Source organism: Geotrypetes seraphini, chromosome 9, assembly GCF_902459505.1.
Source record: "Geotrypetes seraphini chromosome 9, aGeoSer1.1, whole genome shotgun sequence".
NCBI lineage: Eukaryota > Metazoa > Chordata > Amphibia > Gymnophiona > Dermophiidae > Geotrypetes > Geotrypetes seraphini.
Window position 1 is genome coordinate 121,942,533 of NC_047092.1, and position 72,089 is coordinate 122,014,621.

Consider the following 72,089-nt stretch of genomic DNA (forward strand, 5'->3'; position numbering starts at 1 on the left):
TATTAATAATTTAACACCTATTCCAATTCATAAATCCAGCTGTCAGGCCCTTTGGCTGAACTCCAAGATTCAAATTGGCGGGTTTAAGATCCTCTGGAAGCATTGGATGCAGGCAGGCATAAGCACTCTGAAGGATGTAGTATCAGAGGGAAAGCTGCTTGACTTTTCACGACTGCAACAAACATTTGCTATTGCTAAGTCTCAAAATTTTAAGTGGTTGCAGTTGAAGCAAGCCATTCAGAAGGGGTTCCCTGATTGGCGAAATCTTAAAAATCAATATAGTTTGCCGGTCCTATGCTTCCAGACAGATTTCCTAGGGCATCAGGTTGCCCAGTGGTACAAATAAATATCTAAATTTTTGAATAAGAAACCAAAGACTGGTCTTCGTGACATTTGGAGCACTGAGATAAAGCAACAGATTTCTGCGTCTCAATGGCCACGAATTTGGACTTGGAAGATGAGATGTACGGCGTCTGCATCTATGAGACAAACATGGTTTTCCTTGTTACATAGAGCTTTTTGGACCCCTAAAAAATTACAGAAATTAGATAGTTCCAAGTCTAACAGATGCTGGCACTGACATCTCGATGTAGGGACATTGGATCATCTACTGTACTATTGTCTCTTGATACTTAAATTTTGGAGATCCATTCGGGGTCAAGTGAATAAAATATTGGAAAATCCAGTGACATTGACGTATGATACCGTGCTATTTGGCACATTAATGAGGGCTAAAAGCCCAATATCTTCCCATAATAATAAACTTCTCTTCTTATGGGTTGTATATTACTGCATATTATTTTGGTACAATGAACATTGCCTACATCTTGTACATAGCCTGCAGTTTTCTCTTGGTTTCTGCTTGCTGGGTCCCTTGGTTGGTAATAAGGTCGTATATTACTGCATATTATTTTGGTACAATAAACATTGCCTGCATCTTGTACATAGCCTGCAGTTTTCTCTTGGTTTCTTCTGGGAGTTGCCATACAACTCATTTTGAAGAACTGGAAAAAATGAGATTGGTTAAATTATAATTTCTGGTGGGAATCTTTATGCCACATTTTTAAAATGGAACATATGATTTCTATACAGCAGGGATATTTTAGAAAATTTAAGGATGTTTGGGAGCCATTGACAAGATTCTATAAGGAGTGATTGTTGATTTTGCCCTTTGAACATACACGTCCAGGGTGGGGAAATATTTTTAATTTGAGTGTAATTGTTGGATATGTAGAAAGGGGGGGAATGATATATGTATTTGTCATGAAATATACCGTATTTTTTGCTCTATTAGACACACTTTTTTCCCCCAAAAAGTGGGTGGAAATTAGGATGCGTCTTATGGAGCGAATACCCAAAGCGCGCGCACGCCCCCCTATTAACTTATTCTAATGCGGCCACCTTCCCTGGATGCAGCGCACAAGGCAGGCCCTGGCCCTCTTCTTCCTCCCTGATGCCTCCCTTGCGTACCTTTTTTTTTTTAAACTTCTGGATGCAGCGCATCGCTGAGAGCGGTGCACCAGGCTGGCTGCTTGATTCCCGCTGCTTCCTCCGAGAACTGCCAGCTGACTCCTCTTCTGTTTTTTTTGCATAGCAGTGCACCAGGTTGGCTGCCTGGTCACTCGCCACTTCCTGCGAGAACTAGCAGCGCGGGACCAGGCAGGCAACTTGGTGCACTGCTACATGAGAGAACGGAAGAGGAGGCAGCCAGCAGTTCTTGGAGGAAGTGGTGGGAATCAGGCAGCCAGCCTGGTACGCCGCTCTCAGCGAGGCACCGCGTCCTGAAGTTAAAAAAAGGTACACGCGGGAGGCGTCAGGGAGGAGGAAGAGGGCCAGAGCCTGCCTATCGCCTGCCTGGGGCATGAGGTGGAAGAGGCCATGGCCTGCTTGCTGCCTGCCTGGGGGGTAGGGAGGGAGGAGAGAGAGACTGAGACCTGCCTGCCTTCCTGCCCTACCGAATTAAAAATATGGAGTAGGGAAAAGCTGGGCCTGGATGCCTGCCTGCGGGGAGGCCTAGAAGGGGGAGGCCTGTTTGCTTGCTTGCTTGCCTAGGGGGATTGCCAGGGAGGGGGAGGCCTGCCTGCCTGGGGGTGCTGCCTGGAAGGGGGGAGGCTTGCTCGCTTAGGGGGGGCTGCCTGGGAGAGTGATGACTGCCTGCCTTGTCACTACCTGCCTGCCAGCCATTAGGCCTGCCTGCCCTGTCCCTGACTGCCCTGTCCCGGCCTACCACTAGACCTCCAGAGTGGGGACAGGGTACAGAGCCTGGCAGGGAGGGGAGACAGGGTGCAGAGCTTGGCAAGGAGTGTGGGGTTGGGTGCAGAGCCTGGCAGGGAGAATTTCGTTCAGAATGGTTTTTTTCTTCTTTTCCTCCTCTAAATCTAGGGTGCTGTTAAAGTGTAAAATGTCTGTATCATATGTTGTACTTATTTTTAGCTTTAAAATGAATAAAGATTTATAAAAAAAAGAAAGAAAGAAGAAATAGTTATACAAGTAAGAAGTGTAACTAATAAAACTATAGCAAGTTTCCTATACACCTAGCTTTAAATACTTATTTATAATAATGCAAAGCTCTTACTTACAGAAAAGATAAATGATTATATAAGAGGTGAATAATAGCAGCAATCTGATATTCTCAGAACACAAAATCCTATAGGGAAACTATTACACTTGACAAGCACACTCACATTCACATAACTAGAATAACAGATTAAAGACAGACCATTTGCAGTATATGCCGACTATCAGAGACTTTGGCTCTGAAGCATTAGACACAGAGTGTCTACTCCATGTAAACTCCATGGTTTAGGGGTTGGTGTTTATAGGATTTCTGGCATATTTTTTCATGTTCCTCATTTTCGCATCTGGACCCTAGTACTGCTTTTTAGAAGTAACAAAAATAAAGATAAGTTTCTTGGGTGAATGAGGGGGACTGACAGGTGTTATCTTCTTTTGGTTGCCATCAGAAATTAGAGTTCTTAATTTAAAAAAAAAAAACAATGAATGATGTATGCTAGGTCATCTCCTTACAGATGCAGGTGGCTTCTTATCCTGTCCCTGACTTTGTCATGTGATGTGATTATCCAAATAGAATGGACACAGAGTGTGAGAAAAGAAAAGGGGAGTCTCTGAAGTGGGCCTCATCCTAGACAGCTAGGCTCTATTTTATTACAGGTTCTTTTCTACAAAAAGGCCCAGGACAAATCAACATGCAAGAAAAGATGAATATTTGTTAGTTAAAGTCAAACAGGGGAACCTAATGTAACCCCCTCCTTCTCTGACTGAGGTGAAATAAGATGTGAAAAAGCACTAAGGATTCAAAATTAAAATAGAAATAAAACTTAATAAACAAATGCTGTATATCAAATCTAGACAATGAAATTCTACTTGCCCTCTGTATAGTTCTTTGGGTTTTTTTCAGGTTAGGGTATTTGAGGTTTTCTGTCCTTTCTGTGTAGGGGTACCACGATGGTGCGCTGTTGCTAGCAGACTTTCTCTTACTGAAACCAACTTATTACTCTAACTAAAACCAAATCAATAAGAAAAACTCTATCCTAAATCTAATAACCCCACTGTTGCTTAAAATACTTTCTAAGCTATGAAACAAAACCAGATAACCCTATACTATTTCCCTCCCCAAAATATCCTATATATAATCACAAAACTCATCCTTCCTCTAAACATTTCATGCATATAAATCTTTTCCCAAAATCCCAAAAATCTTTACAGAAATTATTCCCAGAAAAAGATTTCCAAGGCAGTTTCACAACTTTGCTTCACTAATAGTCTCTCACAACATTCCACAGAAATCTGACACAGGACATCTCATTAACTTCTCCAGAAATCAGCACCACAGACTTATTACACAGAGATTGAAAATTTCTCCAGAAATCAGGTTTCAAAAGCAATTCACAACCTTGCTTCACCAATATTTCTCTCACAACATTACACAGGAATCTCACACAGGACCTCTCATAAAATCTTCTCCAAAAATCAGCACCACAGATTTGTCACTCAGAGAATCTCTCAAAACACTTCCCAGAAGATTCTCACAGACTATTTCTAGCATCAAATAGTTTCACTGATAAAACAATTCTTCACATCAGTCAGAAGGAAATGTTTTCACCCTTGGATAAATACCAGAATCTATATATCAAACCTCAACTTCAACCAAAACATAAGAACATAAGAATTGCTGCTGCTGGGTCAGACCAGTGGTCCATCATGCTCAGCAGTCCGCTCCCGTGGTGGCCCCCAGGTCAAAGACCAGCGCCCTAACCGAGACCAGCCCCACCTGCGCACGCTCTAGTTACGCAGGAACTTGTCTAACTTTGTCTTGAATCCCTGGAGGGTGTTTTCCCCAATTATAGCCTCTGGAAGAGCGTTCCAGATTTCTATCACACTCTGGGTGAAAAAGAACTTCCTTACATTTGTACGGAATCTATCCCCTTTTAACTTTAGAGCGTACCCTCTCGTTCTCCCTGCCTTGGAGAAGGTGAACAACCTGTCTTTATCTACTAAGTCTATTCCTTTCATTATCTTGAAGGTTTCAATCATGTCCCCTCTCAGTCTTCTCTTTTCAAGGGAGAAGAGGCCCTGTTTCTCTAATCTCTCATTGTATGACAACTCCTCCAGCCCCTTAACCATTTTAGTCGCTCTTCTCCAATTCCTATTCAAAATTCAATAAAATCAGCTATAATTACCTTCTCACAAGGCACAGAAACCAAACTACCTGCACACAGATCCAAGTCACCCTCCCAACTGTCAAATCTGACAGTTAGAAAGTTCAAGCAGCTGATGCTGATCTCTGCACTAGGACAGTAAACCTGTGCAGGAGATCAGCAACAGAATACCAAAACTGCACCAATACAAAAAAATGCACAAACCAAACTTCTCAAAATAGGAAAAAAAAAACACAGATCTTACATTCCAGATTTTCTTTGCTTTAAAATCTTCTTTAAACCCTGTTTTTCTCTCTCAGGTAACTTTTAAACTTTTAACCCTGGTTATACTAAAATAATTAAGTATTGTGTTTAAACTCAGAGAAGCCGAAAAACAAGGTTGGAAAAAAAAGATTTGTTAGTAACATCAAAGAACAGAAAAGGTCTGTGTGAGTTGTTTTTTTTTTCACAGTCTTGGTTCATTACTTAATCCTTATCTTGTTGCAAATGATATATTCTCTTTCAAAATTATCTCAGCTTCAGTAGCCAAGGGATATTAGATTTGTGCCTGGTTCTTCTTCCAATGGGTTAAAAATAAAATGGCTGTATCAGAGATGTTTCTGGGAAAAATTAAAGTAGGCCAGCCTTGATATTAATCTATTATACCGTTTTCCCATATTTCTCTTTACAAAATCTGCTTAGTACTGTCCTGGAGTCCCAACTCTTGATAAAGCAATTGAAACTGTGGGTTACCATTAGGGCTAACGGTAAGGCCCTAACGGTAACCCACAGTTTCAATTGCTTTATCAAGAGTTGGGAGCTGGTCTTTTTTCTATAGTATTTATTAATCTGACTCCTCTCTTTTCAATAGGCTAGATGTTTGAACTGTCCTCGAGTTGCCATCAAAGCTCACTCCAGCCTAGAGTTACCAGATTTTCCTTTTGGGAAATACAGACTCCTAGGCCCGCCCCCAGGCCCACCTAGTTTCACCCATATCTCTTCCCCAAGCCTGCCCTAGCCCCATCCCCCGCTGCCTGCTCTTGTCAGACAAGGAGGACATCCACGCATGCATGGATGCTACGTGATGATATCACGCATACGTGCGCATGATATCATAGCGTGCCGGCTGCGCATGTGTAGACATCCTCCCTGCCCATCACAGTTTTTCTTTTTAAAAAAAAAATTATACAAGTATATACACCTTGTTCAAGAAAAACAGAGAACAATTATCATCAATAAGCAATTATCATATCTCCAAAAAGAAAAAAAATGTACTCTTCCTTAGACCCCAAGAAACAAATAAGGGGGCAAGAGAAGTAGAAATAAAAGCAGATTCATAAGTAAAAGCAACAAACATTAAGGAAAAGGCATTAAACTGAAAATAATCCACCTATCTTTCCTTAATCATGCATTGTTAATTAATTCAACTCCACTGGAGATCTTCTTAATATCTATGAAGGCCCTAAGATGACTTGGATCTGTAAAGACATATTTAATGCCCAGATATCTTATTATACGTTTACAGGGGTATGCCAGTAAGTATGATGCCCTTAAAGCCAGAGTTTCCTTTCTCATTGCCAGGAATCTTCTATCCTGACTAGTTTTAGTAACATTCGGATAAATCTTAATTTTATGGCCACAAAATGGAAGATGAGAATTACGTAAAAACTGTCCCATCACTGCATTTAAGTCTTGTTCAAAAACAAAAGATAGTAGAAGTGTTGCACGAGTTTAGACTTCAGAAAGTGAGTCTTCCAAAATAGCAGATAAATTCTGAGAAATAGGCTCTCTCTCCTGGGCCTGAATCTCTTCTGACTGAGGTTTTGATGAATTTGGCAGGAAGTATATCTTATTTAACAGTGGAATTAGTGTAGGGGAAAACTTTAATAGGAATTGTTTGAAAAGTTCCACTGGAGATAGTCCAACAGGTCTGGGGAAATTCAAGACCTGGAGATTGAGTCTTCTATTAAAGTTTTCTATTTTTTGGTGTAGAATCATGTTGTCTTTAATTATGGCTGTAACATTACCCTTAAGTTCTACAATCTCCTTTTTAGTTTGAACAATATCTGAGGTATATTCTTGTTTTAAGTTTTGCAACGACTGAGAGAATCAACTTTAGTCACTATTAAAAATATTTCCTGGCCAGATTTTCTTAATGTCCCATCCAACTTCTGAGTAGCCCTCCAGATATTATCTAAAATTACTACCTCAGGGTTAGATGACTCCAACAGGGGTTCTTCAGCTCCTTGCTTGGTGTTCCATATATCGGGTTTTGCTCCACTGCCAGGGGTTCCCTCTACTGCAATCAATGGAGTCAAGGAAGCACCAACTCCACCACGAGTGAACACCGGACACACTAGAGGTATGCATCCCGGAAGGGAGAGTGAAATGTCCTTCCCCAAGAGAGACGCCACTCCTTCAGCATCTCTCATCGCTGGGCTCTGTTTTCCGGGGTGTTGAGGTGGAAGTCGAACGGCGAATCTATCCAAGGTATACTGCAATGAGGAGGAAGCTTGGGCAGGCAGCGGTAAAGCCCTCACACTTCCCTTAAGTTTAGTATGGGGCATCATAAATCGTACAATTGCAAAGGAAAAACTGCAGCTGCAGAACACTTCTGTAAGCAGAATGCTGTCAGAAATTCAGTCTGCCATCTTGTGTCCCCCAAACCCCTCCCCTCCCCCCCCATACATAGTTTTTCAAAACCTGGACAAAGTGCTGGGTTTTGAAAAGCCGTCCAGATCCCCGGACAGGACCTCAAAAGGAGGACCTGTCCGGGGAATTCCAGACGTCTGGTAACCTTACTCCAGTCTATCCAAATCATTTTGTCATTTGTGGATACAGACTGTAAAAGTCTGTCCAGTACTGTCTTCATGTTCCAAATTACTGGAGTTCCTGATAAAAGCCCATCTTAAACTGAATTGACATATACAGGACACAGACCATTCAAGTCTGCGCAGTACTAGCCTTAATTCTTCAATTTATACCATTCATTATCTAATTAGAGATCTTCTGTGTTCATCCCACACATTTTTGAATTCCGTAGCTATATTAATTTCTACCACCTCCCTTTGGCATTCCAGGCATCAACTACCCTCTCAATGAAAAATAATTTCCTAACATTACTCCTAAGTCTACTACCCCGCAACCACAATTCATACCCTCTAGTTTTCCTTCTCTGGAAAAGACTTGTTTCTATATTTCAAATATTTAAGTGTCTATCATATTTATTCATTCATTCAATTTTCCATACTGTTCTCCCTGTCTGTCCAATCTATTTAATGTGCCTGGGGCAATGAGAGGATTAGGTGACTTGCCCAGGGTCATGAGGAGCAGTGTGGGTTTGAACCCACAACTTCAAGGTACTGAGACTGTAGCTTAAACCACCGTGTCACATTCTCCCCTATCCCTCCTTTCTTCTAGAACACAGTTCTTCAACCGCCGGTCCGCGGACTGGTGGCGGTCCGCAAAAAAATCTTGCCGGTCCGCGAAGGATTCAGGACCCTGCCGCAGCAAAAGGTGCCGGCGTCAGCTGACGTGCAACTTCCTGTTGCTGTCGCTATGCCGGCATTCCTGCCTGCCACCACCGATTTCTGCCTGCCACCATCGACTCTTGCCTGCCACCACCGACTCCTGCCGCGTATGTCTCCGCACTCCCAGAAAAGCAGCGGCAGGTCTGTGTGCTTTTAACTTCGGCACACAGCTGTCCCTAGGCAATATTTTAGCGCGGATTCATGAGGCAGCCTCGGGGCCTTTGGTAGGTCGGCCCACATCGCATCATCGAAGCGGGCTGGCCTACCAAAGGCCCCGAGGCTGCCTCATGAAACCGCACTAAAATACTGCCTAGGGGCAGCTGTGTGCCGAATTTAAAAGCACACAGAGCTGCCGCTAGCCTACAAAGAGGAAACATTTGCTGGAGAGGGAAGGAGGGAAGGAAGTAGAGGTGATCCTAGACAAGGGAGGGGAAGGGGCTACTGCTGGCAGGGGAGAAGGGAAAGGGAAGGGATGAGAATTACTGTTGGATAAGGGGAGGAGGAAAGGGAGAAGGGGTACTCTTGGACAAGGGAGGGGAAGGGGCTACTGCTGACAGGGGAGAAGGGGAAGGGAAAGGGAAGAGAGTTACTGTTGGATAAGGGGAGGAAGAAAGGGAGAAGGTACTGCTGGAACATTGGAAGGAAACAGCTGGCAGGGAGATTAGAGGAGGGGGAGGAGTCAGGATGGAATGGAGAGATCAGATGATGGAAAGGGGAGAGACAGAGGAATGACAAGGTAGAGAGAGACTGATGCTGGGAAGGGGGGTCAGATGAAAAATAAGGAAAGAGGGACAAAGATGCTAGATCTGGTGTAGGAGAGAGGGGCATAGAAAGAACGCAGATACCATATGGGGGGGGAGGGGGAGGGGTAGAGGGCAGGCAGTGGATGGAAGAGGCAGATGCTGGATTGAAGAGACAGAGGGCAGACGCTGGATGGAAGAGAGTGAAAAGACAATGAAAGCAGAAACCAGAGACGACAAAAGGTAGAAAAAAATAATTTTATTTCTATCTTATGTTTAGAATATATCAGATTTAAAATATATATCCTGCTAGAGCTGATGTTAGACATAACTGGGGAGTGCAAAGCCCAGGCAGTGCGTCTTTAGCTTCCAGCTGGCTTATGGCTTTCTCTGACCAGGAGGCAGTTGCCCTAGTTGCACTCCCCCTAACACCATTCCTGCCATGTGTGACTGCGGTATTCTGTTAGCATGATATTTGTGTAGCATTCTGTAATAATTTGGCTTATTCAGTTTTCTTGATAGTAGAGGGGATATATGTGAAGGGGAGGGGAGACGGGGTTTTTGTTGATCCTTGCCCTGTATTATTTATATTTATAAAATGACAATTGTACAGAATATTGTTTCTTTTTATACTTTAATAAAATATGTTCAGTATAAAATCATAACTATTTGAGGCTTGTGCGGATGGGATCAGATGGTTAATGGGACCGAGCTCGCGAGGACAGGGCGGCAATGGGGTTTTTTAAAATTTCAGTCTTATTAGTTTGCCGGTCCACAAAATAATTCTTTTATTTCCGCCGGTCCATAGGTGTAAAAAGGTTGAAGAACACTGTTCTAGAATATACATATTCAGGTCTTCCAATCTCTTCTCGTACATCTTATGGTGCAAACCCCAAAACATTTTTGTCGACTTCCTCTGGACCACTTGAAGTCTTCTTATATTATTAGCCAGATACATAGGGCATTCCACATGCAAGCACCTCCATCACTACAAGGTAGTGTCCCTTCGGAGGGAAGGGATTCATACTTATTTTTGCTTTGTTTTAAATTCATTGGAAATACACTTATAAATGCTTCTTTTGTTTGTGTGAAGTATCAGATTAGGCCAAAATCCACAACATTTTAATAAGGGAAATGATTTTAATATGGGAAATTTTCCACTTCCTGGAACATCCTCAATATGTCACTGTTCAAATATTTGGCTTTAAGGTACAACCCATTGCAGGATGAATATATAAGAATTCATGAAACACCAAACTGCAGAATCCTGACCCAAGAAGCTGTAAGGCAAGCAGAATCCTCTTTCTTCAGGTGAGGTCTGCCACAGTTTTTTATTTTCTACATATTGCTATCTTAAAGGAGGAACTTTAGATAATACATTTGTGTATGTTTTCCTACTTTTTGTTAAAATGGAAGGTATGGAGCCTTTATCGCTATTGTTAGGTAATAAAAATTATTTCAGGGAGGGAGTAGTAGAGAAAAATGATTTGTCAAGAATTTTGAAACTGCAAGGTTTTATTAATAATAACAGTCATTTTTATTTTATCCTTTTTGTTAAGTATCTATAATAATAAAATGCTAAGCGCGCATGCACACTCCCACCGCTTGTTCCCTGAGATCTGATCTGTCGGGCTGTGGCGGTAGGAGTGCACTTGTGCGCCAGACAAGCCTCTCTGCTCTCCACCTCACGCAATAAGGCCCTACCGGACAAAGTTTTTTTTTAACTTAAAAGACGCTGCAGCGGCTCCTCTCACGAGCCGCTCTTGCATCGGAGAAGGCGGCGATCATGAGAAGAGCCGCCGGAAAGTTAAACTGGTCGGGGCTCTGGCTGTTTGGTCTGTGCAGGCTCCTCTCTCGCGGTCTTGCCGGCTCAGGCTCCCTTACATGCAGGCGGGGATCGAGAGAGGCTCTCTCGCTTTCTGGCTCTAAATCCACCACCCCGGTCCAGCGTCCCACCCAGTCCTACCTTTAAATTTATCTTCGGAAGCGGCAGTCAGGTCAGAAAAAGGAAGTCACGTCTGGAGGGGTGCGGGATGCGGCAGAGGGAACTTTCCCAATGGGTGCAACTGGGTGGGCCTTGAGGCGGCTGTCGACGGAGGGAACCTCTGATCAGGGGCAGAACAAGGTAAGTTTATCATAGGGATAAGAAGGAGGAGGGGGGTTGAAGAAAAAGGAAGGGAGGCCTACAGCTGGACAGGAGGAGAAGGAAAGAGGTGCTGCTGGACAGGGGAGAGGTAAAACAAAGGGAGAAAGGCTGCTGCTGGATAAGGAGAGCAGTGAAGGGGTGGTGGTGGACACAGGGGAGATAAAAGGAACGGAGAATGGACAGGGGAAGCAGGCAAGGGGTAGTGGTGGACAGCCAAGGAAAAAGAAAGAAAGAAAGACAGAAATACAGAAAGCGGCTAAGGAGAGAGAGAAAGAAATAAAGACAGACACACACATATATTCTAGAATCCGTTAATGTAACGGGCTATAAGACTAGTATAATAATAATGCTTTTACATGTTGGGGAAATACACATTAATATAGACATGCTAAATTGCTTCTTAAGAAAAGAGTAATACAAGTATTAGTAATACAAGGCTTAGAAAAAAAAGGCTTCTTAAAGCCAGCATTATATTAATTTAGTGTATGTAGAACAGCAGTCTCAAACTCAAACCCTTTGCAAGGCCACAGTTTGGATTTAAAGGTACTTGGAGCGCCACAGAAAATATAGTTAATGTCTTATTAAAGAAATTTAAAAAGATACAACACAAAGGCAGAAAAAGTCTGAGGATTCCAAGAGTGTAGAAAGCTACTCAACCACCACTGAAGCAATAAATATATCAAACATCTACATAAAAATATAAATAAATTTAGGGAAAGGAGGCAATCTCAGTGTGGAGGTCAGCAAAGGGAGACAAGCTCCAGCGCTTCACGTAAAAGACAAAGGTGATTCACCTCTGCCTGCACACCATCATGGATTGCCCCACGTGTGCAAAATCAATGTGCAAATCAATATCACACCATAATAAAGTGTAAGTGATGCTGAGAGTGAAAAAAGTAGCAAAAAACACTCAAGGAATCCTCCCCAGCCAACTCCCCACAAGAAAAAACAAGGCCACAGCCGACAGCTTGAATTTAGCCAGGAAAATGCTGATGCTACAGCCTAAACTTTGAGGATTTCAGTGTATTTCACAAGTTTTTGAAGTGGTTATGTCCCACCACATAAATCCATAAGTCCTGATGAAATGTAGTTGGTATAACAGGATATAAAGTCTACAGGATATGGGAAGGATAGGCCTCTTAAGGTCCTTTTCAGTCATTAGGATGTTGCCAGCTACCTGTGAGCTGGATTGGCCACAGAAACAGGATGTGGCCTTCGATGGACTGTAGGTCTGGCCACTGGAGACCCACAATTTGCCCCAGGATCTGAACTTGCTGCAGGAACTACATAAGGGGCTCTAGAATGGTAGGCCCTGTAGGGGGTGCTGCAATAGCAGCAGGTCCTTAGGGCTGGGAAGGTGGCTTCTAAGGCTCCTAAGGCTCCTCAGCTTCTTCCTCCAATGATGGCACGTCTGCCCAGGTGCCCTCCTCTACCTCTGTGGCCTGAAGTATCTTGGTGGGCGGTATAGTGAACCATAGAGAGGGGGATCCAGGCCCATATCCCACCCTACCCACTACAATTATGGTGGAAATTTTGAGCCCACCAAAACTTACACTAAACATACTATACTACCATATAGGTGACACCTGCAGCAATAAGGACTATTAGGGGCGGTAGACAGGGGGAGTTTTAGAGAACTCATCATACACTATAAAGGGGTTATGGTGAAATGTGTACCTGGCACCCTTTAAATGAAGTACACAGCAGTGACCCCACTGCTCTGAAAGCATGTCAGTGTGGCCAGTCCGTTAAAATGCTAGCCCATCCCATGTGCAAATTGGCTTGTTTTGGATGTTTTGCATTTGTACCTTCTGATTTTTGAAAATGGCCAACAAAAGATACTGGAGATGTCCTAAGGGCCAGAAAGTCTAGATAAGTCATTTATGAAAAAAGAAGACTTCTTGTGGTTTCGAAAATGGTCATTTTCCGGACCCAACTTACGGTCATTCTTGCAGAAACTCCAAAGTCAGATTTAGAGGAGCATTTTCAATAGGATATATATGCACACTTCTTTTTAAGCATATTCTATAAAGTGATGCACATCAATTCTAGTGCATGATTCTCAAAAGGGGGCAGGGCCAGGAAGAAGCATGGGCGGATTATGAACATTCCTAAAAGTTATGCGCACTGTTATAGAATATGCCCAATCCAAGCACAACTTAGGTTTAAGTAGTAAGGGCTGGTTTTCATTTGCCTAAATGAGTGTTCCTACATGTTAATAATATGAATGGGCTATAAGCATGATTCTTTAAATTGCACATAAGTTTGGAGGTGTTCTTGCCTTCCTTTTCAACACCAATTTTTTAGGCATCATATATAGAAAACGGACCTAAGTTACTTGCATGTTTGTTTTTTTACAGAATAGTGCCTAGCATTTTTGAACATACAGTAACTGCCAACTTTAGGTGCCACATGATCATTTTTGGCCAAAACTGAAAACTTCACAAAAAATTAAAATAACCTTTCAGCCAGAAATGAAACCAAGAAGAAAAAGGATTTGGGGCTACTTTCGATACTGTAACCAAAGCCAATGTAAAACCCACTTTATTAGAATAGTTTTTGGTTTATAGATTTAGAGGGAATAGGTAAGCTTCTGATAATACACTTGGGATTTTTTTGTGTGTATAATTGGTCTGTGAGAATATTTTAGCTACTTTCCTAGTCGATTTTGTAGTTCCTTTTTAAAAAATATTTTATTTGTATTTGAATTTTAAACATGCTAAGTAATATATCAAGTTTTAATACACAAACATTGATACACAAATACAGAAAATTATTTTAAATGGTGCTCTATCTCACTGTTTTTTCCCTCTGCCATAGCACTGCTGGGCTGACTCTTAGTGATTCAGATGTATAAGCGTTCTTCAAAAAGTTTTCACACTAATATTTTTCTGGAAAATGACTGGGGCGGGAGAAGTGGTAAGAGGGCGCGTTGTAGAATTTCATGTAACTAGTCAGTCAGGCAAGAAAGTGATTATGTAGAAAAGTGATATAATTTGCTTTTGAGCAGGGCTGGCTTGGGGTGGAGGTGGGGGAGGAGGTGACAAATAGGCCAGCTGCCCTGCTTTGGAGGGTCCATTCTGGGCCAACATATCCTCCCCCTTTTAACCGCACTGGTCCAACGCCGCCTTCACATTCATTTTCATCCAGCATTGGCAGCAACTCTGAAGCATAGCCTGTGGCCTCCTTCCATGCTTTCCTTCTGCCACAGTCCGTCCCCAATAACACAATTTCCTTCTTTCGCTTGGGTGGACTGCAACAGAAGGAAAGCATGGAGGGAGACCGCAGCCAGCAGTCCCCTGCAACAAAAATGGTTGAGAACAAAGGTGAAGGTGATGTTGGATTGGAAGTTTAGAAAGGGGGAGGACATTCTGGGCCAGGAAGCCCCTTGGACCAACATTTTTAAAAAAGTAGAATAGAGGATAGGTTTCAAAGAATAGCCAGACTGGAGATGGATGGTGAAGAGGAAGAACTTATAGGGCTGGAAACAGAGGGTACTAGAGAGAGAGATGGCGGAGAATGGTCTGGAGGGAGAGAAGAGAAAGGGAGAGAAGTTGGACATGGGGTAGTATAGAAGAAAGGGAAAAGAGATACTTGAAGGGAGGACAATTGGGAAGAGAAAGGCATATATAGTGGACCTGGGGGTGGTGTAGATGGAGGGAGATATATAGGATAGGAGGGTAGGATAGTTAGGAAGATAAAGGGATGGATGGTGGACTTGGGAGAGGCAAGGAGAGAAATGGGATAGGAGGGCAGTTGGGAAGAGAAAGGGAGAGAAATTGGACCTGGGGATTGGAAGGAGGGAAAAATGTTAGGTCTGGGGTGGAAGGGAGAGATGCAGCATATCTTTTTTTTTCCCTCTCACCATCCCTCCCACCCATTGATCAGCATCAAGGAGGGAGAGATGGACAGTGGGGAGAGAGGATGAAAGATGGACCCATATGAGGAAAGAGAGGTGGGATAAGAAGATGTAGGGGATGGAGAGAAAGAGACAGGGAGATATAGCCTGACAAGAGAGGGAGTGGGATTCTGCAAGTGGTGAGCCAGTGGAAGAAGTCAAAAGGGGGATGACAAGATAAGAGAGAGAACAGTGAGTACAGTGGTAGAAATATGGTAATGGGGAGTAGATAGAAGGAAACAGGAGGCTGGGAAAGATTTAGATGGGAAGTTGAAAAGTAGCTGAAAATCTAAAAAGGAGAAGGATGAGAAAGAGGGTGAGATTTGAGTGGATAGAAGCAGAATAGCAAAAAGGGACAAAAGCTGAATAGGAAAAATCAATATGTTGGAGACAGGAATAGTGAGGGAGTGGAGCAAGAGAGAAGAGAAGAAAAAATGGACAGCAGACACTGGAAAGAGAATTAGTAGAAGACAGACAAAAAGCAGAAAGAGAATCTAGGACCAAGATGATGGAAAAACAAAATGTCCAGACAACAAGGTAGAAAAAAAGTATTTTATTTTTAATTTATTAACTGGAATATGTTAGCTTTGGGATACGTGCATCACAAATATATTTGTATTCTATTCAGTAGCATAGACACACAGCTAATTTGGGATAGGGAGGGAGGGGCTGGAACCCAAAGTAGGTGGGTGGCCCTCTAAGCTGAGCAGGTGTCCTCCAGCTGCATTGCTACCACTAGGGGGTGGAATATTTTCAGTCGCTAAGGACAGGTATGCTCCCTGGAGTCCTGCAGAACTTGCCTGTCCCTCACAATTGAAAAATGTGACAGTAAAACAGCACCCTCTATTGGTGAGACTGTGGGTGGAGGACTCCTGCTCAGCTTAGAGGGAACAGTGGTGGGCACCAAATTTTCTCCCAGCCTGAATGCAAAATAAAAATACTTGAACTGGTGGGGATCCTCAAGCCCTGTCAACTGAAGCCTTCCTCCTCCAGTCTGCTAACCAAAAATCTGCAAGCTTTGCAGCTAGTGGCCATATCCTCAAGCTGCCACTGCTTTTGTGCATGCGTGAAAGCCAAGGGGGTGGGGAGACAGCAGCAGCAACTCTGAAATACTGTTGCAAGCTGCAGAACTTGGAAAGTTCTGGTCACTGGACCTGAAGAGGGGTAGGAAGTGGTCATCAGCTGGTGAGACTTGGGGGATCCCCACCAGCTAAAGCAAGGGAGATGTTCATTTTGAGGAGGGCCTAAGCTCAAAGTGGGAGGCCAAGCCCCCTCTCATAGTTATGCCACTGATTGTGTTTAGTACAAAATTAAGTACTTGCTGAGATTAACATTTTGAGGTTTCCTGTTCAGTTTTGGTATTCATATTTCTATTTCTAATCTGTGATCCATTTTTCTGTATTTGGTGGTAGCCTGTCTGTGTTTTGTGTGTGAAGTCATTTGAAGTTGTTTTATATGTATGTTGTAGTAATGGTGGGTGGGGTAATTGGGAGAGGAGAAGGTAGAAGAGAGGCCCCTCTCCTTAATTTCTGCCCTGAGCCCCAGCATGTCTAAAACTGGCCCTGATTCTGAGATATTTAATAGTGTTTAAAAAAAATAAAAGTGCAGAAACTTTGTGAAAATCTCTTGTATATTTCATTTTCAGATGTAATTAAACTTTTTAATGGTTACTATATATGATGACACCTACTGATTCAAGAATGGTGTTTACAACTTGCTGGAACTATATGTGTACTGACTCTTGGCAATGCCTATTGCCTTGGTACAGGATCTGTTAATACTGTTAATAAGTAAAATGCATCCTTAAAAACTGTTAACAGTGATAAGAAATTGTAGATATATTATTATATTATATTTTGTTTCATTTTTATTCTTTCCATCTCAGTGGAATATTTGGGAACTGCTCTGTTCAAACTGCTTCTATCCTCTCCTCTTCCATTCACAGACCCCCTAGACACCCACATACACAAAGAGAGGTTGGAATGAATGCTGAGCCATATTCCACATGCTTTCTCTATTTGTTTAAGAGTCAAATATATTCATCTTTAACATAGATATTTTTTTCCCTTCACGGATTTAGAACAATGAAGGTCACTGGTTGTTTCCTGCTCATTGTCCTCCTTGAATCTGGCTTTGTAGCTGCTGATCCTGAAAAGTGCACTATCTCTGACTTACTCACTCTGGAGAGCATATGCAAGTCGAAAGGTAATTATTGCTGAGATCACTATGTGGTTTGATTTTCAAAAAGTTTAGCTGGCCAGCTTAATTGCTAGCCAGCTACATTTCTGCTGTTAAAAATTCTCCCTGCTGATCAGCTGAATTTTTCTACTAAATTCAATACGGAGTCAATTTCAAAATTGGTCTTTTTTTTTTTTAAGTTCATGAAATTTTTATTGGTATTCAAAGAACAATAACAGAACAAAAGGAGTATACACCAGATGCGAAATAGATGTTATAACAATAGCTAAGATAGAAAATTAACTTAACAGTCGTTGTCTAAAGGAAAAGTGGTACAGTAAAGCATCCAGGAATACATAAAACATAACATAAGAAAAAAGAAAGAAAATAGTAATAATAACATAACAAGTATAAATTATACCATAACAGAATAATCTTATATATAAAAATAAAACCCCTTCTGACTGACTAATCTTTGTGTATTAAATTGCAAAGTCCACAATATTTAGAAGGGCAAAAAAGAGGTGGCCATGGGTATTCCTGGGCAGGCCTAATGAGGCATATCCTTCCCATCCAAAGACTTATGAGGCCTATCCTTCCTGTGGACTTTATATTCTGTGGATTTTACCAACTGCATTTCATCAGCAGATATGGATTTACTTACAGGCTCATAATCAAAACATTTAAACATCCAAAAACCAGCCTAAGTCGGCACTTGGCGACCTATTAGCCAAGATGTACAAGTACCATTAATCAAAACCAACTTTCTAGACGTCCAGCAGGACTTCCAAGCCACTGAATGTCCAGAGCCCAAAGGGGTATGTTGGGACATGTGTTATGGGTAAGGTGACAAAACAAAGTCCCTGAGAGAAAAAACAGAAACACACACAGAGGATTCAAAAAACTATGTCCAACAGAAGAATCCACCTTTAAAACTGCAATAATTCATACATTCAGTCATTTAATAATATATCAAAATATTAAATACATAACTCATATGATCAATTAAATGGATGTATGTGGATTTAATTGATCATATGAGAAATGTATTTAATATTTTGATATATTATTGAATGACTGAATGTATGAATTATTGCAGTTTTGAAGGTGGATTCTTCTTATGGGTAAGGTGACCATATGTCCCGTTTTCAACGGGACCATTCCGTTATTATACCGACCGTTCCGTTGTCCCGACTCACCGCTTCGGGATGCCGAAATGTCCTGCGCGGGGACAACTGGACAGGTGATCGCTTCCCCTCCCTCCAGCGCTGATTCAAACCTCTGTCCGCCCGCCTTAGCTGCACCTTCTTCCTGCCGCCCAGAAGCCTTCTTCCCGACATCAGTTATGACGTCGGAGAGGAAGTTCCGGGCCAACCAGGCAGCGATTGGCTGGCCCGGAACTTCCTCTCCGATGTCAGAATTGACGTCGGGAAGAAGAATTGTGGGCTACAAGAAGAAGGTGCAGCAGCGGCGGTGGATGGGGTTTTGAGTTGGTGCTGGAGGGATGGCAGGAGGGAGGCAGGCTTTGGCGCAGCAGGGAGGAAGGGAGGGAGGCAGGCAGGCTGTCTTCGGGGGAGGGAGTGAGACAAAGGCTGGAAGGCAGTGAGGGGGACATAGGAAGGAGGCACTGAGGACATTAAGGATATAGGAAAGAGCACTGGGGGCACTAAGGACACAGGAAGGGGCACTGGGAGCACTAAGGAAATGGGAAGGAGGCACTGAGTGCACTAAGACAGGAAGGGGCATTAAGGACATAGGAAGGAGGCACTGGGGGCACTAAGGATATAGGAAGGGGCACTAAGACATGGGAAAGATGCACTGGGGGCACTAAGGACAAAGGAAGGGGCACTGGGGGCACTAAGGACATAGGAAGGAGGCACTGGGGGTACTAAGGATATAGGAAGGGGCACTAAGGACATAGGAAGGAGGCACTGAGGGCATTAAGGACATATGAAAGAGGCACTGTGGGCACTAAGGACATAGGAAGGAGGCACTGGAGGAACTAAGGACATGGGAAGGATGCACTGAGGGCACTAATGACATAGGAAGGGGCACTAAGGACATAGGAAGGAGGCACTGGGGGCACTAATGACACAGTAAGGGGCACTGGGGGCACTAAGGACATGGGAAGGAGGCACTGGAGGCACTAAGGACATGGGAAGGAAGGAGGGAGGGAATAGAAATGGACAATTGTTGGGCCTGAGTGCAGAAAGAAAGAAATGAAAGAAAAGATGCAGTCAGAAGGAAACGCAACCAGAGACTCATGATATCAGTATTGACTCCTTCCCAATTCAAATGAATAACAAAGTTAAACTTCTCGGAGTCATTCTAGATAGGGACCTTACCTTTCATCAACAAGTTAGTGCAGTTATCTAATATAATAAAAGGCTAAGCTGCGCATGCGCATTCACATCGCGTGTTCCGTTTTCCATGCGCTGTAGGGCCCTGCAGGTAGGAGTGCGCATATGCGCGGAGGCTGTCGGCCGCGGCGGCTCTTGCCACCTTAAGGATAAAGCCAAGAACCGTTCCTTCCTGTAAGTTTACAAAGTTTGCCAAGTTTGCCGCCGCCTCCGACGCCGTTCCTTCATGTTTTCAAACTCGCGCACCACTGCTCCCTTAATGTCTTTGCTTCCCAATTCTATTTCCCTCCCTCCCTTCCTGTAAGTTTGCCGCCACCTCCGACGCCGTTCCTTCATGTTTTTAAACTCGTGTACCTCTGCTCCCTTTATGTCTTTTCAGACGCAGTACCCAAAACCCCCGTTGAGCCTCCCAGTCGCACCTAACCTCCCTACTCTAGCAGCGTCCGAGGCACAGTAAACACGCTGCTTCGGCCCTTCTACTGTCCTGATTTCCTCTGCCACGTCCCTGATGACATCATCAGAGATGCGGCAGAGGAAATTAGGGCAGTAGAAGGCCCGAAACAGCGTGTTTACTATGCCTCAGATGCTGCTGGAGCAACCTTAACCCTTTGGAAGCCTTTCCAACCAATGCCGTGCCTGTTCCCACTGCACCGCAATAAGACCCAAACTTTGGGCTGCTGCCTTTGCTCGGCTGTTGACAAAAATGGAAATGAAGGCCATACAGAGGAAGACTTTGTTCTCAGGAGCTGTCGATTTGCTGCCACACGCCCGCAGAAATGTGACTGTCTTCAAGCTCATTGATTTCTACACCCCTGCTGTAAACCAGGGGACAGCTTTTTTTTTTTTTTTTTTTTTATAATTTTGAATACATTACAATATCCAATAATTCAAAGGAAAATCACATAAAACAATACATAATCCAACCATACATACATAATTCCTTTTAAGCCCACATTAATGGGGAGTACATCTTACTATTAATTAAATAAAATTCAAGAAAGTAAAGGACAATAATTCTCGGTTCACACTAGAGAACCTTGAATCATTCCTTAAGATGGGATATTATTTGTATTAATTCTCCTCATATTCTCAGCTAGGTGAAACAAATCTCATTTCTATTCTCTTGCAACTAAAAATTGTTGTAGTTGTATAGGATCCCAAAAGGCGTACTCAATATCTTGTAACTTAACCAAACATTTACAGGGAAATTTCAGGTAAAAGGTTGCCTCCAGTGCCAACACTCTACCTTTCAATTTCAAAAATTATTTCCTCCTCAACTGAGTGGTTCTAGATACATCCGGAAAAATCCTAGCCAAATCCCCACAAAATTTCATTAACCTGTTTTTGAAGTAAAGTTTCATTATCAACATCTTATCCATCTCGCTCATGCATGTTATTACCAGGGTGGACTGACTCTGAATAACATCCTGTGTATCTTCCAAAAATTCAGTCAAATTTACCTCTGGTGTGGTCAGATGGTCCACCTCCTGGACAGATTCAACTTTTTTTGGAGGAATGTAATAATAATTATTTATTGGAAAATTCTCCACATTGGCCATTCCCAGTACTTCTTTGAAAAACTTCCTTAATAGAATTTCAGGTGACAATAAATGAGTTACTGGAAAATTGACCAAGCGGAGATTTTTCACTCTGTTCATATTCTCCATAGATTCAATTTTAGAATGTATCACTGTAGAATCTTTAACAGCTGATACCGAGACAGCTTGTAAATTATTACATTGAGTTTCAATAGCATTTAATCATTTATCCAAACAACCTAGGTTAGAATCCACATTTTCTAATTTAGAAGAAACTAACTGAGAAAAATCTCCCATTTGTTTCATCATTGTCCTGAGAGACCCTTCAACTCTAGATATTCCTAACCATAAGTCCTTTAAAGTAATATCCTGTGTTTCCTCTGTTCGTGGGTTTTCATCCACTCCTCCAAAAAAAATCAATGGTTTAGTTATTTCAACATATACTAATTTACTTGTATGGGTAGATGAAACCACTTGAGCATCGGATATAGTAGGGTTTATATTCCTACTATCACTGGGTACCGGGTGAAGGGGAGGAGTCCGATCGAGGGGACTTATTGAAGGAGGAATCAACATTTAATGGTACCACAGGTGGGATTATCAGAAAATAATGTTAAATGTCTGTCCATTGGACCACATACCACTGGTGTAGAGCTTTTTGGTTTAATTTTTCTTTTCCCCATATTCAAACAGTCATATAAAAAATTATAGGAAAAAGTTATTACCAGCCGATTCCAGCTCCCGGACCCCTTGTGGCTCCAAGGGGCTCCCAAGGGGCCTTCGGCCACGCCCTGCGGCCGCAAACACGGCGGCAGCTTGTTTTTAAAATGTAGGAGACGGACCCGATGACGTCAGGGGGTCCGTCTCTGTAGGTGCCTGTTGGCGTTAGTGAAGGAGAGTCAAAACCGCTGCTGCAGGAGACCGGGACCGGCAACAAGCCCCTCAGTGATATCCTCCGAGTAAGAGCAAGACTCCCAGTACAACCGCAGCGGCGGCTTGTTTCTAAAGTGTAGGAGACGGACCCGATGACGTCAGGGGGTCCATCTCTGTAGGTGCCTGTCGGCATTAGTGAAGGAGAGTCAAAACCGCTGTTGCAGGAGACCGGGACCGGCAACAAGCCCCTCAGTGATATCCTCCGGGTAAGAGCAAGACTCCCTCAGGGGACAGCTTAATGCGGCTCAGAATGATGGCTTTGAGTTGCTTTGGGGAGAATAGGCCACAGCATTTAAGTGCTTCTGCCTGCGCTATCTGGGATGGTTCTAACAGATGTTGAGCACTGTGTACACCATAGACATGAAAAGAATGAGACTGGGTGTTGAATACGAACTGTTACCAGCTGCGCTTACAGCACCAAGCGCTGCAGCTGTGGCGAGACAGTATTTAAAGTTTCAGAGACAGAAATGGCTCTCTGAAAAAGAGAAATTATATGTTTTGCCTCTGGTCTGTAACCCTTGGAGTGGGGGTGGGGTGGGCGGGTTTAAATGGAAATATGCTGCTCTGAGGGATGGGAAGGAGGCAGGCAGGCTGGCTTTAGGGGGGTGTTTTTTTTTAAATGGAAACATGCTTCTCAGGGGATGGGAGGCAGCCAGAGAGAAACAAAGGAGAGAGAAACAAAGAAAAAAAAAGAAACAAAGAAAAAAAAAACCAGACAGACAGACATCTACTCTAGCACCCGTTAATGTAACGGGCTTAAAAACTAGTACAGAAATGTTTTCATAAGCTTAGGCTCATCCGTTCTATTTCTTCTTTTCTTGATCACTCCTCCATTAACATCTTGATTCACTCCCTAGTAATTTCAACCATTGATTATTGCAATGCCCTCTATCAGGGCATAACACAGAAAGAGATCCATTGTTTACAATTATTGCAAAACACTGCTGTTAAATTAATCTATCATGGAAAACAATTTTGACCATGTCACCCCTCTCCTCCGTAAAGCACATTGGCTACCTGTCTCTCATCGTCTATCCTATAAAATATTCTTTCTTACTTTCAAAACAAAAAACTCTAATCAACCGGTGTTGATAGACAAGGGTCCTCCATTCAAATACTCAAAATCTACTCTCTATACCGTCGATACGGGTATTATTTCACGACACTACTCGCAAAACCATTTTCTCTGTTACCGCCCCCTCTTTGTGACATTCGATTGGAGAACTCCCTCGGAAAATTTAAAACCAAACTTAAAACCTTCCTCTTTAAAGATGCTTTCACTCTTTAGCACCAGCCCTCAACTTCTAACTTCCTGACTTATATGTAGCTTTGAAACAGCTAACACTTCTTCTGAAGCGATCCCCCTTCCTAATGTCTTTACCACTCCTCATTCACCATCCTTTTTTAATAATTTTTACTTCTATGCATTTTAAATAACCTTTCCCTCCCCTAATTTCCTTCTGTTTCATGTACGTTAATCTGAATTTGTCCAATATTTTTAATATTTTATGAATTATTGTTTTAATTTACTTATTTTAACTGTTTCCTATAATTTTTTATAATGTACACCGTCTAGACATGTATTTTTATAGACAGTATATCAAAAATAAAGAAACTTGAAACTTGATCAGCAGACAGCTGATTTTATTTTCAATTTAGTGATCAAAATGTCAGTTTTGAGAATTTATATCTGCTGTCTATATTTTGCACTATATTTGTCTATTTTTCTATAGTTACTGAGGTGACACTGCATATTTTAAAGTCATCTGCCTTGACATCTTTGAAAACACCCTAAATATAAATGATAATTAACATTTTCTCTGCGTATAGTGTGCTTTGTGGTTTTTAAAATTTTATGGTTATCATTATGAATTCATAAGATATGTGTACAAGAAAAATGAATGGAAGAAATTGGGGGTGGGATTGGGGGCAGAGCTAGGGCAGGATTGGGGGCGGAACTAACAATTAATAGATGTCCCATTTTGATGAAAAAAATAAATGGTCACGTTAGTTATGGGTGATCTTAAACCTGGACATCTTGCAGCAATAATTGAAACTTTCCCAGGACATCCAAGGCAGAACTTACTTATACCTGATTTATATGTGTCTAAGGGCTCCTTTTACGAAGCCGCGTTAGCAGCTTTATCGCACCGCAACTTTCTATCACGCGCTAACCCTCACGCTAGCCAAAAAACTACCGCCTGCTCATGAGGAGGCGGTTGCGGCTAGCATGGTCGGTGGTTTAGCACGTGCTATTACGCGCGTTAAACCGCTAACGCGGCTTCGTAAAAGGAGCCCTAAGTGTAGCAAAGATGACCAAACTGACAAATTGATCACTGGAGGATTCAAGGCATGCCACCTTACTCCCCCAGTGGTCATGACCCCCTCCCACCACCCATTTAAGGAAAAATCAGTAGGCCTCCTATCAGTTGATCATTGCAGCAGAATCCCCATCAGCTGAGCCAGTTTAGGGATTTCCTGATGGCTCAGCTGATCGGGATTCCCTCCTGCCAGGATTTATTTATTTTTTTATTTTATTTAAGCATTTATATACCACTTATAGTCTAAGTGGTTTACATTCAGGTACTCAAGCATTTTTCCCTATCTGTCCTGGCAGGCTCACACTCTATCTAATGTCCCTCAAAGGCACCAATCCCCTAGTCCCCTACACAGAAAGCCCCCGCACTACATCCCTCCCCCACATTCTCTGACATCCCCACATATTCCTGACATTCCCCATACCCCCTACCCCTCTTTGCTTTCGGTACAAAAATCATCAGGAGGGATACTCACTCCCTCCTGCCACCAGGCCCCATTGAACCCTGACACTCTACCCCAAACCACAGGACTAGATCTCATAATCACTCTGGCATGTTTTCTTCTGTATTTCAGAATCTACATGTAATTGCAAACTGGCATGCACTGATGTAGTTGCTAATGGGGCACTTGCAACTTGTCCTACAGGTGAGAAATCTCTCTGTCTCTCTTGTCTCTCTGGAAATATTTCACAAAAATAAAATCAACTAAAGCAATATCAATTAATTTGTTAGGTAAAGATAATTATTTTGCAAACAACTATTTAAAGATGCACACTTTAAGGCAGAGATGTCCAACCCGCGGCCCATGGGGCGCATGCAGCCCAACAAGGTGTTTTGTGTGGCCCAGCTTGAGGGCGATGTGGCGTTTTGCTCATTTCCGCCCCCTGTTGTTTACCTTCTGGCTGGCTCCTTCCTCCTTCTTGCACAAAGCCACAGGCGGCAGTTCCTTTCCTCTGATGTTGGTCCAACATCAGACAGAAGGCTTCTGGTTCAGCTGTGGGACATGCATATGAACCACTGCCCATGGCTATGAGCAGAGAAATGACCATGGCTTTGTGGAGGAGGGAGCCAGCCAGAAGGTAAATACCCACCGGAGGGAGGCACAGAATGGAAGGAGTAAGGGAGGGAGGGAGAAGGGTGTGTTGGGACTTCAGAAGGAGGGAGGGAGAACAAACTTTGGACAAATGATGGAAGGAGGAGGAAGAGAGCATGAACGTGGGACACAGAATGAAGGGAAGGAGGTAGGGGAGAATGAACCATTGAATGGAAGAATGGAGGGATTGAGGGAAAGAGATGCTGAGGTGAGGGAGGGAATAGAAAGGGAGAATTATAGAAAGGGAGAATTTGGTGTCAGAGAGGGAAAGAGAGATGGTGCACATGGGGAGATGTTTTTAAAGGAGACATTACTTAAAAAAAAAAAAAAAAGTACAAAATATCAAAAACAATTTTAAAGAGACACTGGAGAGGAGCCCAAAAAAGCAGTAATACTCACCCTGCCTGAGTGATCCTCCACGTGCACCGCTGATAGTTGCTTCAGCATACCCGCTCTGATGAGGTTCGCCTCTGAAAAGGCTCACCATAGTTGTAATAGAAGTGAATGGGAGAACCAGGCTTCTGCTGTCAGCGGCGCACATGAGGATCGCTCAGGCAGGGTAAGTATTACTGCTTTTTTGGATTCTTCTCCACAGTATTCCTTTAATGAAAGTTTATTATTAGATAAGTACATCTTCTATATTAGTGATTAAACAAATTTGGGACCTACTCAACCTTTTTTTTCTTTGCTCCTCAACTAGCTTTAATGTTTGTGTGGCCCCCAGACAAATTTTTTCTTCCAATACGGCCCAGGGAAGCCAAAAGGTTGGACACCCCTGCTTTAAGGAATACTCAAGTGTCTCCCTCAGGGAATGCTCAGGCAGAAAATATTTGCCTGAGGAAGGAACCTGGTGGTGATCAGGATTTTGCTGACATCTGCTGGTGTTAAACTTAGAAATTCAATACCGGGCCATGTCTGGGCACCAGCATTGAATTTCAGGGTTTCTGAAGTCAGCTAATGTATAGCCGGTTAGTGCAATATTCAGCATTTAACTGGTTATGAGTTATCACATAACCCCCTTTTTTACAAAACTGCGTTAGGCTTTTTTATCGTTGGAAGAAACAATGAAAATAAATGAAAAATCGTTATTGCAGAAGGTTACAGAAATGTGTGAGCAATGGAATCCTTTACATCTTTCATGGTGGGGGAGAGTCCAAACTATTAAGATGATGATTTTGCCTGTGATTTGTTATCAGATGGGTATGTTGCCGGTTTATTTTCAAGAGTCCTTTTATAAAAAATTAAATAGCATTCTTTTAAAATTTATTTGGCTAGGTAAAACTCCTAGAGTGGCCTTGGTATCTTTGCAAAGATCAATTTCAGAGGGAGGGGTAAATTTTCCCAATTTTTATAGGTATCATCAAACCTATATTTTGCGCCAGAACTCATGGGGAAACTTCCAGTTTGGTTATGGTTGGAATGGCAACTCATGTCTCCATTATGCCTTTGCCATGTGCTCAGTATCAAATTGCCTAGTTACAGTAAAAATAATAGAATATTAGTTGATACATGGAAAACATTGAGATATGTAAGTAATTTAACAAGTATTCCAATTTACAAATCTACGAATCAATCTATTTGGGTGAACTCCAAGATTCAAATTGGCGGAGAAAGGCTTGTCTGGAAGCATTGGATGATAGCAGGAGTACGTATATTAGATGATGTTATTTCAAATGGTAAAATGCTTGAATTTTCACAGTTGCAACATAAATATAATCTTAATAAATCAGAAAGTTTTAGATGGTTGCAACTGAAGCATGCCATTCAGGCGGGGTTCCCTGACTGGAAAAATCTTAATAATCAATATAGTATGGAGTTCCTATGTTTTCAGACAGACTTCATGGGTCACCAGGCCGCCCAGTGGTATAAATTATTAAATGGATTTATTAAAAAGAAATTAAACACTGGTTTAAGAGACATTTGGAGCATTGAGATTAAGCATCAAATTAATGCATCTCAATGGTCACAAATTTGGTCTTGGAGGATGAGATGTACAGTGTCAGCATCTATGAGACAAACTTGTTTTTTTCTGTTACATAGAGCGCTTTGGACCCCTGTTCGGTTACAAAAATTGTATCGCTCTAAGTCTAATAGATGTTGGCACTGTCATCTTGAAGTAGGGACTTTAGATCATTTATTATTCTATTGTCCATTTATTATGAATTTCTGGAAATCAATTTGGGACCAAATTAATTGTTTATTAGATAACCCGGTGGCATTATCATATGATACTGTGCTATTTGGAATGGCAATGAGAGCAAAAAGTCAGATTTCTATGAACAATAATAAATTATTACTTATAATGACTGGTGTTGCCATTCAACAAATTACGTTTAATTGGAAGGATTGGAGTAGATTGAACTATAATTTTTGGTGGAATTCTTTGTGTCATGTTTATAAAATGGAAAGATTTATTGCAGTACAGCAGGGATGTTTCAGGAAATTTCAGGATGTATGGGAGCCATTAACAAAGTATTGTACTGATTAGATGACATTGTTTCCCTTAAATTTACAAGTTCAATAATGAGGGGGAGGGGGGGTTATTTTACTATTACATATTCTTTAATATATTTGATTCTATAGTAGAAGGGGGTGGGAAGAGGGAGGTGATAAGAGTTTATGTTCTGTACCAATGATAATTATTAAGTGATGTATTTATTGTTAATTTGTTTGAATATATTTCACACTTATTGTAAGTTTGAAAATGAATAAAGAATTATAAAAAAAAAACCAACCTACTTCCTAACTTAAAGAAATCAAAGGGAGCAATGAAAAATATGTTTGTTGCTTTAATTTTCTCTAACCACCCATAGAAAAGAAAAAAATAATTGAAATTCCCTAACTATTCTCAAACAAACCCCAGACCAACCTGTCTTTTTAAACTGAACTCTTCCCAACTCTTTTTTTTTCTCTCTCTGGCAATTATAGAATCCTGACCTGCACTGCTCACTGCTACATGATCTCATCAGAACTGATGCAGACATAAACATTCCAGAATTCTCACTCTCAGGCAGGCAAATACAGCATTAAATTACCCAGCTAACAAACAAAACTTTTCAATTCAAAATAAAAACTTCTATCAGATCTTCTGCCCTATAAACTATAACACACTCCAAACTTATTTTTGTAACCCATGATTACACTCACCCTTGCTGAAAAGAAAAAAAAATTGTCTTCAGACAAATTTTTTTTTTTTTTACATCTACAATTTCTTTAAAATTGTCAGTATTCTAACCTTAAATAAAAAATTTTATCATACGCAAAGTCTCACAAACTTATTATACCAGATACTTATTTCCTTTATAAATTTTCCATAAATAACCCCCAAACTATCCTTTATCCCATAATGCAGTCCTTCTTTCTTCTGAGTCCATCTCCAATTGTTTATTTTCTCTATTTTGCAGTATCGCATTGACTGTTTTTGACTTGCTTATGAATCTGTTTTAGACAAGTCACTTCTGTACCACAGCAGATTCTTCTTCCTCTTATAATTGTAATCCTGTTTCTCACAGTTTCTTTTACTTGATATTTTTGAATATCTTAAAAGAATCTCCAGTCGGGACTCTATATAACTTGGTTTATCAAATTTCCTCCAATTTACTGTTTGTTTACTCCTTCTTGTTTCACATGATGAACCCATCTTTCTTTTGATTTTTATAGCAGGAACTATCTTTATATGTGTCTTGAATATCCTGGTTTTATTTGGTATATCTTTCATCTTTTGTCGTTCTCTTTTAATCAGAATTGACTTTTTCCTCCTTGAGCTTCCATTTAGCACAATTTTCTTCCATATATACTCTGCTTTCTTCAAGGTTTTTCTCCTTCTCTTTCTCAGAGCATTCTTTATTGACTCTTTCAGAGTATTTATCCAGCCCAACGTCCTTCTCAAAATCTCTGTGTTTCTCACACTCTTCAATAGGAGACATTTTCTCTTCAGCAGGCGACATCGTGACTTCCCTTGGCAAAATCAAGAGAGCTTCTACTGCTTCCTCCTTTTTGCCATTTTTATGGTTCTCCATCACCTCAGGATTCTTGCTATCCTCCAGGCTCCGCTGTGCAACAACATTCTGTTCATCTTTGGACTGTTCTAGATTAGGCAGTGAATGGACAATTCTGCCTCCAAAGTTACCCGAAGCAGACTGCCCTTTAAGGGGCAAATGCTCTTTGGAAAGGTCTTGGATGACCTTATGGTCAGTGTGGTGGATCATCATCCCAAGTCTCTACCAGACTGCAGACCTTGCCACCCTACCAGAGGAGGCAGAAGCAATTTTTGTTCCTCCCGTAGGTCTTGCAAGTACTTCACAGGTTCTTCTGCTCAGATAGTGCTGCCCGATTCACGATTCAAATCAATTCACTGATTTACTTCAGGTGAATCGATTTGAATCGATTTGTTTTTGAAAAAAATCAAACTTATCGATATGTCTACCCCCTTGCTAGAGACCCATTCAGGCTTTCCCTCTGCTTTCACTACCCTGCCGCTACTCCATTTGGCCGCTCAAGCGGAAACAAGACGTTTTCACTGAAGGCGGGCCACAGTTTAGAGAAGACGCAAGGAGTGGCAGCAGAAGTGGATCGCTAAATCACTACCGCCATTAACAACATGTTATAACATTAGAATAAAGGTAGATGGGGAGAGGGGAGATGGACTTTGTGGAGAAGGAGAGATGGATTTGGGGTAGTTGGTGGACTGGAAAGGGAGATATGGTGAGAAGATGGATGGGAGAGGTGAACTTGGTGGAGGAGGGAAGATGGATGGTGGAGGGGGGAGAGGGACATGGGGGAGATCATGGAGAGAGGAGATGGGGAGGGATAGAAGAAATAATAGATCTAAAAACAGGAGAGGGAGAAAGATGGTGGACAATGGAATTTAGGGAGGGAAGGAACAGAAAGGGAGAGAAGTTGGACACAAGAGATGGTGTAGAGTGGGGATAGAGATACTGGATAGGAGGGTAGTTAGAAAGAGAAAGGGAGAGCTGGTGGGGAAGGAGGGAGAGATGCTGAATGAAAAGGTAGTTGAGTAAAGGAGAGATGGTGGATCTGGAGATGGTGGGAGTCCATCGCTGCAGCTATGAGAATAGAGATGAAATAAAGGAAATATGCCAGACCTCCGGGGGAGGGAAGGGGAGGGCAGAGATGGAAGATGAATGGTTACCATGGAGAAAGAAGAAAATGACAAATGGACAAGAGACCCTAGCAAGCAAGGTATCAGAAGATGTTTGTTGCAGAGCCTGGGACCAACATGATTTGAAAAATGACCAGACAACAAAAGGTAGAAAAAAATAATTTTATTTTCTGTTTTGTGATTACAATGTGTCAGATTTGAAATTTGTATCCTGCTAGAGCTGGTATTAGACCGCAAACGTGAACTAGGATTTAACAGAGAAAGGAAAAGTCTTTTTTGTTTGTTTATTTTGTTTACACCACAGTGCTAGTGTGGGTAGGAGAGGGCAAAGGTGGGGGTGAAGAGGCTATAATATAAACCCATCAGGATGTTTGGAAAAAAAAAATACGCAATTGGGCAGGAAAATCAAATCGAATCAAAAAATCAATTCAATAGGCTGAATCAAATTGAAATATTTTTTCCTTAATCGAGCAGCACTATCAGGGATCCAGATAGAGATTTGAAAACGCTAGATTCCAACAACCCTCGAGGCTGCACATCTGCCCAGTTACCAAAACATCACAATGACACCAGGTCAGCAGCCACCACTCACTTTGGCAGGAGGCTGTTGACATTCTAGAAAGGGTGGAAGCAGATTTCTTCAAATTGCTGGGTCCTGGATTTTATTCAAGAAGGTCACAAAATCAAGTTTTATTGCCCTCCTCCAGATCTGTTCATTGACTCCCCAACCAGATGGCCGGAAAACGAGGCCAGGGTCCAAGCAACAGTGCAAAGACTCTTGGACATCAATGCCATAGAGCCAGTTCCTAAAGAGGAATTGGGCTCTGACAGATACTCCATATACTTATTAGTGCCCAAGAAAGGCATAAAAGACTGGTGACCGATCCTGGATTTGAACATAAGAATAGGTTACTGGGTCAGACCAATGATTCATCTAGCCCAGTAGCCTGTTCTCACAGTGGCCAATCTAGGTCACTCTAACCTGGCAAAAAAATAAAAAAGTAGCAACATTCCATGCTACCAACCTCTGTAGCCCATCCTCATGATAGCCAAGCAAGGTCACTAGTACCTGGCAAAATCCCAAATAGTAGCAACATTCCATGCTATCAATTCAGAGCAAGCTGTGGCTTCCCCCATGGAGACGGTTCAGTTAGTCATTGTGGCAGTGGCTCCATGGGAATTTGAATGTAGATCTCCATCAAATCTAGATTTGATGGAGATCTACATTCAAATTCCCATTTTCTCGGACCACAGAAAATGTCTGAAATTCTATGTCCTTCAAAGGCATTTCCAGTTTGTGGTGCTCCCTTTTGGGTTGGCTATGGTCTCACACACTTTCACCAAGGTGATGATGGTGGTGGCAGCTCACATCCGCAAGATGGGAATACAAATACACCCATATGTGGCTGATGGTTAATCAGAGCGCCATCAAGGTTGGAGGTCAAGCAGGCATTGTGACAAGTGGCAGACTACAGGTTCTCGGTTAGATAGTCAGCTTCAGGAAGATGCAAGGAGTAGCATCTAGAGGCTACTCAGTCATCTAGAAGCTACTCAGTGCTTGGAATATCTGGGAGTTCGCTTTGACACGGTGAACGTCTGAGTCTATCTTCCAGAACCACGCAAACAGAAGCTCAGGAAACAGTTCACAGAGCTCTTAGTGATGCCAAAACCCTTGGCTTGGCACTAGCTCCAGGTGCTGGACTCTATGGTGGCCACTCTGGAAGTAGTCCCCTAGGTGAGAGCACATATATGCCTCTTCCAGGATTCCCTGCTCTCTAGGTGGTCCTTGCCAGACTCATCTGTGCCAGTTCTGAAGCAAAACGAGGTGATTTGAAGCTTCTGGAGAACTTTGAAAAAAAATTGTGAAATCCAAAATGGACTGTGGCAGCATTTGGGCTCCAAAAAATAGTTCTAATATACTATAACAAAATGAAAAACTAGCGATTTTAGGATTGTAGAGGTGGGAGCACATGAAGGAACAAACAAAAATCTTTAAAAACGGAATTTATAGGCCCTCATAGGCTGTAACAGCCTTACTCGTTGTAGCCTGAGCTGGAAATGTGCTGCAGCCTGCTTCAGCTGCAAAGGTAGCTGGATCTGGGAAAAGAAATCATTGCCTCAAAATGGAGCATCCTTCCAGCGCTGAATCTTTGGGCTGCCAGTCTAACTGGTATCTGACTGAGCCTTCAACCTCCACAGACTCATGGACGTGAAAAGGGAGGAGGCAAAACATAACCGGCATCCTGTGAGAGCCTGCTGAGCCCCCTACGGATGCCTAACAGCCTGGGCACAAGCTCCTGCAATGCAGTAGGCAACCAATGATACAATGGTAATAGACCACAAGCTCTAAAAAAGGCCTCTGCAGGCTGGCCAACAGGTACCACAAGGGATTGGCCTGTCAGCTGCAGACCTCAGTCTACTTCTCCTCCATGCAGGAAGTGCTGGACTTTCAACTAGGGGAGCTCTTAGCACTGAAATCAAGCAAAAAACCATGAAGAACCCCCGCCTCCAAAAAGAAATAATTTTACCCAAAAAAAAAAAAAAAAAGAAATGAGCAGAGCAGAAACACTTCTTCAGGCTTGCGTTCAGAAGGAAAAAAAATGTAGGGGCAGCAGAGCCCTCTGTGAAGTAGGAGGGATTCAGAAAAAATCCGTAGTGGATTTGTTCTGCAAGGCTCATGAACACTGGGATATGACACAACTATTGCACAAGAAGTGTGGTTAAAGGCTCACACTCTAATGGTCACACACTAATGAGGAAATTAGTGCATGATCATTGATAGGCCACATGGAAAATGTGGCCATTTTACAGCCACTCTAAAAGTGGCCTCCACACATGGTAAACATAGTAACATAGTAGATGACAGCCGATAAAGATCCAAATGGTCCATCCAGTCTGCCCAACCTGATTCAATTTAAATTTTTTTAATTTTTTCTTCTTAGCTATTTCTAGGCAAGAATCCAAAGCTCTACCCAGTACTGTGCTTGGGTTCCAACTCCCAAAATCTCCGTTAAAACCTACTCCATCCAATCTAAACCCTCCCAGCCATTGAAGCCCTCTCCAGTCCATCCTCCCCCAAACGGTCATAAACAGACACAGACCGTGCAAGTCTGCCCAGTACTAGCCTTAGTTCAATATTTAATATTATTTTCTGATTCTAGATCCTCTGTGTTCATTCCACGCTTCTTTGAACTCAGTCACCGTTTTCCTCTCCACCACCTCTCTCGGGATCGCATTCTAGGCATCCATCACCCTCTCTGTAAAGTAGAATTTCCTAACATTGCTCTTGAATCTACCACCCCTCAACCTCAAATTATATCCTCTGGTTTTACCATTTTCCTTTCTCTGGAAAAGATTTTGTTCTACGTTAATACCCTTCAAGTATTTGAACGTCTGAATCATATCTCCCCTGTCCCTCCTTTCCTCTAGGGTATACATATTCAGGGCTGCCAGTCTCTCCTCATATGTCTTCTGGCACAAGCCTCCTATCATTTTTGTCACCCACATGTTGGCCACAGCACAAGCCAACTATTAGCACAGCTTAGTAAAAGGGCTCCTTAATTTGATTGCATTCTCCTTCTAAAAAGTAAGACTAAGTAAAGTCCTCCTAGACTATAGAGCAGTGTCTCTCAAACTGTGTGCCACAGCACAGTGGTGTGCCCTTATGAGATTCTGGGTATGCCACAAGAGTTTCCACAATTTTACTTTATTTCTAAAAATTCCCTTCATAGGTATACAATAGAATATATGACATGTATATGAGTCTGTCAATGTTATAATCATCTGTATCCATAAGGATACAACTTGCCCAGACAAGCATCATTCTTTAATAATAATAATAATAATAATAACTTTATTTTTATATACCGCCAACAATCTTGCGACTTCTGTGATTGGTCCTTGAAAACTAATGGCAAGTAATTTTATTTTTAGTATTTAAGCAGTAGTATTCCTAATTTGAGCAACAAAGCAATCAAGGCTTTGTTACCGTTTGAATCTTCCTATCTGTGTGAATTTGGATTTTCAGCTTTGACAAAAATTAAATTTAAAAAAACAAACAAACCCGAGAATGACTGCAGAAAGTGGATGATGATCGCCCCCCCCTGCAGACCTGCGAACCCCCCGCCGACCCCACGACTACCCCCACCCCCAATCACACCCCCCATACCTTGAAAGCGTTGGTCGGACGAACGGGTGCCAAGCCCGCCCGTCCGGCAGGCCAGCCAGCTCAGGAATGGGGCCGGATTGGCCCAGGTGGCTCAAACCCCGCCCACAGGTGGGGCCTGAAGTGTCTGGGCCAACCAGAATAGGCCCAGGAGCCTTAGGCTCCTCCTGTGGGCGGGGCCTTAAGCACATGGGCCGGGTTGGGTCCATGTGCCTGGGCAGGAGGGGGGGGTGATGTATCGCAGCAGGAGAGATTGGCCATCTCCCCTGCCACAATGTGATCACTCCTCTACCCGAACTGCCACAACCCGCAGCAGGAGAGATTGGGCAGAGGGGTGATCGCATCACAGTAGGGGAGATGAGGCATCTCTCCTGCCGCGATGGTTGCGGTGGAGGGGTGGGTTGCCGGGCTGCTGAACTGATAGCGCCAGCTTCCATCAGCTCAGTGGCCCCTTTTTCGGCACTATACCTGTTTTGACTTGGTCTAAGTCAAAACGTTTAAGTGCCGACTAGGCAACCTGTCATATGTTTTGGTTATACGTGTTGTACGCCTAGGTGTAGGTCGGCCCACCTCCCGCCCTTTCCCCTCCTCTAAAAACGCCTCTTTTCTCTCTGTGCGTTTAGAGGCAGGGGAAAGGCCTAAGCTGGTTTTAGATAAGTCTAAAACCAGCTTTGATTATGGGTACTTGGACGATCAGGCTTTTTGATCGTCCAAGTACCCATTTAGGCCACTTTTTAGATTTTTTTTTTTTTTTATTATGAGCCCCATAGTTTAAAGATCTGTAAATAAATAACTCTCAAATTTAATTTTTTGTTGGTTTTGCAATTTTATAATTTCAGTTATAATGTTCCACAAAAAAACACCACATTTGCTATCAGAGCTAAAAAAAAAAAGTTTGAGAGACACCGCTATAGAGTAGACAGTGATGTGAGGACAAAATTTTATCCCCGTCCCCGAAGTGAAGTATATATTTTATCCCCGTCCTCTTACTTTCTCCACAGTCTTCAATTTCTTCCCCACATCTTCCTGCTCAAAGCAGAAATATGATTTTATGCAATTTTATAAGCCTAAGGCATTGCAAATAAACATTTTTTTTCTATATTTATAAATTTATTCATTTGTTACAGAACATAACAATTTCATGAAACAAAAAAAACAATTCAAGGTAAATGCTTCAAACTAAAAACAAAATCTTTATCTAGTCCACATTACATGAGGACTGCTTATCCTGATGGAGTGCAAATAAACATATATATATACAGCAGACCCTCAGTATTCGCAGAGGTTAGAGGCAGAGCAAATAGGGAAAATTGCGAATAATTTTTTGGGCCGGCTCTGACCCATACTCACCTCCCTCTTGCCTCCCCGACCTTACCTGGTGGTCTAGCGACAACCTAGCGACAACGTGCTGTGAGTTCCCATTGTAGTCTCGGTAGACCAAGGGAACTTACATCATGGCTCTGCATGGGGCATGAGCATAGGAAGATTGTGCCTGCCCTGCATCGCTGCTAGACCACCAGGTAAGGTCTGGGGGATGTCTGGGACAGCGTTTCTCAATTAAAAATCAAGGCTAAAAAAATATCACGAATAATTAAATTCACGATTGTAGAAACCATGAATCTGGAGGGGGGCTGTATACATATAAATACATATACAGTATATATAAAACACTCACAGGGATGTTGAAAAGAATGCCATACTCTTCATGCTTTCCCTACTTATTTGTATGTAGTTTATAACAACTCTGAATAAAATTCAGATACTGGATGTTTAGTGCAGTTTAAAAAGGATACTGCCCCCCCCCCCCCGTACAAGCACCACTCTTTAAATAATGGGACAGTACAGTGGTGCCTCACACAACGAACTTAATCCGTTCCAGGAGCAAGTTTGTTATGTGAAACGTTCGTTGTGTGAAACGCGTTTTCCCATAACAATACATGTAAAAAAAAATAATTCGTTCTGTAGCATAAAATATGCTAAGATGACATAAAAAAAGATAAATTTTTGGTTATTATTTTTATTTAGATACATCTAAAAACATAATTGTTTTTTAAAACAACACACATTTTTTAAATTTAAAGACAGACTAAGTAGAGTCTAATTTTACAGTGAGAGGGCAGAGTCTCAGCGGCAAAAACTGGGACTTAACTGTTCATTTTTTTTTTTTTTCTACCGTGTTTTCCCGATGATAAGGCAGGGCCATCAAATAAGACAGCCCCCCCTTTTTAGAAAAAAATGTAAAATAAGGCACCCCCCCGCAAATAAGCCACCCACCGATACCTGCGCTTACCCGAATCGGGTGGTACGGTGGGTGACTCCGTGTAGTCCCTGGCACCCCCGACACGATCGGGGCAAGAGGGAGCTCAAGCCCTCTTGCCCCCCCGACTCCCCGACACGATCGGGGCAAGAGGGAGCTCAAGCCCTCTTGCCCCCCCGACTCCCCTTCACGATCGGGGCAAAAGGGAGCTCAAGCCCTCTTGCCCCCCCGACTCCCCGACACGATTGGGGCAAAAGGGAGCCCAAGCCCTCTTGCCCCGCCGATTCCCCAACTCCCCGACAATATCGGGCCAGGAGGGAGCCCAAGTCCTCCTGGCCACGGCGACCCCCTAACCCCACCCTGCACTACATTACGGGCAGGAGGGATCCCAGGCCCTCCTGCCCTCGACGCAAACCCCCCCTCCCCCCAGCGACCGCCCCCCCCAAGAACCTCCGACCGCCCCCCCAGCCGACCCGCGACCCCCCTGGCCGACCCCCACGACACCCCCAACCCCCTTCCCCGTACCTTTCTGTAGTTGGCCGGACAGACGGGAGCCAAACCCGCCTGTCCGGCAGGCAGCCATCGACGGAATGAGGCCGGATTGGCCCATCCGTCCCAAAGCTCCGCCTACTGGTGGGGCCTAAGGCGCCTGGGCCAATCAGAATAGGCCCGGGAGCCTTAGGTCCCTCCTGGGGGCAGGGCCTGAGGCACATGGTCGGGTTGGGCCTATGTGCCTCAGGCCCCGCCCCCAGGAGGGACCTAAGGCTCCCGGGCCTATTCTGATTGGCCCAGGCGCCTTAGGCCCCACCAGTAGGCGGAGCTTTGGGACGGATGGGCCAATCCGGCCTCATTCCGTCGATGGCTGCCTGCCGGACAGGCGGGTTTGGCTCCCGTCTGTCCGGCCAACTACAGAAAGGTACGGGGAAGGGGGTTGGGGGTGTCGTGGGGGTCGGCCAGGGGGGTCGCGGGTCGGCTGGGAGGGCGGTCGGAGGTTCTTGGGGGGGGGCGGTCATTGGGGGGAGGGGGGGTTTGCGTCGAGGGCAGGAGGGCCTGGGATCCCTCCTGCCCGTAATGTAGTGCAGGGTGGGGTTAGGGGGTCGCCGTGGCCAGGAGGACTTGGGCTCCCTCCTGGCCCGATATTGTCGGGGAGTTGGGGAATCGGCGGGGCAAGAGGGCTTGGGCTCCCTTTTGCCCCGATCGTGTCGGGGAATCGACGGGGCAAGAGGGCTTGGGCTCCCTTTTGCCCCGATCGTGTCGGGGAATCGGCGGGGCAAGAGGGCTTGGGCTCCCTTTTGCCCCGATCGTGTCGGGGAGTCGGGGGGGCAAGAGGGCTTGAGCTCCCTCTTGCCCCGATCGTGTCGGGGAGTCGGGGGGGCAAGAGGGCTTGAACTCCCTCTTGCCCCGATCGTGTCGGGGAATCGGCGGGGCAAGAGGGCTTGGGCTCCCTTTTGCCCCGATCGTGTCGGGGAATCGGCGGGGCAAGAGGGCTTGGGCTCCCTTTTGCCCCGATCGTGTCGGGGAGTCGGGGGGGCAAGAGGGCTTGAGCTCCCTCTTGCCCCGATCGTGTCGGGGAATCGGCGGGGCAAGAGGGCTTGGGCTCCCTTTTGCCCCGATCGTGTCGGGGAATCGGCAGGGCAAGAGGGCTTGGGCTCCCTTTTGCCCCGATCGTGTCGGGGAGTCGGGGGGGGCAAGAGGGCTTGAGCTCCCTCTTGCCCCGATCGTGTCGGGGAGTCGGGGGGGCAAGAGGGAACCAGGCGGAGAGAGGGCAGTTAAGCGCAGTGCCTGCGCGGAAGGATGCAGCTCGGGCGACTTCGTTGTGTGAAACGAAGTTCGTTGTACGGATCAAGACATAAAGTTCGTTGTGCGCAGCGTTCGCTGTGCGAGGCGTCCGTTATGCGAGGCACCACTGTACTTCTGTTACCGATTGTTTTATGGATCTTCAGGGAATCACATATTTAAAAAAAATCAAAATAATGTACAGAAAAACAACATATTGAAGAGAATAATATTTGCAGTATTCTGGAAATATATGGGGATATTTTAAAACTTAGTTTGCCAGTCAAGTATCTTCCTGTTGGCCCTGTAAACAGTGATATTTTGGGAGCACTAACCAAAAATCCTGAGGTTACTAGCAGCCATAAACCTTAGTGCTTTTGGTAGTTTGCCAAATGGCCACCAGGCTTCAGCTCTGCTAGCATTTAATAAGGGGCTGAGTTACCAAGATTGAGTACTGATAAATCACAGTTACTTACCGTAACCGTTGTTATCCAGGGACAGAAGGCAGCTATTCTCGCATATGGGTGACATCATCCACGGAGCCCAGATGCGGACAGCCTCGCAAACAGACTTGCTTGTAGAAACTCAGAGGTTTCGAGTCTGCCGCACTGCGCATGCGCAAGTACCTTCCCGCCCAGCACAGGGAGCGTCTCCTCAGTTCAGATAGCTAGCAGAGAAGCCAACCAGGGGAGGTGGGTGGGTTGTGAGAATAGCTGCCTGCTGTCCCTGGATAACAACAGTTACGGTAAGTAACAGTGCTTTACCCCAGGACAAGCAGGCAGCCTATTCTCACATATGGGTGACTTCCAAGCTAACCAGAATGGGATGGTGGGAGTGTTGGCAACTTAGGAGAATAAATTTTGTAATACTCTCTGGGCAAAATAGCCTTCCCGTCTGGAGAAAACATCCGGACAATAATGAGAGGTGACAGTATGAACCGAGGACCAGGTGGCAGCTTTGCAAATTTCCTCAATAGGAGTGGATCTGAGGAAAGCTACTGAAGCCACCATGGCTCTGACTTTGTGGGCTGTGGCTCGACTCTGTAGATGCAGTCCAGCCTGGGCATAGCAGAAAGAGATACAAGCAGCCATCCAGTTGGAGATGGTACGCTTAGAAATTTGATGTCCCAACTTATTCAGATCAAAGGAGACAAAAAGTTGAGGAGCAGATCTGTGTGGTTTGGTGCATTCTAAGTAGAAGGCCAAAGCACGTTTATAGTCCAGAGTATGAAGAGCTGATTTTCCAGGATGAGAATGAGGCCTTGGAAAAAACACTGGAAGTACAATAGATTGGTTGAGATGAAATTCTGAAACTACTTTAGGTAAGAATTTAGGTTGAGTACGGAAGACCACCTTGTCATGATAGAAAACTGTGAAAGATGGATCAGCAACTAAAGCTTGCAGCTCACTGACTCTTCGAGCAGATGTGAGGGCAATGAGAAACACCACTTTCCAAGTGAGATATTTCAGATGAGCTGTAGACATTGGTTCAAATGGAGGCTTCATTAACTGAGCAAGAAGAACATTGAGATCCCAAACCACTGGAGGCGGTTTGAGAGGAGGTTTGACATTGAAAAGTCCTTTTATAAATTTGGAAACCACCGGATGAGCAGAGAGGGGTTTCCCTTCAATAGGCTGATAGAAAGCAGCAATTGCACTGAGATGGACTTGGATAGATGTAGACTTGAGGCCAGAGGTAGATAAGTGCAAAAGATAACCCAAATCAGAAGATAAGAAGGAATCTTTAGGCTCCTTGTCATGAGAGATGCACCACGTAGAAAATCTAGTCCATTTTTGCTGATAGCATTATCTAGTGGCAGGCTTTCTAGAAACCTCTAAAATATCTTACAGGTTGAGAAAACTGAAGAGGAATTATGTTGAAAGGTACCAAGCTGTCAGGTATAGAGACTGCAGGTTGGGATGAAGTAGAGACCCTTGACTCTGTGTAAGCAGAGACAGAAAAACTGGTAGTAGGTATGGCTCTCTGCTGCTGAGTTGAAGTAGAAGAGAGTACCAAGGTTGTCTTGGCCACCGAGGAGCTATCAGAATCATGGTGGCATGATCGTTCTTCAGCATGACAAGAGTCTTGAGGATGAGAGGGAATGGAGGGAATGCATACAGGAAGAGATTTGTCCATTCCAATAGAAAAGCATCTGCCTCGAGGCGATGAGGAGAGTATATCCTGGAGCAGAACTGAGGCAGTTTGTGGTTGCGGGGAGATACAAAGAGATCTATCTGAGGAGTTCCCCACTGAGAAAAAATGTGATGAAGAGGCGAAGAATTGAGTGTCCATTCGTGAGGTTGTAGAAGACAACTCAATTTGTCCGTCAAACAGTTTTGTGTCCCTTGGATGTAGAAAGCTACAGGAAGGTGTTGTGGAGGATTGCCCAATCCCAAACCTTCAGAGCTTCTTGACAAAGAGAGGGAGATCCTGTTCCTCCCTGTTTGTTGACATAGTACATGGAGACTTGGTTGTCCATCCAAATGAGGACTACTTGGTCGTGAAGAAGATGTTGAAAAGCTGTGAGAGCATTGATATGACATTGACGATCCGTGCTGGACCAATGGCCCCCCAAGCGTAGGTCAATGAATCTGTTGTGAGGACCTTCTGATGAGGGGGTGTCTGAAACAGCAAACCTCTGGAGAGATTAGAAGAGAGCATCCACCAGCAGAGAGACGTCTCAACGAAGGAGTAACTGTAATGTGTCGAGAGAGTGGATCGCAAGCCTGCGGCCACTGAGATGCCAGGGTCCACTGAGAAATTCTGAGGTGCAGTCTGGCAAAAGGAGTCATGTGAACTGTCGAGGCCATGTGACCTAGTACTACCATCATTTGTCTCACTGAGAGTGAAGAGCGGGAAGACACTTTGTGACAGAGCTGAAGAAGAGCATCCAGCTGTTGTTGAGGAAGGAATGCTCTGAGTTGGATAGTGTCCAGAACAGCTCCGATGAATTGTAGATTTTGAGAGGGCTGAAGGTGGGATTTAGGAAAGTTGATTTCGAATCCCAAGCTTTGTAGGAACCACGTGGTCTGTTGGGTCACTACAATAACCCCCTGAGATGTTGAATCATTCATGAGCCAGTCATCTAGATAGGGAAACACCTGAAGACCATGGTTCCTTAGAGCTGCTGCTACCACTATTAGGCACTTGGTGAACACTCTGGGAGATGATGCCAGGCTGAATGGTAGCACTTTGTATTGAAAATGCAGATTCCCCAACCCGAAATCTGAAGTATTGACGGGAGGCCGGATGAATGGGAATTTGAGTTTAAGCCTCCTTGAGATCTAGAGAACATAACCAATCGTTCTGATCTAAAAGGAGATAGAGGGATGCCAGGGACAGCATGCAAAATTTTTCCTTGACTAAAAATTTGTTGAGAGCCCTGAGATCCAGAATGGGTCGCAGATCACCCGCCTTCTTCAGAACTAGGAAGTAATGAGAGTAAAACCCCCTCTTCTGCTGTTCCAGAGAAACTTCCTCGATGGCACAGAGATTAAGCAGAGCTTGAGCTTCCTGATGAAGAAGGGCGGTCTGGGATGGGTTGGAAGGATAATCTCTTGGAGGAAACTTTGGTGGAACCTGAGTGAAATTAAGAGAGTATTATTCTCTGATTATTGGCAGCACCCAGAGGTAGGATGTAATGGTCTCCCATCGATGGTAAAAATTGATGGAGACGACCTCCTATAGGAAGAAGGGAGGACAGAGGCAGAACGATGGAGGTTATGCTCTGTTTGAGACAGTCAAAAAGGCTGTGCAGCAGAAGGCTGAGGTTTCTGTTGTTTCTGCTGCTGTTGTTTCTTGGGAGGTGCTCGAGTGTAAGGAGCCGCCCTTGGAGGATAACGCCTCTGGAGGGATGGAAGAGGTCGAGAAGGTTTTGCAGGAGCTGGCTTGGGCTTTGGTCTGACAATTGAAGCTAAAGATTTTTCATGCTCAGACTTCTTGGTGGTAGCCTCTATGGATTCATCAAAGAGGTTGTTTCCTTCACAAGGAATATTAGCCAGACGGTTCTGAAGATTGGGGTCCATATCAATGGTGTGAAGCCAGGCCAGGCGACGCATCGCTACTGAAAAAGCAATAACCCTGGAAGAAAGATCAAAGGCATCATAAGATGACTGGAGAAGATGTAATCTGAGTTGCGCCAAGGTAGCAGTGACTTTTTGAAACTCTAAATGTCTATGGTGATCCAGGCATTTTGTAAAACCTGGCAGAATATCATTCAGGAACTTAAAATAAGTAGTGAAGATAAAATTATAGTTGAGGACTCTGGAGGCCATCATGAAATTCTGATAAAGGCGATGGCCAAATTTATCCATGGTCTTACCCTCTCTTCCAGGAGGTACTGTGGCATATACTCTGGAAGGATGGGTCCTCTTCAAGGAAGATTCCACAGGAGGGATTGGTGAGAGAGTTGTGAATTCTCAAAACCCTTGCAATACCTCGATTCCAATTTGCTTCGGAACACAAGGAGTCTCCAGATTTCATTTGAAAGTTTGAGACAGAAGCCTGTTAAGAGGAAGCTTGAGTGACTCTGCGGGAGGTTGAGGCAGATGCATTTCTTCTAAATACTCCTTAGAGTATTTAGAACCAGTGTCTAATTTAAGATCCAGGTCATCAGCCATTTGACGAAGGAAGGAGGAAAAGGACAATTGATCCGCCAGAGCATGGCCTCGAGAAGGGCTTTATGACCTTGAGGTACCTCGAGTGGAGAATGAAGGCAACCCCTCTCTGGAGTATTGGTAACCTATAGAATAGACAGACTTGGAAGAGGCATTGGAAGCAGTCGAATCCTCGGGATCTGCAATTGGTGACCTCGATCAAGGAGTGGAAGGCCTCGAAGTGGAAGGTCTGGATGGAGGCCTGGATGAGGAAGGCTGTTCTCTAGAAGAAGACCTGTGCCTCGATAGATGCATCAATGAGGGCCTCGATTGACGACGAGAGTGCTGCCTGGAAGTAGGTCTCGGATAAGATCAAGGAGACTTCGCCCTATGTCTGGAAACGGGCAGTGCTGCTGATGAATGAATAGGGCTAGAAGCTGTAGATCGAAACCCCATAGACTCAGTGGTTTGGATCGAGGAATCTCGAAGCACTCCCAAAGACACATCTCCTTGTATGGAGTGTGAGGATTCCTGTCGAGACACTCGCAAAGACTCGACTCCTTGCATAGAGTGTGAAGATTCCAATCGAGGTACTCGCAAAGACTCAACTCATAGAGTGTGTAGATTCCAGACCAAACACTCGCAAAGACTGGACTCCTTGCATAGAGTGTGTAGATTCATCTTGAGGCACAGGCAGAGACTTGACCTCGTGTGAGACTGCTGATTGCCCAGGCTGGACTGCAGGAAGCAGAGTTGAGGCAGGACTGTATTTGCTCAGTAACTGCCCATTATTATACCCCTTCCTCTGCTATCCATACATCATTCCTCCCTCCCTGCTCTGCCTGCTTGCCATCAATCCGTTTCTCCCCTCCCCTGCCATCCATCTTTCCCACTTATAATGTTCCCTCTAAGCAAGGAAAGCAGCTGTTCAAGTCATAATGTGTTCTGAGCAGCAGTTGGTTTGGGCTGGTCCAGCATGTGGTGAGCAGGGGTGGGGGTGGGGTGCAAAGGCAAGCAATTTTTGAAAATTATGTCAACTATATTAGAAAATGGAGAAGTTAAATGATTTCTATTGAACTGAAAAAAAATATAAAAAGCTGTGGTACACTGCACAGAATTGTTTTTGGCACCAGAAAAAGAAAAAAAAATGTGCCCCCTCCCGTACTGTGCAAAATACCATTCTGCCTCTGTCCCCTATCTTCTCCCCACCTCCATTAAGCATTTGCCCCATCTCTCCTCCCCGCTTCCATAAAGTGAGAGCCATTTTGGGTCCAAAAGGGGTGAAGCAGAACTGACATATGTTTATTTTGAGCATCTATATCACTACTAATGATTGGGGAGTCAATTCAGAGCGGAGCTTCTGCAAAAGGTGTTACAATACTTGAGCTTCTGTCCCTACTTTGGGCCATGACACTAACAACGCTTGACAACATTTATTCCTACCAGAACACGTGAGCCTTGATCACACATGTAGAACACAGATAAACTCTAATAAACACAAACAAAACCCTAATGCCAGACTCTGCATGCATGAAGTACAAGACCAGAGAAATAGAAACAAATGCATTTCTTCCTGAACAATGCAAAATATGGATAGTAGATGTAAATTCTCAAAACCAATATAGTTCAATCATTAAATTGAAAATAAAATCAATTTTCCTACCTTTGTTGTCTGGTGATTTTATTTTTCTATCCATATTTTCCCAGTCTCTGGTTATATTTCCTTCTGTTTGTGCCCTTAATTCTGTTTTCAGGGCCTTCTTATCGATTTGCTGTATCTCTTTCCTTCACTTTCTGCCCTTTCTTTGGCATTAACTTTTAATATTTAACTTTCTTCAATTTTTCTTCTTCCTTCTCAATTCTATCTACTGTCTCATGTCTTCTCTTCCCATCTATCCATATGCACCATTCCCTCCCTCTCTCTGCCCTTTCCCTCCATCCATGTGCACCATCTTCCCTTTTTTTTTCTCCCCATTCCCATCTTTCCTTAAACAGCATTTTTTCCATCTCTCTTCCCTTCCCCACTTCTCCCATTCCAGTGCACCATTTCCTACTTATTTCTCCCCCCCTCTCCATCACTGTGCAGCATCTTCTTCATCTCTCAGCCCTCACCCCTAGTAGTCTTCCCACAGTCTGGCATCACTCTCCCTTCCTTCCCTCCTCCCCTTTTGTGGTCTGGCATCTCTCTATCCTTCTCTCCCCCTCCAGTAATCCATCTCTCTCCTTTCCTTTCCCCCTTCTTGTGATCTCGTATTTCTCTTCTTCCCTTCCTTCTTACTCCCTATCCTAGTCTGGAATCTCTTTCTGTCTCTCTCTTCTCCTTTCCTTCCCTGGTCTGGCATCGCTCTCTCCTTCCCTCCCCCTCCAGTGGTCTGACGTATTTCTCCTTCTTGTGGTCTGGTATCTTCCCTCCTCTTATTCCCTCCCATGGTCTGGCATTTCTGTCCTCCTTTTTCCTTTCCCTTCCCTTACCCGGAAGTCCTTGCCATCTTTGTTTTATTCCTTTTCCACCCCACCCCCTTGTGATCCTCCAGTGATCCCAACCCCTCTGTGTTCTTCCTCTCTATGGGATCTTGTAAGGTAGCTGCTGTTTCATTCTTTGGGCAGCCAGCAACATGAGTGAACATAGAATCATAGAAACATGATGGCAGATAAAGGCCAAATCGCCCTTTTGGTCTGCCCTTTCTCTCTTTCTCTCTCTGACAGATCCCACTGCCTATCCCAGGCCCTTTTGAATTCAGACACAGTCTCTGTATCCACCACCTCTTCTAGGAGACTGCCCCATGCATCTACCACCCTTTCTATAAAAAAGTATTTCTTTAGATTACTCTGAAGCCTATCACCTCTTAACTTCATCCTATGCCCTCTCATTGCAGAGTTTCCTTTCAAATGAAAGAGACTCGACTCATGCGCATTTACATTACATAGGTATTTAAACGTCTCTATCATATCTCCCCTCTCCCGTCTTTCCTCCAAAGTGGATTGAGATCTTTAAGGCTGTTCCCATACGCCTTATGATGAAGACGACATACCATTTTAGTAGCCTTCCTCTGGACTGACTCCCTCCTTTTTATATCTTTTTGAAGGTGCGGCCTCCAGAATTGTACACAATATTCTAAATGAGGTCTCACCAAAGTCTTATACAGGGACATCAATACCTTCTTTTTCCTACTGGTCATACTTCTCCCTATGCAACCTAGCATCCTTCTAGCTTTCGCCTTCACCTTTTCAATCTGTTTGACCATCTTAAGATCATCACATACAATCACACCCAAGTCCCGCTCTTCTGTCGTGCATATAAGTTCTTCACCCCCTAAACTGTACCGTTCCCTCAGGGTTTTCTAGCACAAATGCATGACCTTGTATTTCTTAGCATTAAATTTTAGCTGCCAAATTTCAGACCATTCTTCAAACTTTGCAGCAAATTGATAAGAATCTGATTGTGGATATCCAAAAGTTTGGAAAGAAAGAGGAGGTGCTGCTGTTGGGAGATTTCAACCTACCTGATGTGGACTGGAAAGTTTCGTCTGCAGAAACAGAAAGAAGTAGGTTAGATTGTGGATGCCTTTCAAGAGGCTCTGCTCAGACAAATGGTGACGGAACCCACGAAAGAAAAAGCGATATTGGATCTGGTCCTCACAAATGGGGAGAGTATCTCTAATATTTGAGTATCTCTAATGTTTGATATAACAGCAAAAGTGGAGAGCGACCGCACAATACTTAAAGTCATAGATTTCAAACGTACAGACTTTAATAAAATGGGAGAGTACTTGAAAAAAGAGCTGTTACGATAGGAGGACATAAGAGAAGTGGAGAAACAGTGGTCTAAGTTGAAAGGAGCAATAAAAAATGGCTATGGACTTTATGTGAAGAAAATAAACAAAAACAAGAGGGTAGTTTCTAAAGTTGAAAGGGGATAGATTCCGTACGAACATAAGGAAGTTCTTCACCCAGAGATTGCCATACAGCAGGGACATTATAGGAAATTTAAGGATGTTTGGGAGCCATTGGCAAAATTTTGTAAGGAGTGATTGTTGATTTTCCCCTTTGAACATACACGTCCAGGGTGGGGTGGGAAAATACTTGTAATTTAATTCTGGTTAAGTGCAATTGTTGGATATATGGAAGGGGGGATGATATATGTATTTGTTATGAGATATAATTTGATAGAATTTAAGTGCTGTTAAAGTGTAAATTGTCTGTATATTATGTTGCACTTAATTTTTAGCTTTAAAATGAATAAAGATATAAAAAAAAATGTTTTCTTGTGGTAACAGTTACCATGCTACTCTGCTATATAGTATGTCTTACAAATAACTGACTATCACTTTCCCACTAAGCTAAGCAGGAGTCATCTTCCTACAGTCCTACCAGTAATGGGGGGGATCTATTTCACTATCACATTTCCAATAGGGAAGGACAAACAAGTGCTGCAGGATTACAGAGAATCTGTCTGTCCTTAGTGAAAGAAAACACAATATTGAAGCACTGCACCCTGCTAGCAACATTGCAGTTGGAGGACTCTTGCTCAACTTAGAGCAGTGTAATGCAAACTGTGTGCCACAGCATGGCAGATTCCAGGTGTGCCACGAGCCGCCTGAGGACGAGAGGTGCTGGCGTTATCTGACTGCTTATTGGACATGCCTCTCGCGATGAGAGGCACATCCTATATGCAATCAGCTGGTGCCAGTGCCTCTCCTGCTATCCACACCTCTTCCTATCTAGAACCCCACCACCGGTGCCAATAGGAATCTCAGGGCCATGGCTGGAGCACATCCACACATGTTTATTTGATGATGTCACATGTGCATGTGATGTTATTGCATCGATGTCCATGCACTTCTGGGTGCCCTCTAACCGCAGCCCCGTGTTTAGTGTGCTGAGGCTTTAAAAAGTTTGTGGCACACTGGCTTAGAGGAAACAGTGCTGAATGTTTCTTTATAAAGGACTGGGCCTGGCCTACCTCCATGTTATGTATAGCTATAGACTCCAGAGTAGGTTGTTTACTGCCGTTTCTTATTGTATATCTCCATTTTCCAATTTCCTACAGGTAACATCCCCACTTCCTGTAGCTGTGGAATGGCCTGTGGCTCTTGGGATATTCGGAATGGGACGTCATGCCACTGTCAGTGCAACAACATGGACTGGACAAGTGCCCGTTGCTGTAACCTTAAATAAGAGCAAGAAGCCAAGTGAGGGGTCTTACCCTCTTATATCAAAACAGCTATCCTAATCCAGCATTCTTATTAATTTCTAAATAGGGCTACTATCAGTTGCTTGTAACTTGTAGATTTAGATGTTTATTTTCCAATTAATTAGGGTTTCTTTGAGTATAAATAAAATTGGCATTTATTGGTATTTTTGTGGTATAGATACTTCTGTTTATCTTTCTCAGTATGGAAAGGCACATATATTGAGTGGAAGATCCAAGGCAGGGAAAGGGGCGGTGAATGAGTATTAGAGGAAATGTTGTTTCTCCAGTGTTTATCTAATAAACATCTATTTCATTTTTTCTAGCCTAACAATATAATTATAAAAACAATTGGGGCTCATAATCGAAACAGAAAAACGTCCAAAAACTGACCTAAGTTGGCACTTGGACGAACATTGTCAAAATATCTCCAAGTGCCGATAATAAAATCGGAATTTGGATGTATTTATAAACGACCTAGGCCTTCATAGTGCCGCTGAATGACCAGAGCTAAATGGGGCGTGTCAGGAGGAGTGTCAAGGGCGGGAGTTGGGTGGGATGTGGGCCGACTTAGACTTAGTCGTACTGCATGTATAACTGAAAGTTATACAGCACAGCATCAACGGAACTTGGACGCTGTGACTTAGACCATTTAAAACATGGTCTAAGTCACAAAAACCCACCTAAAGTGACCAAATAAGCAATGCAAACACATAATACAGACCCCCACACACTACCCCAGTGATCACTGACCCACCCCATAAAAATATTAATCACAACTTAAAAATTATGCCACCAGAACATCATTACCTGGCAGCCTAGCATAGGAAAGCCTATCTTTATTATTATTTTTTTTAACTTTATTGATTTTCCAAATATGAACAGTGCAAATAATCAATTGAACATCTAATAAAACAATAAAAGCACATTCATCTTACAAACATCTATAAACAAGCATTTTAACCCACCCAACCGTCCAATCAATAAAAGCACAAATATATATAATACAAATAATCATTCACTAACATTTCTTTATATAGAATAAGAATGCAGTCCCATCCACCTCCCACACACTCTGGATGTATGTATTCAAAGGTTTAAACTAAGATAAAAATAAGCACACACACCCCTCCCCCTTCCCTGGATGTGCATGAGGAAATAACAAAAATTATGACTTACAAACAACTATAATGAGGTAATAAAAGATGTCAGCGGGTCCCAAACCAGTTTAAATATATTGCTATGCCCCAATACATCAGAATTCATTTTCTCATATTGATAACTGGAGCATAAATTCGTCCACCAAAAAGGAAAATTGAGGTGATTGTAATTTTTCCAGTTGCGAGTTATCATATGCATGGCTATCCCGGTCATAATTAGGAAATGCCTACATTTATAACAGTCCATGGGTGGCTTAATATGTAATAATGTTCTGCATATAATTACTTCATGTGACAATGGAATTGATGATTCTAATATGGCATTTATCTTCCCCCATATTGACTTCCCAAAAGTTGAGTATCATAGGACAATAAAACAACAGATGATCCAATGTCCAGACGACAGTGCCAGCATCTATTAGATTTGGACCTATCTAACTTGTGTAACCTAACAGAGGTCCAAAAAGATCTATGTAGCAAGAAAAACCATGTTTGTCTCATAGATGCTGACGCTGAACATCTCATCCTCCAAGTCCAAATTCGTGGCCATTGAGACGCAGAAATGTACTGCTTTATCTCAATGCTCCAAATTTCTCTAAGACTAGATTTTGGTTTTTTTAATCAAGAATTCAGATATCAATTTATACCACCGGGCAGCCTGATGTCCCAACAAATCTGTCTGGAAGCATAGGACCTGCAAGCTATGATTTTTAAGATTTCGCCAATCAGGGAACCCCTTCTGAATGGCTTGCTTCAACTGCAACCATTTATAATTTTGAGATCTTGAAATACCAAATAATTGTTGCAGCCGTGAAAGATCAAGCATTTTCTCATTTGACAAAATATCATCTAATGTGCGTATACCCGCCTGCATCCAATGCTTCCAGGCAACTTTAGACTCGCCAATTTGAATCTTGGAGTTTAGCCATAAGTACTGATAAATAGATCTCTCTATTGGGATTTCTGTTAATTTGTTAATAAATTTCAAATTTTCCAGGTGTCAAATATACTACTGTCCTTAACATAAGTGGGTAACTTTATACTCAACACATGAAACAGCCGTAAGGGGGACATAAGGTGCCACTCCAAGTACAGCCAATCAGGAAGATGCTCCATGAGCTCAGGAAGGATCCAATACATTCCCTGCCGCATGATATAAGCTTGATGGTATCTATAAAAATTTGGGAAATTTACCCCACCCTCCACAATTGTTTTTTGCAAAGATACTAGAGCTACTCTAGCAGTTTTACCCAGCCAAATAAAGTTGGTAATTAAGGACCCCTGAAAATAGACTGGCAACATCCCCATTTGGTAACAAACCACAGGCAGAATCATCAACTTGACAGTTTGTACCCTCCCACCAAGAAAGATGTAAAGGGTTCCAATGCTCGCACATCTCTTTGACTTTCAGCAATAAAGATTTTTCATTTACTATCATTGTGTCTAAGCAGAGACATTATATTCCCGACCTGCATAAGGAATATCCTGTATTGTTCCAGAACAATATCAAACAGTAAAGGAGATAACGGACACCCTTGTCTAATTCCCCTCTCCAGATGAAAATGTTCTGAAAAAGTATTATCTATACTAATAAAAAATATTATCTATAATAATAAAATGCTAGCCTCGCATGCGCACTCTCGCCGCGTGTTCCCTGAGATCTGATCTGTCGGAATGTGCCGGCGAGAGTGCGCATGCACGCTTAATACGTCACCAGGATCGACTCCACAAGCCGGGACCACAGACAGCCGCCGATTGCTTCCAGAAGCCCGCTCCGCTCCTCCGGTCTCCCCATTTTGGATCATCAGCTCGCTCCGCTCCTCCAGCAAGGGGGGGGTTCTCGGAGGAGAGGGATCGCGGGTGGTCAGCGCCCCCACCGAGGAGCCCAGCAACTTTCTGCCCCGGCTCTTGTGCTGAGCCCGCCGCCCAGGACACGAGTTCTTTGCCGCCGCCTCCTTCCCTTCCCTTCCCACGGGCCCGACTACGAACCTGGTGATTCCAGCAGCGTGTGCAGCAGTCTTCACATGCTGCTTCGGGCCCTTCTATTGCCCTGATTTGCTCTGCCGCATCTCTGATGATGTCATCAAGGACGTGCCAGAGTAAATCAGGGCAGTTGAAGGACCCGAAGCAGCGTGTGAAGACTGCTGCTGGAATCGCCAGGTTTGTAATCGGGACCGCGGTAAGGGGGGGTGGCAGTGTCAGTCTTGAAACTGTAGGAAGGCCAAAAGCATGGCTTGGATGAAAAGTAAGCTTTTGGTTATCAGGGCTACAGAAAGCTTGATAAGAAACTATCAGTTACTATTGAACACTTTTTCCACCATTGTCTTTTGGAATTTATTTTTGTTGTTTTGCAAAGATCTGCAGTGAATTTTGCCATTAATAGTGAATAACTCACTCAGCAAAAACATATTTTGCTGCTCATGTCACATTGCCTGATTCATTATTTATTTATTTTTTGCTCACAGTTCAGTGCAGGCAGCATTCTAATTTTGAAACTGACTCAAGATGAATGGATTGTGATCCCATTTTGTTTTAGTAGATGGGGGAGTGTGCAGAAATTTAGGTGGATATCTTTCTTTGACTTCTTGGGAATTAAATCACTGTTTCCCTATGGCTGCATGGGGAACAGGCAAGGGGTGGTGGTGGACAGCCGAGGAAAAAGAAAGACAGAAAGAAAGAAAGCAGAAATACAGAAACAGGCTAAGGAGAGAGAGAGAACGAAATAAAGACAGACATTAATGTAACGGGCTATAAGACTAGTTAATATATAATCTGGCAGATGGGGAGCTATACAAGGTTTGAATCATTTGTATAAATCCAGATCCTATACCAAACCAATCCATTGCTTGATACATGAAAGTCCACTCCACACGATCAAAGGCCTTCTCTGCATCCAAAGACAGCGTCTTAAGCTGTCTTGGGGGTGGGTTAGGGACTCATGGAGAGAAGGACCCATGCCCATAAACCCCTATTATCACTGCATTGATATTGAAACATGTGCATTCCCCTATACACCCCCAAAATCCTTTTGTAATGACATATAAATGCCTCCTGCAGCCATAAGGGCTATTGGGGTGGTAGATAAGTGGGTCTGGGGGATTCTGGAGGTTGTTTGGGGGCTCACCATGACCTATAAGGAAGCTGTAGTATGATGATGACATGGAACCCTTTTTGTGAAGTTCACAGCAGTGCCCTGTAAGGTACCCCACTATTTAGGTGCCATGTCTGGTGTTCAGTCCATCACTTTGCAGACCCCTCCCAAGTCCAACAGGGCTTGTTCTAGGCATTTTTGACTTGGATGAAAAGTTGGATGAAAATGTGGTATAAAGATGGACGATTTAGCGACTTGGATGATCAGATCATCAGGACAAAAAAAAATTTGGACGTATTTTTTGAAAATGTGCCCTAAGCTGTTTTTTACTTTGGACGACTTGCGACTTAGGCGAAAACGGACTTAGACGTTTCTTTCGATTATGCCCCTCCATGGCTTTAAGTTTCAAATATCCTTTAATTTGAAAATAACTTTGGTAAATATAAAAATGCCTGAGAAGCAAGAACTAATTGATAACTTTGGTTCAAGTTATTGTCTTATAATTTCATATTCCACTAGTCCATGTTCGAGCTTGTGATGGGGAAATAAATATTTTCAAAGTTCTGTGAAGAAATATGTGACGAAAAAAAAAAGTTATGCTTGCTTTTTTTTTCATTCACACCATTTCAGAAATTTTTTGCATGGAAATAATGCAGCACTGTAGAGTGGAGTTTGTGATGTTTATTAGAGCTTCTCCCTTGACAGAACTAGAGATTCTATATTCCATTTCTTCTGAGGTACTGCTGGTTTAATATTAATGATATAAATCCAGGGGTCCTTAATCAGTTTTTCCCTTCAGACATACATAACAGACAATGGGATCAATATTCAAATGATTTATTTTCCTAACTTTGAGGTCTTTTTGCAAAGCTGTGGTAAAAAGTGACCTTAGGGCAACCATTTGCAGATCTTTCCCATGCGTTAAGACCATTTTTACCTTGGCCATAAAAATGCCTTTTTTCTAGTTTTTGCATTAATGGCATACACTAATGTTTCCATTAATGTGAAGACATTTTTTTAACCACTGCGTGAGCACCTACCACCTTCTATTTTGCAGATGGTGAGGGTTCATGTGTATCTGTGCATTAGACCTCCATCCTGGAACAATATTCACATTTCATAATATTTTTCAACAAAACTTCTTAAGTACATAAGTACATAAGTAAGTACATAAGTAGTCGCCTCCGCCGGGGCAGACCAGAGGTCCATCCAGCCCAGCGGTCCGCTCACGCGGCGGCCCATCAGGCATATTGCCTGGTCAGCGGTCCCTGACTAATTTTATTGCCTACCTCTACAGTTATCTCTAAACCTTCCACTGCTCTTATCTGTACCCCTCAATCCCTTTGTCTTCCAGGAACCTATCCAGGTCTTCCTTGAAACCCTGTACTGTGCTATTTCCTATCACGGCCTCCGGAAGGGTGTTCCATGTGTCCACCACCCTCTGTGTGAAAAAGTACTTCCTTGCGTTTGTTTTAAACCTGTCCCCCTTCAATTTCATCGAGTGACCCCTTGTTCTTGTGGTTTCTTTCAAATTGAAAAATCTGTCTTTGTCAACCTTTTCGATGCCCCTCAGGATCTTGAAGGTCTCTATCATATCTCCTCTGAGTCTCCGCTTTTCCAGGGAGAACAACCCCAGCTTCTTCAGTCTGTCAGTGTATGTAAGGTTTTCCATACCCTTAATCAGTTTAGTTGCTCTTCTCTGGACTCCCTCAAGCATTGCCATGTCCTTTTTGAGGTACGGTGACCAGTACTGTACACAGTATTCCAGATGCGGGCGCACCATAGCCCGGTACAGTGGCAGGATGACTTCCTTCGTTCTGGTCGAGATACCCTTCTTAATGATACCTAACATTTGGTTTGCTTTCCTCGAGGCTGTGGCGCATTGTGCCGACGCCTTCAATGTCGTGTCTACCATCACTCCCAAGTCTCTTTCCAGATTACTGACCCCTAGCATTGATCCCCCCATTTTGTAAGTGAACATCGGGTTCCTTCTCCCTATATGCATGACCTTGCATTTCCCAACATTGAAGCTCATTTGCCACTTTTTCGCCCATTCTTCCAATGTCGTAAGATCCCTTTGGAGATTCTCGCAGTCAACCGTGGTTTCAACCTTGCTGAATAGTTTGGTGTCATCTGCAAATTTGATGACCTCGCATTTTGTTCCCTCCTCCAGGTCGTCAATGAATATGTTAAACAGGAGCGGTCCCAGCACCGATCCTTGAGGAACCCCGCTCGTGACCCCTTGCCAGTCCGAGTAATGGCCCTTTACACCAACCCTCTGCTTCCTGTCTGCCAGCCAGTTTTTGATCCATCGGTGGACCTCCCCGTGCACCCCATGGTTCCATAGCTTCCTGAGCAACCGCTCATGTGGTACCTTATCGAAGGCTTTCTGGAAGTCTAGGTAAATTATGTCTATGGGTTCTCCTTTGTCCACCTGGTTGTTTACCCCCTCAAAGAAGTACAACAAGTTTGTGAGGCACGACCTACCCTTGCAGAACCCATGCTGGCTCGACCTTAGCTGTCCATTTTTTTCGATATGGTCACAGATGCTGTCCTTAATCAGTGCCTCCATCATCTTTCCCGGGACCGATGTGAGGCTTACCGGCCTATAGTTTCCCGGGTCGCCCCTCGAACCCTTCTTGAAGATGGGCGTGACATTAGCTATTTTCCAGTCCTCCGGGATCTCTCCAGTTTTTAGGGATAGGTTGCATATTTGCTGAAGTGTCTCTGCTATTTCATTTCTTAATTCCTTGAGCACCCTTGGGTGAATGCTATCCGGACCTGGCGACTTGTCGCTCTTTAGCTTGTCTATCTGCCTGAGGACATCCTCCTGGCTCACCTCTAATTTGACCAGCTTGTTATCATGATCTCCATTTTCTATTTCCTCTGGTTCCGGAATGTTGGATGTGTCCTCCCTCGTGAAGACCGACGTAAAGAAGTCATTTAACTTGTCAGCTATTTCTTTTTCCTCCCTCACTACTCCCTTTCTATCCCCATCATCCAAGGGCCCCACTTCCTCCCTCGCTGGTTGCTTCCCCTTTACGTACCTGAAGAATGATTTGAAATTTTTTGCCTCTCCCGCTAGTCTCTCTTCATATTCCCTCTTTGCTCTCCTAACCACTCGGTGGCACTCCTTCTGGCTTTCCTTGTGTTCCTTTTGGTTGGCCTGCGTTTGATCCTGTTTCCATTTTTTGAACGATGCTTTCTTGTTACTGATCGCCTTTTTTACAGCTGCCGTTATCCATGCTGGGTTCTTTATTCGATTTTTCTTGCACTCTTTTCTGAACCTGGGGACGTACAGGTTCTGTGCTTCGTGCACCGTACGCTTGAGCAGGGTCCAGGCGCTTTCTACGGACTCTACCTTCCTTGTGCTGCCGTTGAGTTTCTTCCCCACCATTTTCCTCATTGCATCATAATTCCCTTTTCTGAAGTTGAGCGCTGTTGTTGTGGTTCTTTTCACCCTGGATGATCCCAGTTCTAGTCTGCACTGGATCATGTTGTGATCGCTGTTTCCCAGTGGGTCTAATACCGCTACTTCCTTTGCAGGTCCCCCCAGTCCACTGAAGATTAGATCAAGAGTAGCTTCTCCTCGTGTAGGTTCCATGACCAGCTGTTCTTCATTCTCATACTTTATTTTATGCTTAAAAACATACTTTTGATAATATAGTATAGTGCTCAGAAAAAGGCTATCATATAGCTCTATGTGCTCATTTTTTTTTTTTTTTTTTTTTCCATGAAATTTTTATTAGGTTTTCAAGAACAAATAACAAGAAACAAAGAAAAGGTACAGAGTACAGCGGCATTATGCATTACATAAATAAAAAGGCATTATATAACTTGGGATGTTGATTTACATATATTCTGTAAGTATGTAGATAGTGGAGACCATCTCATTGATACAGTTTGAAATTGGCCTCTCTTTCTATATAATTGAAGCTCAAATTTTTGATGTTGTAAAACCATATTCCACCAATGATGAACATGGAGTAAATTGGAAGATTTCCAATTTAAAAGAACCAATTTTTGCGCTAAGGTCAGTAATATATCAAAAAGTTTTCTATGTTGATCAACTATGAGAAGATTAGGAGATTGAGATTTGAACATCACTATTGAAAATGATATGTCATTTTCCAAATAGAAAATTGATTTAATAATATTCCAAACATCAGACCAAAAGGAACGAGTAAAGGAGCATTCATATAACATGTGAATGGTGGAGCCAGGGTGTAAATTACAATTCCAACAAATATTAGAGGAGCTAAGGCCAGCAATATGGAGTTTAAAGGGAGTCCAGATTGCTCTATGATACAAAAAGTACATAGATTGTAATACGCTTGCTGAAGATACTGCTCTTATGGATTTAGACCACAAAAGTGCCCAGGATGTAGTGTCAATTTGACAAGCACAATCTTTCTCCCAGCTTTCCTTCAATATGGAAGTGGAAGGTGTGATTTTCATTAAAGATAGTTTATATAATCTAGAAGCAACATGTCCTGTTGTCAAGAATTGTATAGCTAATTGGGGAAGGGTAGGTTGGTATGATTGAAGGGATCTGAAAAATGGCGTAGTAGATATACAATGATTAAGTTGCATCCATTTAAAATAAGAAGAAGAAGAAAGACCAAATTTAATTTGAAGGATATTAAATGGAAGCAACTTATAGTCTGCATCTAAAATATCTTGAAGACAAGAAACACCCTTATCTATCCATTCTTTCCAGAAAAAAGGTTTCTTATTAATAAGAATGTTAGAGTTAAACCATAAGGAGAGGGACAGTGATTGAAGATATGGATGATCTAAACAGGAATCAAATTCCAATAAACATTGTGATGTCTGTTTTAAAATGGAGTCGAGGAAATTGACTGTAGATGCTGTTAGAAGAGCTGAGGGAGGAAGTGGTTGAATAGTATGTTTTTCCAATTCAAACCATGTTGGAATGTATATATCATCATGTTCTGCAAAACAATAGAGACCTTGATGGATGATAAATGATTTATGGTAAGTAAGAAAATCAGGAAAAAGAACACCACCGTTATCCTTTGTTTTCTTAAGTTTTTGTAGCGCTATACGTGGTTGTTTATTCTTCCAAAGGAAGGAGGACAAAAGTGAGTCAAGTTTTTTGTAAAAAACTGATGGAAAAAGAGATGGAATCATAAGCAAGATGTAATTTATTTTGGGCATTAGCATCATTTTTATTGTCTCAAGGCGACCCCACCATGATAAATGTAGAGGGTGCCAAGAGTGAATCAGGGTTTTAACAAGTTGGAAAATATGTTGAGTATTAATATCAATAGTATCTTCCATAGATGTAGTAAGTTCGATACCAAGATATTTTATTTTTTTAGGAGTCCATTGAAGATGGTAAGGTTTAATCATGGAGGAGTTGGAAAGATGATTAAGCGGGATAGATTCAGTTTTGTCTTGATTTAGCTTATATCCTGAGAAGAAAGAATAATCTGTAATAATTTGAAGAAGTTCTTGTAACGAATTCTCTGGATTAGAAATGTATAAAAAAACATCATCTGCATATGCAGAGAGTTTTACTTCAAATGAGTTATATGTTATACCTGAAATTTTAGAATTTTGTCTAATGCGGAGTAACAGAGGTTCAAGCGCGAGATTGAATAGATAGGGGGACAAGGGACAACCCTGTCTAGTTCCCCTTTGTAATCGAAAAGATGTGGAAAGGGTATTATTTGCAATTATTCTAGCAGAAGGATTAGTATACATAACTCTAATCATGTTGATAAAAGCAGGAGGAGCACCAAACCAATGTAAAATAGTAAAAAGGTAGTTCCATTCGATTCTATCAAAAGCCTTTTCGGCATCAAGCGAGAGGGCAATAATAGGATGTTGAGATTGTTTAGCAATATGCGCCAAATGGAAAAATAGTCTAGTATTATCAGCAATCAGTCTACCAGGCATAAAGCCAATTTGGTTTGGATGAATAACTTTGTGAATCATCAATTTGAGCCTATTAGCTAGAATTTTTGCATACAATTTGTAATCAACATTCAAAAGCGATATTGGTCTATAATTCTGTACAAAAGCAAGATTTTTATTTGGCTTTGGCAAAACAGTAATGATAGCTTCAGAGAAGCGTGAATTAATAACATTATCAGGGGTCAAATATAGAAACACATGATGGATGTGATGTATTATATCATTTAGGAAGAGTTTATAAAATTCCGCTGGGATTCCATCTGCTCCAGGAGATTTATGAGATGGTAATTGTTTTAAGGCGATCTGTAATTCTTCTAACTCAATGGGTTTTTCCAGGATAGATGTGTCAGTTGTAGACCAACTGGGGTTATCTATTTCCCGTAAAAAGTGGGATAAGGAAGATGATATTGAAGGTGAATCAGACTTATACAATCCTTCATAAAAAGTTTGAAACTCTGTGAGAATCTCAGAGAAAGAGGTTACAGTTTCATCATTACTAGTATGGATGACAGGGATTTGGATTTTAGATTTTTTCCGTTTTAGATAGGAGGCCAGCATCTTACCACTCTTATTCCCCTCTGCATAATATACGGCTTCAGTCAGAAAAATTTGCATACCAGCCTTTTTAGAGAGGATGGAGTTATATTGATATTTAAGTTGACAGAGAGCATTATATTGAAGAGGATCTTTTGTAAGGGAGTATTGAATTTCTAGGGTTGAGATTTGAATTTCTAAATTTGTCAGAGCAGATTGTTCCAATTTATATTTATGGGAAGCGAGAGAAATGAATTCCCCTCTCAATGAGGCCTTAAAGGCTTCCCATGTTGTTAAAGGATTGGTATCCAGATAGGGGTTTCGTTCAAAATAAGCAGAGATAAAATTTTTAATGTGTTGCGCATTCTGATCATCTTCCAGAAGTGAAGTTGGCATTCTCCATATAGGAGATTTAGGGATAGGATCAGGATTCCAGCTTAAAACACAGGAGATTAGAGAATGATCAGATATAAGTATTGGTGATATAGAGGAATTGATAAGTGATTGAAGAAGATGTTGTGATATGAAAATATAGTCAAGACGTGAAAAACTATTGTGGGGTATGGAATGATATGTATACTCTCTTGCAGAAGGATGTTGAATTCGCCAGGAGTCTGCAAGGTGTAGCTGTGAAACAAGAGAGTGAAAGGATATATGAGATTTTAGTGAAGTTATTTTAGTAGCAGATTGCTTATCGATATGTAAATCAAAGGGAAGATTAAAATCTCCAGCCAAAATAATAGGTAAGGGGTCAAAAGCTTGAATTGTGGTAAGGAGGTTTAAGAAGAAATCTGGGGAGTCTCCATTGGGTGCATAAACATTTATCAACATGAATTGGGTATTACGTACTTCTAATTGGACTATGATCCATCTACCACTAGGATCTATTACCTGTTTAATAATGTGGGGTTGGAAAGATTTGGAGAATAGGATAGAGACCCCTCCTTTTCTCCCTACAGAGGGAGAATCAATGGCAGATCCAATCCAAGGGCAAGGTTTGGTTAAAATAGAAGTAGATGAGAGGTGAGTTTCCTGTAACATAATTATATCCGGGTGTTTTCTCTTTAAATGTAACAATATTTTCTTTCTTTTAATGGGATTTTTCAAACCATTAATATTCCAAGAGACAACAGTGACTTGGGAGAGTTTTGTCAAAGACATATAATCAAGAGATCAGTATATGCAAGTATCATCAAGCAGTAAAAACCTTTGGAATTGAATTGTGGAAAAAATAAAAATGCAATATGCCCTATACCATAACACACTAACACACATAACCTCTGTAAAAAGGAGCAACCTGCTCCAGTAAAAAAAACAGGCAAAAGGACTAAAAAAGTCCAGCCAAGTAAGAAAAGAAAAAAGATTGGTTCCATTCACCAAGAGAACTCAAGGGCACACAATAGCTCCTCTCTCTATATAAACATAATAGAAGGAGACATGGAGCATATGAATTAACTTTTAAACTTTTTTTTTTTTTTTTAAAAAGGGAAAGAAGGGGTTTATCCCTCTCTTTTAGATAATAACATTCCTCTACAACTCTTGAATTAAGAGAAGTATAAAAGAGATGCCATTAGAAAAAAAAGAAGATTTAGACTAAGATATTTTAGCCAATGATAAAAATAGAGGACATACCAAGCATCATCAACCATAAATTGTACAGTAGCATACCAGATGAATAATGAAAAAGCTTCTGCAAAAATAATAAAAACAAACATTCTGATCAGTAGACCTAGCATGTGTATACACAAATACAGAAATTCAAGCTATGCACTATAAAAGTTACCTAAATGCAATGATGCACATAGCATGTAGCTTGTCTATGTGTATGTTTCAGCAACTTGCATGGATACCTAGCTCTAGAGCTATACACTGTGCATGTTACCATTGTGCTAATGTTCTACCTATTGTGCTAGTAATTTACTAAAGCAGTGTCCTGCAAGCTTTACTTGGTGGCACAGTACACTCCGGGCTGTAGCTGGAGGGCACCTGGAAATGCACGGACGACGACGCGACGACAATTCGCATATGTGACATCACATCGATGTCCGCGCACGCCAGAAGGCCCTCCAGATAGAGCCCCGAGCCACCAGCGGGATCATGCTGGAGCAGGAGAGGCACAAGCAAGAAGAGGAGGCACAGGTGAAAACTAACTGCCCACAGGACGCGCCTCATGCCACAAAGGCACGGCCCGTAGACAGAGCCAGCACCCCCCCCCCCCCCCCGCCAGCATCTCGTTATGGCACCAGTTGTGATATTCTTACATACACTATACCAAAGGAAATTAGGTACGTGCCATGTGTTAAATAAATGGGGTCCCCTAGAGGGCACATTCATAGCCTGCATAGCCAAAATCTATGAAGTTAATACACAATTAAAACCAAGACCCACAAATCATAAAATAACATACAGCTGTAAACCTATATCTTAAAAGATGGAGGTCAGATAATTGCTAAAACTATGGCTGCCCAGATTCAAAAAGGCCAGTTTGAAAACATAGGCTTTCAAACTTTTCTAAGAATCAAGAAATCCAAAATTAGACGATTTGAGTCTGGAACAGAATTCCATGGTAGAGGTCCAGCCACCTGGAACATTAGAGAGACTTACAGCTTTAGTGATAGATCGAATTGGGGGGAAAAACCAAAAAATAAGAACAAACATTGAGCAAACAGATATATTGTCGGTGTCTTTTAAGTTTATCTGCAGTCCAAGGGAAGGACGGCAAGGTCTATTTCAGGGAGCAGAAAAAAGACAACAAAGTCAATTTCAGTAGCATCCAAAAGGGAGTCGAAGGCTATAGACTTGCATCAGGAATATGTAATCATAGCATTCGATGATTTATTAATTTCAAACAGTCAGGAATCGTTGGTAGGTACCGCTGGCAGCAGAGATATAATGAAGCATGCAGTGACAAAAGCGTTCAAGAATCAGCAAGCAGACTGCGCTAAAGAGTTGCGTATTTCAGGAAACAAGTCAGTTGAAAAGTTGTTAGGCAGATGACATGCCCTGTGACTGAAGATTATCAAGAAATGCTTGTAACTGCTCCGGGGATTCAAAATGTTTCGTCGAGTTGTTGATGGTGACAATCATTCTGGCCGGGTATTGCAAGCCATATCTGGCGCCCATAGACTTGAGGCGTGCTCTCATATCAAGAAAAGATTTGCGCTTCCGCGCGGTGGTTTGTGCAAGGTCGGGTACTATAAGAAACTTTTTACCTTCAAAAGATAGATCTTTCATAACTTTGGCAGCGGTTAGGATCTGTAGCGCCTGAGGATACCTCAGAAGCTTCGCTACAATCGGTCTCGGCCTGGTCAGTCCCGGTTTCAGAAAAGATGGAGTGCGGTGTGCGCGCTCAAATTGTAGCGGGAGGTCTGATGTAATGTTGAGTAATTTCGGAAGAGAATTAGTTAGATATTCAATCAGATTTGAACCTTCGGCTTGCTCTTTCAGCCCGATTATTCTAATGTTATTCCGTCTGTTACAATTGCAGAGATCTTCAAAGTCTTGATCCAGCTTTTTAAACCTTAGCTGTACTCGTTCTTCAAATTGTGTGAAGGAGAGCGCCGCCATGTCTGCCCTGCTTTCCAGGGAGTCAACACGTGCTGTGCATGCAGCAAAGGAGGCAGTAAGTGAAGATATTTCGTTTTTCATTTCGCATGTGATATCGTATTGTTTTGTTATAAGATCTTTCAGAGCACGTAATTCGTCCAGTACTGCATCAGAAGAAACATAAGCAGACTTACTGGTAGATGATTTTTCCGGGGAGGGAGGATCGTGCTTTGTTCGTTTAGATCCAGAGTTCGGAGAGATCTCAGATTTGGTGGATTTGTTAGTAGACATCTCGGGAGAGGTTTAAATCAAAATTCTCAATATAAAACAAATTTTGAAACTTGCTCCGTGTCGATTTTCTAAATCTGTGAGGAGGAGAGAGGAGACTATGCGGCCATCTTGCTTCCTGGCTCAACAGCGCCCCCTATGTGCTCATTTTTTAATGATATAGTGACATAGCGCCCATTTGCAATCATCACACATATCTAGAACATGTTATAGCGCAGCTGTCCCTGAGCCAGCAGTAGGGACCGACACATGCCACTTCATATAGGCCCCAGCGTGCTTCCAAAACCACATCTATAATAATAAAATGCTAAGCACGCATGCGCACTCTTACCCCGTGTTCCCTGAGTCCTGATCTGTCGGGATGTGGCCACAAGAGTGCGCATGCACGTGTCTAAGGATGGCCAGGTAACACACCACGACTCCCTCCTCCACCCCCCCGCCGCAGACCCTACCCGACACACCACTAACACGCCACTTTTTTACTGATTTGTTATCATTATTTCAGGACTGTAAGCTTTAACATCCCCCCCCTCCGCTGACCCTACCCGGCACACCAGAAACCCCCGTTGACCCTCTCAGGTGACCCCCCCACCGCTAGACGGCCGACAAATCTCGCAGCTCCAGCAGCATCCCAGGCACAGTAAACACCGCTGCTGGCCTAATTTCCTCTGCCGCATCCTTGATGACATTATTAGAGATGCAGCAGAGGATGCACTGGCCTGCTTCATCCCTGTGACCACTTTTATGAATAGGGACCACATCCGCTCTCCTCCAATCCCCAGGAATCACTCCCATCTCCAGAGATTTGTTGAACAAGTCTCTAATAGTACTCACCAGAACCTCTCTGAGCTCCCTTAGTATTCTGGGATGGATACCGTCTGGTCCCATTGCTTTGTCCACCTTCAGTTTTTCAAGGCTCATAAACACCCTCCTCCGTGAACAGCGCAGAACCTACTCCATTTTCTCGTGTAACTTTGCCAGACAATCTCAGTCCTTCTCTAGGATTTTCTTCTATGAACACAGAACAGAAGTATTTGTTAAGCACATTTGCTTTCTCCTCATCACTCTCCACATATTGGTTCCCAGCATCTTTTAGCCTAGCAACAGTGGCGTACCTAGCATATGACACAAAGGGGCCCATCATTTTTTGGCATCCCCCCCCCCATCTGTACGAAAAACATGATTTTTAGTAACAATCCACATGTCACACATGAGTACCTAGGAAAAGGCAGCATCTTACATATGCAGTGAGCAGTACAACATCAATACACCCATTGTAAAACTAAACAAGCCAGACTAGTACAGATCAATCCTACACCGTCAATCCTAACAGAAAACCATGTCTTTCGAGCACACAGAACACACCTGTCGCCTAGTATGGAATATGTAATCACAAACTAACCCTTCCCCCTTTTACAAAACTGTAGTGTGGATTTTAGCCACAGTGGTAACAGCTCTGACGCTCATAGATTTCTGGGCATCAGAGCTGTTACCACCACGGCTGGCGCTAAAAAACGTTCCACAGTTTTGTAAAAGGGGGGCTAAAATAGAAATACATAGACTAAGGTTAAATTGAACCAGAAAGAAGCTGGACTCTGCATACAATGCAACACCACAGAAACAGTGACACATGTCTCCTAAAGCAATAAATAGAAATTATTTTTCTACCTTTGTCTTCTCTGGTTTCTGCATTCCTCATCTTCTTGTTACTCTCTTCCTTCTATCCACTGTCTGCCATCTCTCTGCCCCTATATGGCATCTTCTCTCCTTTAATGCCCCTTCCAGAAACTGTATGCCTCCCCTTTCCATCTCTCCTTTCACCCCCATTGGTCTGGCATCTCTTGAGTACCTGATTGTTAAACCGCTTAGATAACCTTGATAGGCGCTATATAAAAACCTAATAAACTTGAAACTTGAACTCTCCTTCCCTCTTCCACACCTCTCTTCTGCAATCTCTTTCTTCCCTCATTTTCTTGTTCAATTTATTTTCTGCATCCATCTGGATTACGTTCTTACTACCTTCTCATCAATTTCCTTTTTTACTGTCTACCTACAGCTCGCCACCTCTTTCCCTCACCCCCTCCAGTATTTCCCTAACTCAATCCTTTTCCCCCATCATGTGCCCTCCTTTTATTTATCCCCTCCTTCCATCATCTGCCCTCTTCTCTCTCCCCAGTTCCATCATCTGCCCCTTCTCCCCACTTCCATCATCTGCCCCTTCTCTCTCTTTCCCCCCACTTCCATCAGCATCTGCCCCTTTTGCTTCCTACAACACAATTCCATGCAGTATCATTCCCCCTTATGTCTCTTTCCCTGCAATTCCTTCAGCATCTGCCCATTTCTCTCCCTCCACCACGCATCCAAACCACCCTGACCCCCTTTGTCACCTTTCAGCGTGATTCCATATCACCCTGACCCCCCTTTGTCACCCTTCACCATGTTTCCATAGCACCCTGGCCCCCCTTTGTCACCCTCCACATCCTTTCAAGCCACCCTGACCTCCTTACTTTCTCCATGGAAGAGGTAAGTGACGTCGGAGGGGGCTGAGCTGGCAGACGCAGTTAGTTGCGGCAAGATCCCACGATGACTGTGGCTGCCGGTCATCGCCCTCCCCCCCCGATGCCATTGACCTCTTCCCAGTCATCGTGGGACCTTCTTCACTTTAGCGCGGCTGCCGACTCTGCTCTAAATAGGGCAGCAGCGCTGAAGTGCGGTTTGAACTTTGAAGCAGCGCGGAGGTTCCGAATCTGGCCTGCTGTGCATCCCCTTGGAGCATGCACCCGGGACGGACCGCCCTCCCCCCCGCCCTCCTCTTGGTACATCACTGCCTAGCAATTCCATTTTTCATCTTCCTCCTTTCACTAATATATCTGAAAAAATTTTTGTCTCCCTTTTTTACATTTTTAGCCATTTGTTCTTCCGCCTGTGATTTCGCCAGACGTATCTCTCTCTTGGCTTCTTTCAGTTTCACCCTGTAGTCCTTTCTGCTCTCCTTTTCTTGGGTTTTTTTATATTTCACGAACGCAGTGGCGTACCAAGGGGGGGGCGGGGGGGGGGGGGGCGGTGTGCCCCGGGTGCCAGCCCTAAGGGGGTGCTCCCGGCCTTGCCGTTCAGTCCCCCCCACCCCCGAAGGACCGCTCGCCCCACTGACCTTCCTGCACCACCTGTGAAGCAGCCCGCAGCAGGATCGCGAAGTCAGCGTCAGCGATCCCTGCGCTGCTTAGGCGCTGCTTCCTGCGCCGCGATCCCGCCCCTCCTCTGACATCAGAGGAGGGGCGGGACTGTGGCGCAGGAAGCAGTGCAGGGATCGCTGACGCTGACTTCGCGATCCTGCTGCGGCTGCTTCATAGGTGGTGCGGGGAGGCCAGGGGGGCGAGCGGTCCTTCGGGGTGGGTCGGGGCATCAGGCCTTCAGGGTGGGGCGGGCGGGCAGGCAGGCAGGCTTTCAAGGGGGAGGGGGGTGACAGGCAGGCAGGCAGGCCTTCAAGGGGGGACAGGCCTTCGGGGGGGGTGCAGACCTTCAAGGGGTGCAGGCCTTCAAAGGGGGGCAGGCAGGCCTTCAGGGGGGGTGCAGGCCTTCGGGGGGGTGTAGGCCTTTGGGGGGGGTGCAGACCTTCAAGGGGGGGGGACAGGCCTTCAAGGGGGGAAAGGCAGGCAGGCCTTCAAGGGGGGGACAGGCCTACAAGGGGGGGACAGGCCTACAAAGGGTGGGACAGGCCTTCAAGGGGGGGACAGGCCTTCGGGGGGTGCAGACCTTCAAGGGAGTGCAGGCCTTCAGGGGGGGTGCAGGCCTTCAAGGGGGGGTGCAGGCCTTCAAGGGGGGGTGCAGGCCTTCAAGGGGGAGACAGGCCTTCAAGGGGGGGGAAAGGCAGGCAGGCAGGCCTTCAAGGGGGGACAGGCCTACAAGGGGGGGACAGGCCTACAAGGGGGTGGGACAGGCCTTCAAGGGGGGGGGACAGGCCTTCGGGGGGGTGCAGACCTTCAAGGGAGTACAGGCCTTCGGGGGGGGGTGCAGGCCTTCAAGGGGGTGCAGGCCTTCAAGGGGGGACAGGCCTTCAAGGGGGGACAGGCCTTCAAGGGGGGGAAAGGCAGGCAGGCCTTCAAGGGGGGACAGGCCTACAAGGGGGGGGGAGAAGCTACGAGGGGGTGGGACAGGCCTTCAAGTGGGGGACAGGCCTTCGGGGGGTGCAGGCCTTCGGGGGGTGCAGACCTTCAAGGGGGGGACAGGCAGGCAGGCCTTCAAGGGGGGGACAGGCCTACAAGAGGATGGGACAGGCCTTCAAGGGGGGTGCAGGCCTTCAAGGGAGGACAGGCAGACCTTTAAGGGGGGACAGGCCTTTGGGGGGGACCATGATTTAGAAGTACACGGAGGGAAGGGGGTGTTCAAAAAGACGTGCATATGCCATACTTTGGGGGGGGGAAGAAATAATGGGTCTGAAAATAGAGGAGAGGGAGAGAGATGATGGACCATGGGATTTAGGGAGGGAAGGAACAGAAAGGGAGAGAAATTGGACACAAGGGATGGTGTGGAGGAGGGATAGAGATACTGGATAGGAGGGTAATTAGGAAAAGAAAGGGATAGATGGTGGACTCTGGGATGGTGGGGAAGGAGGGAGAGATGCCGGATGAAAGGGTATTTAAGAAAAGGTGGATCTGTGGAGGGAGATGAAAAAAAGGAAAGATACCAGACTTCCTGGGAAGGGAAGGGAAATGGAAAGGGAGGACAGAGTTGGCAGATGGATGGTTAGCATGCAGAAAGAAGGAGACCCTGGCAAGCAAGTTATCAGAAGAAAACCAGAGCCTTGGACCAACAAGATTTGAAATATAACCAGACATCAAAACGTAGAAAAATTAATTTTATTTTCTGTTTTGTGATTATAATATGTCAGATTTGAAATGTGTATCCTGCCAGAGCTGGTGTTGGACTGCAAACGTGAGCTAGGATTTAACAGAGAGAGGAAAAGTCCTTTTTGTTTCTTTATTTTATTTACACCACAGCGCCAGTGTGGTTAGGAGAAGCCAAAGGGGGTGAAAAAGCTATAAAACCCACCAGGAGTTTTGAAAAAAATCACCCAATTGGGCAGGAAAATCGAATTGAAAAACCAATTCAATAGGGCTGAATCGAATCAAAAATTTTCTTCCTGTATCTGGCAGCATTAGTTTGCGCTACTGTCTTAGACTTTAGGACCTGGGATTGGGGAGAGATGGCATCCTCAGTACTTTATAATGCAAGTGAAACGAGGATTTGGTCAGACTTTTGAAGGGTCTGCAGAAAAAAAATATTGTATAGGCCGGGGACATGAGACAGCAGGAAATGGGAACTTTTCTTCCTTCTATTTTTGTGAATGGAAAGGCTGAGGATGTCAGTTAAAATATGTGCTTTATAAGAAAATATAATAATGTGTTTTATAAAGTTTATAGCATAGCTGGCCTACCCAGTGAGGTGTTCCTAGTGGTGATGGTGGCAGCGTGTCAATGTATTGAGAGGAAGAGGTGGTCTGGGAAATTCTGCTGAGCAAACTCCGGGCCCATTTCCACCCCCCAGTTAGTCCACTCCACTCAACTGGTTCACACACTGAGTGGGTCTTTGGGTGTTGTTTTGGGTTCTCTTCCAGTGGTTTATCTCCTTCTGGTCCAAGGAAGGAAACTTTGTTATCCTTAGCATTGACATACAGAATATGTTTGTAACAGCGCTGCTTGTGTGGCATTAGGCTATGTAGTGATCGAAAGAAAAAACAGACCTTTGCACATTTTTGCACTATATGGTGGGTGTATGAGGAGATTCACATTTCCTGCACAGCTAAGTCCATGTGAAGTTACCTTGTGCTGTATTTGACATCTAGCAACGTCTATGTTTGAAAGGAAAGATCTAAACTTAAAAATGAAGTGGCCAGAAGTTATGGTAAAAGCAGATAGTGTAGCTGGTTTTAAGAAAGATTTGGACAAATTCCTGGAGGAAAATTCCATAATCTGTTATTAAGACATGGGGGAAGTGTCTGCTTGCCCTGGATCGGTAGCATGGAATGTTGCTACTCTTTGGGTTTTGACCAGGTATTAGTGTCCTGGATTGGCTACCATGAGAATGGGCTACTGGGCATGATGGACCATTGGTCTGACCCAGTTAGGCTATTCTTATGTTATGTTCTCATCTGTAGGGGCCTTTGTTTTCACTTCTTATTTTAATGTATTTTTTTCTGGGAACTTATCAGTGTTTTTTATAATGGGAACAAAAATGGAAGAGAATTAATGTGTGTGGGATGAGGGGGTAACTAATTTCTTCAGCTAAATAATTCAATCCACTTCAAACAGACATAGGAGAACTCACGCACCATTCACACACCCTCCAACCAAAAACGTCAAAAGAAAAAAACTGTTCGACAACCTCCTAGCCATTCGAGCTGCAACACTCGACCCCCAACCCTACAACCAATTGACATCGACCACATACTGCAAAACCTTCAAAAAGAAATAAAAACCCTTCTATTCAAAAAACACATAAAATCGAACTAACACAATCAGAACTGTCCCAAGCATCACCTGCAACTACTCCATATGTACTTCTGATGTCATGACAATTCAGACATAATTTATGTTATGTTATGTTTGGAATATAAGAAAATTTTCACTGCCTGTTTCTATTCTGACCATTTATTCTGTTTCATGGTCATTACAAAAAATATTTTTTTACATAGGGGGGGTGTGTGTCAAAAAATGATGGGCCCCGGGTGCCACATACCCTAGGTACGCCACTGCACGAACGCCAACTCTTTCGCCTTTATTTTCTCAGCCACTAGGTTGGCTTCAATATTGTGTTTTCTTTCACTAAGGACAGATTCCCTGTAATCCTGCAGAGCTTATTTATCCCTCTCTATTGGAAGTGTGATAGTGAAACAGACACCCCCCCTCCCCGCATTACTGGTAGGACTGTAGGTAGAGGACTCCTGCTTTTGTGAGGAAAGATATTTTCAATAAACAAGTACAATATTATGGCAATTCAAATAAAGCAGGAAAATTATTAGCAAATTTTCTTAAAGCAAAGAAAAGAAAATCTAAGATTATTGCAATTAAAGATATACAAGGTAACACACATACCAACACAAAAGATATTATAACACAATTTCTTGATTTTTACAAGGAATTATACACTTCTAATTCTTATAAAAATAAAGAACAAGACGGATTAACTTTCTTAAATTCTTTTATTGGACCGAATATTCCGGATCATATAAAAGGAAGTTTAGAAGAACCTATATCTTTAAAAGAAATAGAAACAGCATTGAAGTCTCTAAGAGTTGGATCCGCTCCAGGTGGAGATGGTTATACTGTTGAATTTTATAAATCATTCCAAAATATCATATTACCATATCTGTTAAATTTGTTTCAATATCAAATAAAGAATGAAAATATATCTGGTACTATGGCAGAATCGATAATTATAGTCTTACCAAAACCAAACAAAGATCCTACTCTGGTTTCAAATTACAGGCCTATTTCATTATTAAATGTGGATAATAAATTAATGGCTAAAGTATTAGCATTAAGATTGGCAAAAGCTCTTCCTTTCATTATTGATGTACATCAAACAGGATTTATTGCTAAAAGACATTCATCAGACAATACTAGACTTGCATTCCACTCATTAAATTTAGCAAAAAATATAAATGATCCAGTTTTTTTAATTTCTTTAGATGCAGAAAAAGCTTTTGATAGAGTGGAATGGAATTTTATATATCAAGCTTTACATTGGTTTGGTATAGGATCCGGTTTTATTAAAATGATTCAGACATTGTATAGCTCTCCTGGAGCAAGATTATATATTAACAATAATTTATCAACTAAATTCAACTTGCATAGGGGAGTTAGACAAGGATGCCCTTTGTCTCCATTACTTTTTGATGTTGTCCTAGAACCTTTATTAATTGCAATAAAAAAGACTAGGGAAATAAAGGGAATCTCATTTACCAGTTTTGAATTTAAATTATCTGCATATGCAGATGATATATTATTATATTTAAGAGAACCGGAAATTACTATTCCATGTATGCTTAATTTAATAGAAAAATACGGTACATTTTCTGGATATAAAATTAATTGGAATAAATCTGAAATCCTCCCAATTAATGTTCATTGTACCAAAGGATTATTTGATCCATATTCATTTATTTGGAAAGAGGATGGAATAAAATACTTAGGAATTATGATCAAAAATACAATTGAAGACACAGTCAAAGAGAATGAAAAACTTTTATTGAAAAAAATAACAGAAATGTGTGAGCAATGGAATCCATTACATCTTTCTTGGTGGGGAAGAATTCAAACAATTAAAATGATGATATTGCCTGTGGTTTGTTACCAAATGAGTATGATTCCAATATTTTTTCAGGGGTCATTTTATAAAAAACTTAACAATATTCTTACAAAATTTGTTTGGTGTGGGAAAAGACCAAGAATCGCTTTAGTATCATTACAAAGACCAATTATGGAAGGGGGGGTAAATTTTCCAAATTTTTATAGGTATCATCAAGCCTATATTTTAAGACAGGGTATGTATTGGATCCTCCCAGATCTCTTAGAAAATGTACCAGATTGGCTGTATTTAGAATGGCGGCTCCTGTTCCCTTTAAATCCAGAACATTTAATTTCTATATCAATGCCTATAAGATACAAAGAACACAGAATCTTATTAGATACTTGGAAAACATTAAGATACATAAATAATCTGACACCAGAACCAATTGCTAAATCCCTAAATCAATCAATATGGGTAAACTCCAGGATCAGAATTGGCGGATTTAAAATCGTCTGGAAACAATGGATAACTGCAGGAATAAGAACATTAAATGACGTCATATCAGAAGGTTCCTTGCTTAGTTTTTCACAATTGCAAAATAAATTTAGACTAAATAAAACACAATTTTTTAAATGGATGCAATTGAAGCAAGCCATTCAGGTAGGGTTCCCTGAATGGAAAATTCTCAATACTCAATATAGTTTGCAAGTTTTATGTTTCCAGACGGATTTCTTGGGTCA

The 72,089-nt window shown here is 43.1% G+C and overlaps 1 protein-coding gene across 1 annotated transcript; it reads left to right on the forward strand.

The window, feature by feature from the left end:
• Nucleotides 1-10,147: 10,147 nt before the first annotated feature.
• On the forward strand, nucleotides 10,148-48,665 carry LOC117366298 (resistin-like beta). The gene is made up of 4 exons (XM_033957512.1): nucleotides 10,148-10,239; nucleotides 17,053-17,177; nucleotides 24,874-24,945; nucleotides 48,358-48,665. The coding sequence occupies exons 2-4, from the start codon at nucleotides 17,057-17,059 to the stop codon at nucleotides 48,483-48,485; spliced, it is 321 nt and encodes a 106-aa protein (XP_033813403.1). The 5' UTR covers nucleotides 10,148-10,239; nucleotides 17,053-17,056; the 3' UTR covers nucleotides 48,486-48,665.
• Nucleotides 48,666-72,089: the final 23,424 nt, after the last annotated feature.

Excerpts from the sequence above, each read along its gene's own strand:
- LOC117366298 (XM_033957512.1), top strand. The coding sequence starts at position 17,057 with ATGAAGGTCACTGGTTGTTTCCTGCTCATTGTCCTCCTTGAATCTGGC. Across the intron at positions 17,178-24,873 it reads GAGCATATGCAAGTCGAAAG|AATCTACATGTAATTGCAAA; the intron begins GTAATTATTGCT and ends TCTGTATTTCAG. Across the intron at positions 24,946-48,357 it reads ACTTGCAACTTGTCCTACAG|GTAACATCCCCACTTCCTGT; the intron begins GTGAGAAATCTC and ends AATTTCCTACAG.